Genomic DNA, 68,674 nt, shown 5'->3' with positions numbered 1-68,674 from the left:
GTTATGTCAACTGAAATGGAATCCGAATCCCTCCCACCCTGATGGCATTTTGGAAAGCCTGGAAGACGGCTGTTTTCCCAGGCATTGGATTAGGGCGATTGCAGGCCCTGCTAGATTCTGTGGGGCATTTTGGATTGTCTGCTGGATTCACCGTTCTGTTCTTTTTCTTCCTTTTTATTTTGGTTTCAGTTGTATCTGTGTTCTTATTATATTGTTTTCATTCATTCATTCATTTCCGTTTCGTGTAGTGCGAGCCAATCAGATCCACTCTGGAGTCAGGCGGCTGCAAATCAAATCAACAAATAAATACTCAAGAGTAACCAGCCGGATGAAGCTAGACCCAATTAGGCCCAGTTGAGTCAAAGTTGGCTGGTATTTCAGGAGCAGTCTGTCTTGAGAAAGATCACTAATACAAAACTAATAAAGTACAGTGGGGGTGACCTTTCTGGCCTCAAGAGTATCAAAAATTCAGAAAATTTTCAGCAGAAAAGTTGACTCTGCTGGTGTATCTTTTCATTCACCCACGCCTGTGTACACACACATACATGATGAAAAACATTCCTCTAGCTCTCCCTCCAATCTAGGTGACTCCAAAAAGTAGCACTCAGCAGCAGCCCTGAGCAGTGGTGGGATTCAAAATTTTTTGACTACCGGTTCTGTGGGCATGGCTTGGTGGGCGTGGCATGGCTTGGTGGGCGTGGCAGGGGAAGGATGCTGTAAAATCTCCATTCCCACCCCACTCCAGGGGAAGGTTACTGTAAAATCCCCATTTCCCCCCAATCAGCTGGGACTCGGGAGGCAGAGAATAGGTGGGGGCGGGGCCAGTCAGAAGTGGTATTTACCAGTTCTCCAAACTACTCAAAATATACACTACTGGTTCTCCAGAATTGATCAGAACCTGCTGAATACCACCTCTGGCCCTGAGGCTGGGCTTGAAGCAGAGGCCCAGGTCTTGACTGCAGCCTTAGTGCCACCACCGCCACTCAAAATGGCCACCTTGCACTGTTCCCCGAGGAGTGAGAGCCTTGGGGAATGGTGCAATTGCCGCCCGGCCCAGCACTCCTCAGCATCTACGGTGCAATGATTATCTTCAGGCGGTTTTCTCTTTTTCCTGACAGCCACAGCAGCCTCCCTGAGTCTGGTCCCAGTTGAATGAAGCCTCCGTTCTTGAAGCTGCTTCAGAGGAGCCTCCTCCACAGCCTCTGCAACCTCTGAACACTGTGTGGTAACGGGGCGTGCTTTTGAGAATAATTGTTGCCAAGTGTTGGTAAACATTGGCGCATCACCCAAAACATCATGGCGCCTTTCTGTGTCATAAGTTCACCATCACTAACATAGTCTATGAATTTTCCTCTGAACCTTGTTTGCCATGAGTTTGCTTGAGTGTGTGTATGATACTTGGATTCGATTCACAACTGCAAGATAAACCCAAATATATTTAACATACAGAATAAATGCGGCCATTCATATGACCTGGATATCATATAGCACAGTGGATACTTCCTGAGACATCATATTAAACTTTGGCTGTCCCCAACTGTTACTCTTTTAACTCCAGTGTGTGTGTGTGTGTGTGTGTGTGTGTGTGTGTGTGTGTGTGTGTGTGTGTAGCACAGAAATAGCACAGAAATGCATTTGGGATTAACACTTTCACTGAGTCCAAGACAGTAAGAGCCAATATATAAAACTGAATAAGGAATTGTGCAACCTACAATAACATTTCAGCCAGCCTAATTCACGCTCTATTCTCCATGGGTTCAATGCATTATGAATGAATCCAGTCTGGCCCAACATTCTGTTTGGACACACAGTTATATAAAGAAGCAATAGATATGCTGATGCCCTCATATTATCCTCAACTAGTAGGCCCAGTGGCAGTAGGAGTTTAATCCAAAACATCTGGATGATACCACAATGTCTCTTGTGCCTTAAAAAAATATCTGAATGCCAAAACTAGTCAATGAATAAGGAATAAAGAATAAGGAATAGTAATAGTAAAACTAGTCAGTGAATATTTATCCCACAACAAACTTTGGACACATACACAGCATCATATCTCCACAGCTTCAGAACAGTGCTCTTTGCAACATGATGGAAAATAATTGTAGGACAATGCTTTAGCCCAATATTTCTCAAGCTTGGTAGATTGAAGACATATGGACTTCAACTCCCAGAATTCCACAGCCACCACAGCTGACTGAGGAATTCTAGGAGTTGAAGTCCACACATTCAGAAAACAGAAAACAGAGTTGGAAGGGATCTTGGAGGTCTTCTAGTCCAACTCCCTGCTTAGGCAGGAAACCCTACTCCACTTCAGACAAATGGTTATCCAATATCTTCTTAAAAACTTTCAGTGCTGGAGCATTTACAATTTCTGGAGGCAAGTTGTTCCACCGATTAATTGTTCTAACTGTCAGGAAATTTCTCCTTAGTTGCTTCTCTCCTTGAATAGTTTCAACATCTTCAAGTTGCCAAGCTTGAGAAACACTGTCTTAACCAACAGTAAAACAAGCATGATATCTCCAAGTAATAACAAAAGGCAGCAAAATTAATAAGAAAATAAAACCTTTTCCTCTAACCTTGCTTTGTATAAACAAATATGAATTTTATAACACTCCATCAAAATAGTTTTATTTTTTATTATGTCACTGGAGTGTAGTTTTCCTTGAATCCTTAATTAGCATGTCAGTTTTTAAAATGTTAAATTGTCAGCTATAACTACAGATCAAGAAGTATTTAATAAAGGATGCCAGATGGGGCTGAATAAATTGTAATTGAATTTAGTGTCCTATTAAGCTTTGTTTAATAATAGCTTCTGTAAATAGTTACTTTTAATTAGTTCTCATATGTTGATTTATGTTTTGATTTGTTCATTTAAAAAAGAAGAAACATACAACTCTTGAGGCACATCGATGAGAGTAGTTTAGCATAGATGACTAGCCTAAGAATAATATTATGGTTCAGGAATAGCTTTAATGAAATGCAGATGGTTGATTTTACAACTGTAGTGTTTCCATAGGCATAAATATTAGTTAAGTAACAATCAGATAAAAAGGAGAGTATTTTTTTTTTTAGAAAAATATTAAAGTCAGTTGGGCTGGTAAAATATATTGTTATAAATATACATGTGTATGTTCAGTTTGCATTCAAGTTATATAAATATTAGAACCAGACACAGTTTAACAATGATTTAGAAGAGGAAAGCGTATCTGCAGGGGTAATAAAAAAGCCAAAATGGCGACTATGACCATGCAATCAAAATGTGCACTGGGCATGCAACCCATATAAAAAGGGGGATGGAGGTTTTGCAGTCATGTTTTTTTTTTTAATGTCTTTTTTTAACATCTGCCTGCAGACATCCAAGTAAATGGTACCTGTCTGAGGGTTCAAAATAAGCAAGACAGCAGATTCATCATTGCAAAGCAAAGGAGCAGAACTTATATAGAAATTAAAGGGGCAAAACTTACACCATGTAAGTACATCCGCTCTCTGTCAGCGTTCCAGAGAACCCCCCAGCTCCAAGTAAAGACTCTGAAGCCAGCATTTTCAAAGTTCTATTTACTAGAATAGGTAAACAGTAAACTGGCACATCTGGGAAAACTCGAATCTGAGAGGTCCGGGTTTTCCCTCAGTAAATCAAAACCTCCAAAACCATCCCCTCACTCCTCAGTCGATCACATGCTCCAATCACCATCTATCCCATCTCGAGACAGCACTCTGACCACTCCTTCTCCAGATGCAGGATCGCCCTGACATTGACCAACAGGAAGAATGCTATTATGTTTACAGAAAACCCCTCTACTAAATCCCGCCTCCTACTTTCCCACACATGAGAAGGTGGCAGCATGGAAGCTTCCACCTAATATGGCTTCCAAAGCTGACACCCTCTTTCCATTTAGACACATGCCCCACTGCCTTTTCTGAATCGTTTTGAAAACAGGCACATAATTTTAATTGTCTAAGTTCTCATTCTCATTCTGGAGAAGATTATAAATTCAAGGAAAAGAGGAGTTTTCCCACAATACACATCTTTTCATGTGCAATTTGTGATCTTTTAAGCTTCACAGAGCAATCCTGAACTAGTTTGGCACAAAACTTTAATGGCGTCCACCACTATTTCACTTTTGAGTATCTTGTGGACACCTTGACCTACCCAAAGATGCAAATCCAGTGAGCACATTATACATATCATAGTATATGTTGGTGGGTTACTACATAGATGGTCTTAAAATTGCTGAGGGGGAAAAAATCTCATTTAAAGGAATGAAAATTGGCATAAATAGTAGTTCACTACTAGACAAATGGCCCTAATTACTCAATAAGGATAGCAGCCCCTGGCAATGTGTTCTGTGCAGGAAGTATTTTTTAGATGTATCCATCAATAAAACTCTCTCTCCATTATGCCACTTGACCAAAGTCCCATCAAATGCAGTAAGACTGAGAGTCCTTAAAAGCCAGCAAAAGTCCTTAAAAGCAAATGGAAAAATTCCTTTCCTTTAGAAAGGAAAGAGTGGTTGAATTACATGATAATACACCACAATAGCACATAATAATAAGATGAAAAAGGACTTCTATTCTGCCGGAAAGCCTTCTGAAAGTAAAATATGGTAATCCATTTTTGGTTCATTTAATGAACATTAATCATAATCATTTGCAGTGGTGAGTACCAGACTAGGAGCTCAAAAATTATTCTAACAGGCTTTCTCTCTCTTTCTTCTTTCCACTTTATTTGATAGTATGAACATTTCTCTCAATAATCCTGCTTTATTTTCTATTGTATCATGCTATTTTAATTGTAAACTTGTAATCATGGATTCTTATTATTACTAACAATAATATTGTCTGAAAAATGGGAGAGGTTCAATTAATAAAAGTATCTCAAGGACTAAAGCAATGTTGATTGGGAATTTGAGAGAGGGAAATATTAAAGATAAAAATATTACAGATAAAAATATTAAAGATTAAAAATATTTAGGAAAAAGTCATATTATGGTTTCAGCAAACCTCTATATTTTATTGGAAAATACATTAACAACAAAGGGCCAATAATTATGAAACAGAACCTCTACAGTATGATTTTTAATTGTGATCTGGGAATATTGCAAGATTGATCACGAATAATTTTTCCTCAAATTTGAATTCTGGATATAAAAAAAGGTGTTGAATGAAAGCTGCATGTTTAATATGGGAGTTTTATGAATGATTACTAATGAATCATCTTTTACTTGCATTACATATTAAATATTAATATAATTCAGTCTCTCATTTTCTATTGTTATTTCTTGGAATATTAGAAAAACCTTAAGAAAGAGTATCTACAGCCCTATTTCTTATTCTATTTCCTCTCAAATTTACTGTTGGTTATAATTTTACAGCATTGCCAAATCCTCCTCTTCATGACTTTATGCTGATCATGGATATGAGTATACTGTATATAACTTCAATAATAAAATCAGTTTAGAAATCTCAAGTTACACTTTAAAGCATTTTGCACAGAGATGTAAATTTAATTGTCATTTAATTCATTCCAAGCTGTTTTCTACCATTTCTCAGCATGTAGCAAATATGAATGCCATTTTAGAGCAGAAAGAAACACTGATGTCAAGAAGAGAATATTTAGCATATGTACTGATAAATGAAAGATTTGTTTTCAAGAAAGAGGAATATCTTGCCAGGGCTACCTCAAAAGGTGTAGTGTTGTGGTAAGGGAAAAATGTTGCTGATTAAGCAGTTTTTATTTCTTTTGGATGGGCTGAATACAATCTGGTTATTCTGGCAGAGTGAAATCTGATACCTTGTGGTTAATTACTATAATCAAATTATTCTGAGCAAAAAAAAACAAAACCCTGTTAGGCAGCAGAGCTCTTTAGAGAAATAAAATTCAGATGAACGTAGTGAGTAAAGGCACCATTACTAAAGCTCTGATTGATCGCTACATAGCAGTAAAAAGTTTTTTTTTTCCTCAGCATATTTTAGCTGCCATTTAGTGAACATCTCAATTTTTACAGCTTGATCTGCAAAACCCTTAAGGCAGGGCAGGGGTGAAATTCAAAATTTTTCCCTACCGGTTCTGTGGGCGTGGCAGGGGAAGGATATTGCAAAATCTCCATTTCCACCCCACTCTGGGGCCAGCCAGAGGTGGTATTTGCAGTTCTCCGAACTACTCAAAATTTCCACTACTAGTTCTCCAGACCTGTTAGAATACTCTGGATTTCACCCCTGAGGCAGGGGTGTCAAACTGAAGGCCCACGGGCCAGATCCAGCCCATGGGTGCTTGGATCTGGCCCACGAGCCCACCTTGGAAACATCGAAGTACAGGCTCGTGGTGCCTCTGCCAGCGAAAACGGATCTCTGTTTTTGCTGGCTAAGGGTTGCAGGAGGCCATCGCAGCCAGAAATGGAGCTTGGAAGCCCGTTTTCACTTACAAAACACTCGGGCCGCCACAGGCGCCCCCAACTTCACCACGCCTCCCAAGGTCAAACACATCCCTGATTTGGCCCTCAATGAAATCAAGTTTGACACCCCTGCCTTAAGGGTTCACCTCTAAATCTGAAAATAATTACAGTCTTAACTATTTTCCTTACTAGTTCCTTATGACATAGACTCTGCAATTCTATCTCTTTTTAAAGTTATTTTAAGGTTATAAGATTATTGAATAATTTTCTTTGGCAACCAACAGGAGTGAAAATGTGAAATGCAGGGAGGCAGCAGAACTGACCTTTGTGTCAAAATGGAAACTTTCTTTTCCTTCAACTGGAAAAAAAAATCTTACAATTGGAAATCTCTTTGGAAAATTTCTCTCTAAAGAAATACAGAGAAATTTGGGCATCAGGAAGCACTTCAGCTTGTAGACTCCATCTGAAGTTTGAAAGAATAATTAAAAACTGGATGATTTGTATGGTTGCAAGTAGAAGTTACATGTTTGAAATCTAGCTTATATTTACTCCAGCTGTTGACCTGCTCTGACATTTCTGTGGATTAGAAGCAATGTCCACAAACCATATGAAACTGACAAAACCCAAGATTGGATTATTTCCATTAGTTCCAAGAGTTATTCTACTGAAATGAGTTTCAAATATATTTTTATTCCACTGTTTTAACACAAAAGGCAAAAGTTGTTTTGCTAGTGCCAAACACCGATGTCAATATTCAGGGTGTTGTCTTGCATGAAATTAGAATTACCCTTTTCCACTAGCATTCTTTAGGCAGACAGGTTGAAAGTAAATACTCTAGTTGCTGTTTTATTATTAGTTCCAGCTGAATAATAATATACATTTTCAATAAGTCACAGCCAAAGAGTCAGAGAGAAAAATCCCTTTTCGGTGTCAAAAGTTTCTTGACATGAACATGATTGCTTCTTCTATTGTAGGCACTTTGGGGTCTCATCTGTGCAAATTGCCATCTGAAGCCATTTGTTGGTTTTGAGATAGATTAAAAAAAAACATTGTAATGCTTCAGTAGTAAGAATCTTTCATGCCCCCTCTCCCAATGTGACTGGCGTATTTTCAGACACCTGAAAAGAAATCCTTGCAACATCCTTCCACCAAGAAGTTCACTATTGATCATTGCCCTGGAGCTGCGGGAAGTTGTCCGTCCCCCCTGCCCAGAGAATGAAATATTTTGAGGAATATTAAAAGAGGCAGAATATTATATTTCCCCCAAAGGAGAAATGGAGAAAAATCTTAACAAAGGCAGAAAGCAGTCCCAGTCTTCATGCTATAGGAAACCAACCTTAAGCAGAAGCTTGAAGAGGCTGGCTTTTAGGAATGCAGATTTTGTATCCATTCAGAAAGACTGAGCCAATCTATTCATAAACAAAATGCCTTCAGCCACAGTTCACACAGAAGAGCTGCTGGGATTAAAAAGTAGAAAAACGAAGACTCTTAAAATCTACATCCCCCCACCCAAATTTTAAGGACAGGACATGACCTTTAAGACATAATTGGATTTACCTGCCACTATTAGAATAGCCAAAGACACAAGACTCACTACATTGCACAACTCCCTGGAGCATCACAAAACCCCAGAACCTATAAAAATCCCTCCACTCACCCAGCCAATTGGTCAGCCACCCCAGAAACATGCTGCTGTCATTGAAGTTTCTGGAAAACCAAATAAACAGAGACCTTTCTTTTGCAGCAAGCCTCCATTTTATTTCCTGCATCTTTCTCCCAGCTTGGAACTGGACCGGATTTTTCTTCTAACAAGCATTTATTGTTCTTGCTAACTTCAACCTCTTCCTCTTTTTGCAGTTCCTTTGCTTTTCTTGAGTCATATAAAATCAATCATTTGCCCTTTAGAGGCATGAATTTGATTATTTATTTCTATTATTAATGACAATCATGCTAAAACTGTTCTGTTTAGTAACAATATCAATCTGAATATTAATATTAATCATGCTTAACACTGATTTATTTATCAATGTTAATCAATATTAATAATTCAATTTCTCGTCTTATTGATCACAGAATTATGATAAAGCATTTGCTTTATAAGCAAAAGCTCCTGGTTTATGTCTTGATATCTCCAGTTGAGAAAATGGCCCCTAGTCACTTTTGGGAAGGTAAAGGTAAAAGTTCCCCTCGCACATATGTGCTAGTTGTTCCCGACTCTAGGGGGAGGTGCTCATCTCTGTTTCAAAGCCACAGAGCCAGCGCTGTCCGAAGATCTCTCCATGGTCATGTGGCCGGCATGACTAAATGCCAAAGGCACACGGAACACTGTTACTTTCCCACCAAAAGTGGTCCCTATTTTTCTACTTGCATTTTTTACGTACTTTTGAATTGCCAGGTTGACAGAAGCTGGGACAAGTAATGGGAGCTCACCCCATTACATGGCACTAGGGATTCAAACCGCTGAACTGCCAACCTTTCGATCAATAAGCTCAGCGTCTTAGCCACTGAGCCACCACATCCCTTTTACTTTTAGTACAGCAACTTAAAACAATATCAGGTTGTAGAAAGAATCTCATTTTCTGCATTCTATATACCCCTTTTAGTTACATCCAGATCTTAAGCACTGCCATAGTTCAAACATTATTCAAGAATCAATATACTAAATATAGGATATTTCTATCAAAAATAAAATGATTAGCAGTGCAGCAAGAGAACAATTTTCCTGTTGTTGTTTTTTTAAAGTCAAACTGTCTTTGCTAGCAAGGTTCTATTGGTGTTGATTTTGTAAATAAGAAAGCATTTTAAATTGGTAATTATGTATTTGTAACATATTGGACTACAACAAAAACAAAGAAAATATAGGCAAAGAAGTACACAGGGACATATTGCATAAGGACTCGAGAAGAGAGCTCAAAGCTTCTTGAGTTATGTCAAAGCTAGAGATATTTGTCTTATAACCTTTGCTTTGGGATGGAATCCTGTTCATTGTTTACTTCTATAAGCTTGGATTAAGAACTGTTCTGATGGTGACATTGGTGGCTTTTTCTGTCAGAAAAAAAACTGAAGTGGTTTCCTATTTCTGTGGGTCCTATAATCTCTTCCACTTTGACTTTCAAAGGAAACACAGTCTGGCCAGCAAATTAAAAGAGGAATTAAATGTGAATGGTGGCATTGTCGGATGCTCTGAGCTGATCCATAGCCAGGAGTCTAAAAGAAATCCAGTGAATAGAATCTATTGAAACCCTTTCACAGTGACATTTGATGGCCTTTAAAAATTGGTTTTTGATAAGAGCAGGCTCAACTGATGAAAAACAAATGGTGTGAGCTATGCATGGAATACTGAGAAGTATAAGATGCCAAGGAAACTATATGAATATGTCCAGGTAGTCACAAGGAAATGGGATTGATTTAAAGGAGTCTTTACCTTTTAGAGTATAGATAGTGCTTGATTAGCAATACCTGTTCAGTGACTGATCTTTTGACACTTGTGACCATCGCAGAGCTCCCAAGTTATGCGATTATGATCCAGGCACTTAACAATCAGCATGGATTTCTAACTGTCACAATGTTCTGTGATCATGCAATCTGTGACTTTCCTTCCAGCTTCTCACAAGCGAAATCAGTAGGGAAGCTGGTAGGAAGTTGGAAGTCATGGTCAGGTGAGGTCCTTGCTTAATAACTTGTGATGACTCACTTAACAATGGTAACCAGGGGACTGCCGGAATTGCTGTCCCTAAACGGCATGATCATGTGACCATATTGCTTAGCAATGGAAATTCCTTTCCCAATTACAGTACTATTGTTAAGCAACATATGGTACTGAGCTCAGAAAGCCGATTGGAGGTAGCGGTTAAAAAACCAGACTAGAAACCAGGAGGCTGTGCATTCTAGTCCTGCCTTAGGCACAAAACCAGTTGGGTGACATTTAGCCAATCATTCTCTCTCAACCCTAGGAAGCAGACAAGTTTTCAGAGAGGGGTTTCAGCAGGTTCTGACCAGTTCTGGAGAGCCGGTAGTGGAAATTTTGAGTAGTTCGGAGAACTGGTAGTAAAAATTCTGACTGGCTCCACCCATCTATTCTCTGCCTCCCAAATCTTAGCTGATCGAGAGGAAATGGGGATTTTGCAGTAACCTTCCCCTGGATTGGGGTGGGAATGGAGATTTTACAGTATCCTTCCCCTGCCACGCCCACCAAGCCACGCCCACCAAGCTATGCCCACCAAGCCATGCCACGCCCCCCCCCAGAGTCAACACTGAGTCGAAGGTACACCCAAACACACACACACATTGAGCATAGTGTAGCAATGTTTTTCTTCTCCCATTGATTTGAATAAGTCTTCTCTGAGCACGCTTAAGTCTAGATCTAATCTTTTGTGTTTTATTAATTCTCATTTTAAAATCTGCACAAAACGTTTCCCTTTATGCCGGGGACAGAATGCCCTGATTCTTTTTGATTAAGAAAAGCTTCGGCTTCCTGTCGGATAAAGTTATGCACAGTATGATTAATTTTAGAAAGAAGCACATTGTTTAATGAAGTTGCTGCTGTGATGCAATCTGAAGGGCTTTATGCAGATGTCTATTTAAAAAAAAAAAAAAACTTATTTCCTTCATCCAAAGAATTATTTGCACAACAGGCAAGAGGACGGGTATTTACACAATGCTTTGTCATAAACTTCATTGATAAAGATACTTACCATGGGTGGCATGTCTAAGCAAATTTTAACTGTGTGAAACAAAAAAATGTAAGAGTTGTTTCCTGAACTGGTCTACTTCAAAGAGCTGACATTAGGCAAACAAAACCCCTGCCTCCCTAAAGAATTATTTTCCTTCATTTTATACCAGAAAATAACAATTCAAAGCATCTAAGATTTGCAGCAACAATGTTTGTAGTCATTTGTATATTGGCTCCCTTCCTTATTTTTAATAGTCCTCTTTAGCTTTCTAACCCTTCACCTGCTCCAGAGGTCAGCAACCTGTGGCTCCGGAGCCACATGAGGCTCTTTGGGCCCTCTGCTGTGGCTCCCTGTCAGGTGATCCCACCACTGGCTGGCCCCACCCCACCCTCGCCCTCCCAGTCACTCCTCGCCTGGCCTGAGAAGGTAAGGGCAACCGTGGGCAATGGAGAAGCGGCCAGGGCAGAGACAGGGAGATACAGAAAAGGGGGAGAGAGAGAGACAGAGAGAGATACAGAGAGAGAGGGAGAGAGGGGGGGAGAGAGGGAGGAGAAAGGACGGGAAGAGAGAGAGATGTCAAAAGGATTTTGTGGTTCCCGGTGTTTTTTAACAACGGGTTCTCTGCCCTAATGACCAGCTGGGTAGGCGTGGCTAGGGGGGGGTCATGTGACTGGTGAAAGTGAGTGACATTGAGCTGGCCATGCCCAGCCAGGTTTTGTGCCTCCCTGTGTTTTCTTTTCTGTGGGAAACGGGTCCAAATGGCTCTTTGAGTATTTAAGGTTGCAGACCCCTGACCTACTTCATGCAGAGATAATTATTTGAGGGAAAATATTCCTCTTCCTATTTTGCAGTCTCTTTAACATTTCTTTCAATTAGTAGCTCTTACTAGTCTAAAGCAAAACCAGCAAACCAGACAGTCATAAATTTTATTTTTAGTATTCTTTCAATTAGCAACCTCATCCCTGTGGCCATTTTTTTTTCCTGTAGGCACTGAAAATCAACCACTCAGTAAAATAAAGCATCTATTTGAAATGCTTGTCTTTCTTGTCTTTCTTTCTTTTTTAAAAAATAAATCCCTTTTTTTTGGGCTGCCACTTTCCTATACATCAAAGATGATATCCTGCTGATAAAATGAAAGGGACTGCTAATTATGGTATCTGCAGGAAGAGGGGGCAGCATTATGACTTTGCAATGCAAATCCCATTCCCTCTTAAGATGCATTGTGATGTCATATGCATATGGAAAATGGGCAGAACTTGCACTGGGACAGCACAGTGCTATTTTTGTCATTTTGATGTAAGCTGTTAAACACCTGTAGATGTTCCATAACTACTGGTGCTTCTTAAATTCATGAATTACAGGATATTATAGCATGTCACAAAAATGTGAATAAAATGCATCCCCAAAGTTTAAAAAACACACTAATGTTGGAGGAAATGTCCATCTGGGTTCAGTTCCAAGTGTGGAGAAAGACACTGGAAACATGGAGGCTGTGTCAGCATTCCAGAAAACCCCCAACTCCAAGTAAAGATGCGGAAGCAAGCATTTTCCAAAGTTCTCTTTACTAGAATAGGCAAACTGGCACATCTGGGAAAACCCGAATCTGAAAAGCCCGGGTTTTCTTTCAGTAAGTCAAAGCTCCCAAAACCATCCCCTTTTCCACCCAGTCGGTCACATGCTCCAATCAACGTCCGTTCCATCCCGATCCAGCCCCCTGACCACTCCTTCTCCAGATGCTGGATCGCCCTGACCTTGACCGACAGGAAGAATGTTATTATGTCTACTAACCACCCCTCTCATTAATCCCCCCTCCCAGTGGTGGGTTCCTCCCGGTTAGGCCCGGTTCGGCCTGGTTCGGCCGAGCCAGTAGCAGTGACGATATATTTCTCTTGCTCGATTCTCTTTGTTCGGGAGCTGGGCCCTCCTGCCCGCTCTCGCGTTATTCTTACCTTTTATTTGGCCCCCAATCTATTTGCTGCCTCCTGAGTCCCAGCTGATCGGCCAGAAGGAAAAAAACTGTTTAAACTCTTGCAGCGGGACTTCAAAGGGCCGCCCTACAGCTGATCAGTGTTAAAAGGCAATGTGGTGGTAGACCAGTGTGCTCCAAAAACAAATGGGTAGACCGGTGCCTCCAAAAACAAATGGGTAGACCGGTGCCTCCAAAAACAAATGGGTAGACTAGAACGCTCCAAGAACAAATCGGTAGACCGGTACAGCTCTGAAAGCAGTTAAAAGCCTGGTAGACCAGTACCTCTGCTAAATCCTAAAGAATTGTCACATGACCATCAAACCATGCCCACAAAATAAGCCACGCCCACAGAACCGGTAGTAAAAAAATTTAGAACCCATCCCTGCCCCCTCCTATTTTCCCACACATGAGAAGGTGGCAGCATTGGAGCTTCCGGCCTAATATGGCTTCCAAAGCTGACAGGCTTTGGAAAGATGGTTTTATTGATGGACAGAACCACATGAGTTTTAGGTCCTGGGCAGCTGAACACATGGAGTGGAGAGAGAGAGAGAGAGATTTATATCCTCTCTTGGGCTTTGAACTTGACCTTCCTGTTCCTGTGGCAAGGGCAGGTATTCTATTGGTTGCAGGTATTCCCATGTGGAGTCATGTTTGTCTGAATCAAGTTTGGTTGAACCTTGCTGGGTGATGTAATGAAGGGCAATTCCTATTGTGGCTGAATGGCTTTGTCCTGAATGATAATCCCATCATCCTGGAGCTGACGGTCTTTTGTTTTGTAGATAGGCTGGCCCAGTCTTTTGTCTTGTAGATAAACTGGCACCAAAATATCTGCTGGGGGCAGGGAGCTGGGGCTGAGTTTCTGTCTGGAAGAGCATGTTTCTCAATTTCTCATCCAGGGAAATATAATATTCTGCCTTTTTAATATTTCCTAAAATATTAAATATCTTCTAGGAGAGGGGTGGGTGCTAACTTTCTACACTAAGTAATAAAGGCTTTGCATTTTTAAATGCTACAGGACACAAGGGAGTGCCGAAGGCACATGCGGCCAACAAAATCCAGGAGATTAATCGAACCAACATGGTATTAGCAATCTTTTTATTTATGTAATTTCACATGCCTTAGCGGCACTTGGGTGTGAAGCATGGGGGAATGCACTGTTACCTGCCCAGTTCTGCCTTCTGTGCATAAATTGTAGCTTCTCCATAGAAAATAACTTTAAAAAAAAATACCAGCAGTTTACAAAGCAAGAGAGAAGGCCCAGAGCTGTGAGCAATCTTCCTCCACCTGCCAGAGATATAGCTGTTGGTTTCCTCTTGATACACTCCTCTATCACTCAGGTGAAAGCAATAGCTCAGAATTAGTTTGACTTCAACAAAGCTGCTTCAGGGTTGAAATTTTCAGAGTTGAAATGTCCCTGGCTTGTGCAAATTGATTTAAGACATTTCAACTCTATCACAAACCAAAAATTATGGCTGGTGCAAAATGCAGCAACCTGGACACTAGTGGATCTGGAGCACTACAGTAACATAACATCCACTGTATTCTCTAGTTTCTTCATTGATTAATGAGAGGTTTCCAAATCCAATTTTAGTGCATGTTTTGACCTGTAAATCCCTACATGACTTGGCTTCATGATACCTCCATTATGGAATTTTCCGGGCCTATGTGTGTATGTACTGAGGGGAGGTTTAATGTCAGCATGGGAGCGGCGGGGGACTCTACTGCCATACAATCTCCCAGATGCTATTTTACAAGACAGTGAAGACTTTGTTAAATAGTTGAGCATCTGGTAGATGACTGTGGTGGATTGTGTTCAGTTATTGTGGGCGTAAATTGGCAGATTTATTACTGAAATTGTGGAACTTTATATTTTCCTCTTTTTGTTTGACAAAGTTGAGGTGCTGTGCCATTGTGCTTGCTTTGAAGAGAAGGTTGGAGCCAGCTAAATTGCCTGCTTTTCTGATTATATTGTAAGTAGTATGGGAAATACATGATGATGCAAAGTGCTGAGGACGGGGCTTCCACCAGGGGTGTCAAACTCAAGGCCCACAGGCCGGATGTGGTCTGCCGGGTGGTTATATCCAGCCCGCAGGGCTGCCCTGGAAACAACGAAGGACCGGCCCCTGGTGCCTCTGCCAGTGAAAATGGAGCCTGGGAGGGCCGCACATGGCCCTCCCAGGCTCCGTTTTTTGTCATGACGGCCTCCTGCAGCTCTCTGCCAGTGAAAATGGAGCTTGGGGGTGCACATGGCCCACCCATGCTCTGTTTTTGCTGACAAAGGGCTGCAGGAGGCCATCACGGCCAAAAACAGAGCCTCGATGAGTGACATTGACACAGACATTTTGGAAGTTTTCAATATGGTTATGACATATGGCCATATACTAAATTTTCATATACAAAAATGAAATTTCCCATTGACCAGAGGTGAGTTAGAAGTTCCACCAGTGGTGGGTTGCTACTGGTTCACCCCGGATCGAGCGAACTGGGAGCAGTGGTGGTGGGAGGCTCTACCCACCTACCGGGACACTTCTGTACATGCGCAGAAGCATTGCATGCATGCGCGAGCACAGGAGCGCACAGGAGTGGACCATTAGCAAACTAAATTGAAACCCACTTCTGAGTTCCACCCTATTTTTATATGCATTGCACCGGGCTTTGATCCCCCATGATTGCAAATATATGCCACATTTAAAAAAAAAAAAAATTAAGTGAGTGTTGCTTTTTTTTTTAAATTGCATTGTTTTACAGGATGATTTGATCTAGCTTTTGTGTTCAGAAATAAACCAGGCAAAGATCAAAAGGAATCTTGATGTTGGAAGAAACTTTGTGAGAGTCCAGTATCCGTTATGCATAAATACAAGTATACTTCTGAACAAATAGGGAAGGAGAAAACAGCATTGGGGATAGGGGGCAGAATTATGATCCCCTGAATGTTCTCACAAAATGTCTTAATGTAGCGAATTTCAACATTGATGCATTTCAGTAGTTTGAGGCTTTGAATTCCATCTCTTCTGACGCCCAGTTTGAAACAGCATTAGCATATATCAGTGGTGGAGTTCAAGTAATTTAACAACCGGTTCTCTGCCCTAATGATTTCTTCCAACAACCAGTTTGCCAAACTGCTCAGAAAGTCAACAACCGGTTCTCCCGAAGTGGTGCGAACTGGCTGAATCTCACCACTGGCATATATTCTATAAACAGAAAGGCAGAACTGATAATTAGACATTTCTGAGGAAGGTTGGCCTTTCAAAAAAAAAACAAAAACCTCTCACCACTTATCCGTTTTTAATTCAAACTGCACGGAATGGAAAATTCTAATCTGGATGTTAGAACGTTAAACATCTGGGAATGGTTTGGAAAGGGAATAAATTGGTTAGACTATTTTTTTCTTCCATCCCATTTGCTTTTTTCTGCTGATACGTGATTTGCCCCTTACTTCTCACCAGATGGTCCTATTTGTTTCATGGTGAATGGAACGTAAAAGGGTTCAAACATCATTGTAACCCACTGTGTAGTACATTTAGTTTTGGCTTTGCGTGCTGTGGTCTGTCAACATATTTTATGGCTCCTTCAACCAAACCGTTAAAGCATACCATGGCTTAGTGAAATATGGGAGCCAATCATATTCTCCAATAGCAGAAAACAGTACCCAAATGCCTGCACCATTTACTGAAAGTTCCTTTGCTTTTAGCTGAATAGAAAAATAGTAAAATGTTGCCAAGAAACATGCCATCATGCCATCTTGCTATAGGGCATCCAGAGATTCTGCTACATCTACAATATATACTGTATTTTTCAGAGTATAAGATGCACCTTAGTTTTTGGGGAGGAAAATAAGAAAAAAGCTGATTGGTGGATGGATCAGCCTCCCGGAATACCTCCAATCAGCTGTTCCCAGAGGTGAATTTTAGCAACAGGTTCAAAAAGAGCTTCAGAAAAAAAGGCTTTTTTTCCTGAAGCTCTGTTTGGAGGTTAATTTTCTGAAGCTTCTTTCAGAGGCTTTTATTCTGAAGGACTATCTGTACTCTGTTCAATCTCCTTTCTTTGGTATTGGTATATAGATTAACCTCTTCCTATCTGTTGGTTATTGTGTCATTCTCCAGATTTGTTAGCATAGTTTGGTTAGAACCTTTACTGATTCTTCTTTTGTTGCTTGCCATATTATTTTAGATAAAAGCCTTTCAGAGGCTTTTTTTCTGAAGCTTCTTTCAGAAGCTCTGAAATCTCCGTTTGCGAGGCTGGGCAGGGCTATATTCGGAGTATAAAATGCACCCAGATTTTCACCCTCTTTTTTGGGGGGAAAAGGTACGTTTTATACTCCGAAAAATACGGTACTTAGCTGATCCATTTAAATCATTGGGTAAATGAACTGCTTCTGGAAAGGTTATGTATATCATTTGGATATATATAAATTGGAGAATATGCAAAGTTATTTCTGCATAATTTTGTCTTTAATACCAATTAAACTGAGTTCCACTGAATATTTGACTTCAGTCAACCGTAACTCTTCACCCAGAAATTAATCTATTACCTTCTCATCATTCCTATCACCCATCTCCTCCCACTTATGACTGTATGGTTGTAACTTGTAAGCTGTACGGGTCTGGATGGGGAGGAACAGGCTCAAGCTCAACCCTTCCAAGACTGAGTGGCTGTGGCTCCCGGCATCCCGATATAGTCAGTTGACTCCATCACTGACTATTGGGGGCGAGTCATTGGCCCCCACAGAGAGGGCTCGCAATCTGGGAGTCCTCCTGGATATGCAGCTGTCCTTGGAGGAACATCTGACGGCTGTAACCAGGGGGACCTTTTGTCAGGTTCGCCTGATTCGCCAGTTGCGGCCCTTTCTTGATCGGGATTCCCTGTGCACAGTCACTCATGCCCTCGTCACCTCTCGCCTTGACTACTGCAACGCTCTCTACATGGGGCTCCCCTTGAGGAGCACCCGGAGGCTCCAGCTGGTCCAGAACGCAGCAGCGCGGGTAGTGACGGGAGCAGCATGGCGCTCCCATGTAACACCGCTCCTGCGCGAGCTGCACTGGCTCCCAGTTGTCTTCCGGGTGCGCTTCAAGGTGTTGGTTATCACCTTTAAAGCGCTCCATGGCATAGGGCCTAGCTATCTGCGAGACCGCCTGCTGCTACCGACGACCTCCCAGCGACCCGTGCGCTCCCACAGAGAGGGCCTCCTCGGGGTGCCATCAGCCAAACAATGCAGGTTGGTGACCCCCAGGGGGAGGGCCTTCTCTGTGGGGGCACCCACCCTCTGGAATCAGCTCCCCCCAGAGATAAGGAGAATCCAAGACCTCAGTGCCTTCCGTCGCGCCCTTAAAACCCATTTATTTAAACAAGCCGGGCTGGCTTAAGATGAAATTTTTAACTGTTTTTAAATGTTTTAAACGTTTTTAATTGGTAAATGAGTTTTAATTGGGCCAAATTTATATATCTTTTAATTGTTTTTAATATTTGTTCTGCATGTTTTTTTAATCTGGCTGTACACCGCCCTGAGTCCTTAGGGAGAAGGGCGGTATAGAAATCCAATATAAAATAAAAAAATAAAATAAAAAAATAAACTTGTTGCTGTATCCTCATGATTTATATGGATTGTTTCCTAGAATGATTTGATTGCTTATTTTGTACCCTATGACATAAATGTTGTACCTTATGATTCTTAACGAATATATCTTTTCTTTCTATGTACACTGAGAGCATATGCACCAAAGACAAATTCCTTGTGTGTCCAATCACACTTGGTCAATAAAGAATTCTAAATACAAGACTGTAAAAGAAATGGTGCAGGAAAAAAAAAATTCTGAACAGCACAATATTGCATATATTACTTTACATGATGGAGAAAAGGACGCCATGTCCAATCTCAGTTTTGCAACTAATGGATTGCCATTTATTTGGAGTAAATTTACCCAGCTTCCTTACCTTAGCACAAATACAGCTCATTAAAATTTTCCAGAGCACACAATCCCATCCATCCACCTGTATCTCAGTATCCTTCCAACAGATGAAGTAGCTTGAGGACAGCTTAAGGAGCTTTGCCCTTGAAGAGCTATTTTCCTTAATATTTCAACTCAAGGTCTACGTATGAACAATGTAGAGTGCGTTGAACTTGATATCCATTGGAAAGCCAACCAGTGATGTCCCCATACTGGGACTCCTGTTGCTCTGACTGGTTCTGCCAGTTCCCTGGGGAATCACCTCTTTCACTCCAGTCCATAACCTTTTCACACACTGCAGTCCTTTTTTTGGGGTCTGAGAGACTGGTGCCCACCGCCCCTTTCTTTTCCTTTTATAAATGGGTTGATTCAGCAGTGGTCCAGCCAATGCACAGAGCATGCACACGTCGGACATTGACTGTACTATTCGCAGTTTCACAAACCTCAAAGAAAGGGTGACTGGGAGAGAAAAAGATTCCTTGTTTTGCCTCTTCATGTGGTTAACTCACTGAAGAAGCAATCGGGAGTCATCCAAGATACACAAACCTGAAGTCATTGCTATCACTTAGTTGGCTCATAGATATATTAGGTATATATATAGAGAGAGGTATTAGATAGGTATTAAACAAATCAGTTGACAACGTGAGAAAGAAAAAAGAAAAAAAGCCTGGGAGTGCAAGAGAGACCTGAGGGTTGGACAAGGGACAAAAATTGCCCAGACAGGTTGGATCCGATAATGATTTCTTGAGGAGGGGGCAGACCAAGGTCTCTTAAATGGTGCTGGGAACACCCGCCCCGTGTATTAATCACCTGGACCCATCTGCAAGTCCCTGTCCTGGAGACTTTCACCAGTCAGGAAGAATAAGTATCTAACACATGTGCACGCACACATACACACAAAATAGAGAGACAGAGAAGTGGGGGAGAACGCAAGTCATTTTTAAACAGAGTTGCAATTTGCAGGGATGAATTTATTTTCCAGGCATAAAGAATCCCTTCGTAAAAATTGCTGACTTTTCTTTAAAAAGTGCATACTTTCTTGTGTTACAACATAAAATACACAATATATTTCTACAATGTAGAAATATAGAAATAGAAAGAAAAATGCAGCTTTAAAAAAATTGCCATATATGATAAAGTTTTAGGAACAGTTATATAATAGGTATTTACTTACTAGACATACATAGTATAATATGGCAAGTTACCTACACTAATTACAGATAATACAAATCTTAATATTATAAATATTACAATAATTCCTTCAAATGGAAGGAAGCTAAACTCACCTTTCATAACCATACAAGAAACTTAAAACCAGACAACTCATATGCCATATCTTTTCTTTTATGAACACTGAGAGATTATGCACCAAGATAAATTCCTTGTGTGTCCAATCACACTTGGCCAATAAAAAAAATTCAATTCAATTCAATTCAATTCAATTCTATTCTATTCTATTCTATTCTATTCTATTCTATTCTATTCTATTCTATTCTATTCTATTCTATTCTATTCTATTTTCACTGAATGATACCACTATACATTTTTGCTCTCCTTCTTCAGCTTGATCATATAAGTTTAAACCATTGGAGAGATTTATTTATTTTATTAGGCAGTTATTTTAATGATTACAAATTTAATATTGTTACCCTGAAGCTGTTTCAACCATTTTTTCCCAAATTTGTCCACTGTTAAATGTGTGGATTTCAACTCCCAAAATTCCTCAGCCAGCATTGACTAGTTCCTGAGTATTTAACAGAATACAAAAGTCTGTGACAATCAGATCACTTGAAAAGCCAGGCATAAATGTAACCATACCAGTCATTGATAAATTATTACTTGTTGATTTCTTTGGCAATTTGTAATTTAAAAGAAACTGAATTAAACAGAATAATTCCTCTGGATAACAAAACCAGAAAGGGTAGTGATTAAAGTACTCTTTTTCTGTCTTAAGATAGCAAGATCTTACTCTGGAGGATAATACATGTTTTTCTCTTTGTGAAAATTGTCAGGGGGAAAAAATCTAATTTCATTTATTTCTGACAAGATCAGCAACTTTAACCCCCACAGCTACTTATTACTCGTATGGAAGGAAAAAACCCACATTTGCAAATCATATATCATATGAACAGGTTTAACTTAGAAGAGTTAACCTCAGGAAAAACACGTGCTAAAGATGAGATAGCCGAATTATCCATGTTATTAGCTGGCCACCAAAAGTTTTCTCTGTCCATCCAATTATGATGATGAATATGCTTTACAAGGAAAGGCAACAGGCTGTGAAGAAATGCGAAGAAAACTCTGACGATATAACATTACTAAATAGGGAAATATGTTCACTTGCTAATTAAAACAAAATAAAAAATCACAGTCCAAGGTTTTAAATTCTGTGATGGCCACATACAGTACTTAATATATGGTGATATCAGCTGTAGATACATAAAATATTATTGTAGGTACCAGGTAGACAGGCTAGACTAGAGCAATTAGCTTAAACCTCTTAAGCCCTATAACTACATCTTAAAATAATGTGGGTAAATTACTTGTCAGAATACAATTTAAAGGAGGAACAGTTGCTGAATTAAGACCTACAACATGATGTCAAAGACACTTTTCATGAATGCATGAGGATTGCCATTTTTTTTTTTTTATTTATTTATATGCCGCCCTTCTCTGGAGACTCAGGGCGGCTTACAATGCGTTAAGCAATAGCCTTCATTCTTTTGTATATTTTATACAAAGTCAGCTTATTGCCCCCACAAACTGGGTCCTCATTTCACCTACCTTAGAAAGGATGGAAGGCTGAGTCAACCTTGAGCCTTGGAGAGATTCGAACCAGCAGAAATTGCAGGCTGCAATCCTATGCATTTCCTTCAGAATAAACTCTATAGAAGCGACAGGGCCTGTTTCTAGGCTGAAATGCATGTAGCATTATTTTTTCAAGAAATATATTACAGTAAACTATGATTTAATTATAATAAGTTACAACTCCCCTCCTCCACATTTCTATCATAATACTGGGACTACTTTCTAACCTTAATCTGGGTTTTCTTCTCAATTTTCTCCACTTCCCTTCCCCAGGAAACTCTTATCACAAATTTTCACTGGCTGAAACAAGAAAAAAAATGGAGGTTTTGTTCTTCCTAGCACTGTTGATAAAAAAAACATAGCTTTTAAAAGGCATCCAACTGAGAATAGCTTTACAGTTTAATTTTCTGTGAAGTGAGCCAAAAAATCTCCAGCTGAATGATAGAAGGGCTGCCAATTCCAGTTGCTAAAGGTGTTAAAAAGGAAGCTAATTGGGGTAAAAAAGTTCTGGAAGACAAAATAGCATTGTTCCATCTTACGAGAAAAGAGATCAAGGAAAAACATGAAGTAGTTTCTTGCCATGGTGACAAGGATAAAAAGGATGGAGAATAAGGAGAATGAACCACTGAAGAATCAGGAATGCTAGATGGAGCAAAGGAGTCTACCAGAGTCTGATATGCAACAATCCAACAGATGTTGGTGAATTTGGTCCTGAAAAGTGAAGTTTATGGAAGAAGAGTACAGTGCCTTGAAAGAAGGAAGACTCCCAGGACTCCATATTCAGTGTGGGATGGTCCCTGCAGGTGATTCTGCCTGTGGTAGGACACGTGCAGCTAGGAGGCAAGAAAGGATGATCCCCACAACTTGCATGAGGGCCAGTCCAAGTGCAGCTGAGGCAATGTAGAACATATTGTAGCTGACAAAGTCGTGCACCTTGGTGAAGCAGCCATTGTGGTAAATACCTCTCGCATCGGAAGGGAGTGGAGCATGCAGGCAACCTTTTCGGCTCCTGCAACAGCTGAGGGGCACAGAGTGATTCGGGGCCTGTTGCTCTACCGACCAGGGTGAGGAAAACCAATCACGGTAACTCTCTATGCCACAGCAATTCAGGTTGCGCTGAATGAAATCCAGGGCCTCTGTTTTTTCCTCATCCTTGCTGTAGGAATTTATGGCTTCTCGCAGTCCACTCTGGAAACCCTCAGCAATATTCTCACGATAAAACAAGCTAGACAGCCCTGCTGTCAGTCCAGCAGCAAAAACAGCCAGCTGGAAGCCCCCATAAGTGCGCAGTAGGCAACGATGTTCAGTGGCAGCACTAAAGCAACCCAGAAAGCCCCATACGATGATAGTGATGCCAGCAGCCAACAAAATGAAAGGGTTGGGAGGGTATTGATTGGTTGACAACAGCAAGTAGGTACCTAATGAAATCTTGGCCCAGATACCAATGGTGAGCATGGTTAGACCTGCTGCCCAGAAGACAAAGCTGAAAGCCATGAGAAAAAGTTTGAGGAGAGCCATTATACCTTTTGGATGATGAGAGATGGATTTCTGATGTGCTGCTTAGGTGCTTCCAGTTATTAATCCTAGATAGTGCTCCTTGTATGATGTCACCGGATGCTCCTGTGCTCCACCTTTATTCTCCACCTTGTCAACTCTGCCTCACCAGAGATTCTTGAGAAATGCTGATAATGCTGATAATAATACAGCAAGATGTTCCCATTAGAAAAAATGTGCTGGCGAATATTGCTGCTGTTTTAGGGCCGCTCTCACAGAGTACAAAAAAAAAAAATAGAGCTAGTAACTGGCTCAACCTGGTCAGAATCCAAAATGCAAACTTGTTAGTCTGTAGAGTTGTCTGCCATCAGCACAACACAAACACAGTTGGATCGTTTCCCTGGTCAAATGTGTAGCTGGACTGATTCAACCTTGGGCTTGCAGTACAAGCTGTTTCTAACGTTCCAGAGAATTGCCTCCAGAGAATTGGCTGCCTCTCAAATTGTCACTCAAGGCTCCTGTTCTTGTTTCTCCTGTTACACGCCCCACCTTGATATCCAAGTTGCTAATTGGTTTGTCATGGTTCTCTGGTTTCCCAATGCTGGAAAGGTTTTAAACATCAAAGATTGCTTCTGACTGAACTGCCACACAGAAAAATCAGTTTCCCTGAGAGCCCTGAGTTACTTACTTAGCAAGCTGATGGTATATTAGAAAGAGAGTGGGTCCTAGAACGCTGCCATGGGGGACACCACTGTTAACTGGTGCAGCATTTGATAGAGCACTCTTTATTTTGACTACTTGTGGCCTGTTTGACAGGAATGCAGCTATCCATTTGTGCAGTGATCTGGAAATACTGTAAGAGCATAGTTTTAACAGTAGTTTGTCATGTACCACTGAATCAAAGGCTTTGCAGAAGTCTATGTAAATTGCATCTATTGCTTTACCCTGGTCAAGTTGTGTAATCCAAATGTTTCTGCAGTGTAGGTGTTGTAGATTACAGGATAATTTTTTTCTGAACCCAAACGGCTTGTTAGAGAGTAGTGCCTTCTCTTGATCCCCTCACCCCAGAATATAAGATTCAGCAAAGCTGAAGTCCATCATCTTTCAATATACCCTTACCAGCAGCATAATATCCAGGGGTGAAATCTAAAATTTGTTACTACCAGTTCTGTGGGCGTGGCTTGTGGGGGTGGTAATGTGACTAGGTGGCCGTGGCCAACTTTTTTTTTTTTTTTACTTTTAAAAGCATTTTTTCTACAACCTCTTCAGCCAAAGAGGTTGCAGAAAAAAATGCTTTTAGAAGCTTCTGACAACCAGGCAACTCAGCTGGGATCGCCAGAGGCTTTTAAAGGCATTTTTTTTCCTGCAGAAAAAAATGCTTTTAGAAGTAAAAAAAAACAGCCTCTAATGATCTCGCGGCTCAGCTGGGCATGGGGGGGGGGCGCCGCACAGGGATTTTTGCTATCGGTTCTCCGAATCACCCGCCGCCATCGCTACCGGATCGGACGATCTGGTCCAAACCAGGAGCATTTCACCCCTGATAATATCCCACTATAGAATTCTGCTTGTCATCTCCAAATGTGCTCAAAATATTTCTGTGACATGCCATAATCTGAAAAACATCAACCCTTTTAAAATACAAGGCACCCTTAATAGAGAGGAATGTGGACCTTGCAACCAACCTTAGCAAGGATTTCCTTTATTATGCATTAATTTAAGAAAAGTGTTTAGAAGTACATAGGAAGCCCTTAGTTATTATTCAGTCCTCTTGCTCATTTGCATCTACTTTTATACAGAAAGAGATACAAGATTCCAGAAGAGATGATAAGACAATTTAGGTTTCCATCCAGTTGACTGACTCCATACTGTAATGTATCAATGTACTGTATAAGAGAGATCACTTACTCTTGTTTAATTGGAGCTCATGAAATAGAGCATTTTGCAGCTGGGGCAGAAGATTAATCAGGGACACAAAACCTGGCAGACCGATAGTACATTTTTTAAAAACCACACTTCATAAATCCAGTACAAAAAAGCATAAAAGCAACCAGTACAATCTATTTTTGAGCAGTTCTTAATAATGGAATCTCCCCAAATTGCTTCTCCTCATCCTCCTTTGGTTAACAAATCGAGATCAGTCCCAATTTTTCTTTCTATATGGTTTCATGGAAGAGGTATTGTGTCTCAGAATGTAGTAGAATTTTCTAGAATCTAGACCAGTATTTCTCAACCTTGCAACTTTAAGATGTGTGGATGTCTGGTCCAACAATTCCCCAGTCAGCACACTAAAGTCCATGCATCTTAAAGTTGCCAAGGTTTAGAAACGCCATTTTAGAAAACAGCTAATTAGGGGTGTTTCCAGGTGGACTACAAAGAATTTTATAACAACCCCAGCCTTTTCTCTTCACCATATTAAGGAAAAGGAGGAACAATGTAGTCTAGACAAACTAAGGGAAAGTAACACTTCTTAATACTCCAGGCATTTCTGGTTTTCAAGCAAAATTATTACATAGGAAAAAAAAGAAAGTAGTCTGGGTGCTTGAACATCTATGGAGATTCTCAGTCATCCAGGTCATGGTTGTTCCAAATCCAAAAGATGCTTTTTCAAAAGGCAATTGGATTTTTGTTTTCTCTTTGAAGCCGTTTCATTTCTCATTGAAGAAGCTTCTTGGATGAGAAGTGAAATGTCTTCAAAGAAAAAACAAAGTCCAGTTGCCTTTTGAAAAAGCACTTTTGGGACAGTCTAGGTCAGTGATAGCTAAGCTTTTCCAGACCAAGTGCCCAAAGCGCGCGCCCGAACCCCCAAAATGCAATGTGCGTGCGGCTCCCTGCATGCCCCCCCATGCATGCATGCAGTGCCCCCCCGCATGTGCCCCCCATGCATGCCCCCCCGCACATATAACCCCCCCCCGCATGTGTGGCAGAGACCCGAAGACCAGCTGGCCGGCTGGAGGTGCGCACGCATGCGTAGCGGAGCTGAACTGGGGCAACGGCTCGCATGCCCACAGAGAGGGCACTGCGTGCCACCTCTGGCACACGTGCCATAGGTTCCCCATCACGCGTCTACGTGCTTGTGGCATTCACACACAATCAGGCAAGTCTGTTTTGAAAGCTTAGCTCAAACTTTCCCCCTTATAATCTTCAAGGACTGGAGAACTGTGGAGAGTTTGAATGACCCAAGAAGGGTGAACGTGCTCTGAGACAATCCTTCTTCACAAAATGGATTATGTGACTGAGCGATTTAGACACATGAACAGGATGGCCTCTGAATTGCAGGGATCATGTTTCCAACAGCTCAAATGAAGTGTCTTTTGCCCTTTAATAATTTTTTAGTTAGGGAGCGGGCCTAACTTTCCCCCCCACCTCATTTTTCCATCACACTGTTAGTGGTTTTAAAATTAAATAATAAAATGCCTCTAACTGTTATAAAATACATAAAGTGATCGGAAAATTCTTGTCAATCTGTATTTGAGATCAGCAGTTTGTCCTATTCATAGGAAAGGCAAGAAATCTATGTGGATTAATAATTTACATGTAACTTGCTTTAAGCTAAACACAGTACACTGGTTGCCCTCTACATTTTACTCTGTGAGATGAATCCCAGGGCTGTGTTACAAGGCTTGATTTATTTTGGAGAAACAATGGAAACTGACAGTATTTTGAAATATCTGCTTTGAAATATTTGCTATACAAGAATATAGGAGGGACAAAACGGTTCCTGTTCTAACTTTATGTTAGGTTAAGTTAGAAACCTTGGTCCCAAATGTTATTTCTATTACTTCTAAAAGCGCCCCATTAACTAGGGGGGAAACCATTAATGCAATTGAGAAAGTTGTATGGTTAAAGTCTGTTACTGTTCATAATGATTGAGATTACTGTGGAGTCCTTGGTGGTCTCTAAGCTTGGTTGCTTGCATACATTTCATTACCCAGCTAGATAACATTATCAGGGCTAATGAGTGAGGGGTTTATAGAAATGAGTGTTTCATTTATAGATAATAATTTGCCTTACCATGTTGGCGAAGATGTGGTTTCCTCCTTGGTAGTTACTTGATTAGGCCATTGCTTTCTGTCTGCTTGTTTGTCTGGTTTTAATCCTTACTTATCTGGATATAGGCTGCTGGACAGGATGTGCTCTGGACCTTTTGTTTCCTTCTTAGCTTTTTATTGTCTCTTTATGAATGGTGTGTAAATATTGTATGGATTATCTCTATGTTTATTGAGGTCTGATTTACTAGAATCCCAAGCTTCCAGGAATTGCCTAGTACTTTTGGATTTGGTCTGTAATGCCTGAAGTTTTCCAACTGCAGCCCAGATATGGTAACCCTAAACATATATTAGAATTTAGAATAACAGAGTTGGAAGGGACCTTGGAGGTCTTGTAGTCCAACCCCCTGCTTAGGCAGGAAATCCTACACCATTTCAGACAAATGGTTATCCAATATCTTCTTAAAAATTTCCAGTGTTGGAGCATTCACAACCTCTGGAGGCAAGTTGTTTCATTGATTAATTGTTCTAACTGTCAGGAAATTTCTCCTTAGTTCTAAGTTGCTTCTCTCCTTGATTAGTTTCCACCCATTGCTTCTTGTCCTACCCTATTAAAAGGCAGCTCTGTCTCTAAGGAAAAGTAGAATACCAAACAAATAACCACTTTACAATAAAGAAAGTAAAGATGCTAGACCCTATACAATCTATCAGTATACCATATAATTAGATTAAGAAAAAATTAAATAATAATTTGGTTTGATATAACCTTTTTATCTCTATTGTAGCACATGTTCTATGTGTTGCAGTTCTTGGAAAGCAGTCAGAACCAGCAATATTTCTTGAATGTGGTAATGAAACTGCAGAAATATATTCAGTGTCAAACTTACAAAAAAGATGTAATTTTGAAAAAGAAATACACAAAAACAAATTAAAAGACAGTAATTTATAGTAATATAATAATATAGGATCATTAAAAAATAGTTATGAAATACCAAAACAAATTCAAGAAAAATAAAACAAAACAATCTTCCCAAAGATTAACATGCTAAATTGATATAAATAATCCAAATATTTATACCAGGAGTTAAAGGAGATTTCAAGGAGACCTTATTTTACTAGTTGGAATTGCTTAGATCCTCTGGTTTCCAATTTATGTGGTTTGGAGTGAAACTAGCTGATTGACTTTCCACCAGGCAGACCTCTTTGTGGTATAAGAGATCTCTAGATCAGGACTGAAAATGAGGATTTTTAATTACAGAGAAGGTCATATGTTAATGAACTGCAATGCCTCCCAGCCTTTCAAAATGTAGAAGTCCTAACTTGTTTTAGATACGGTCACCAGAATGGCAATCCTAAACTATTCTGTACATTAAGAAAGCTTTTTATGAGCCACTCTTGAATTATTTACCTAAATTAAACCAATTGCAATAGCTGATAAAGTAAAAAAAAAATCTAATAAAAACTTCCTGAAGATGATTTATATTGCAATTTCTGTTTTTTAAACTGCTGCATGAAGATGTCGTATGCAGTCAAGCTCTAGATTGAAATGTATCCGGATGGCTATATTTGTGAAACGTTAAAAAAAGAACATGTGAGCTCCTTCTAGCGGCTAATCTATTACAAAGCATTTACTGTACTTTTGAAAGCCAATTGTATTCATTTCTAGGGGTGTGCTGCAATCCAGATTCAAAGGGAAAATGTTGTTAAGAACCTTTGATGTAACATTCAAGCCCACGCCCGTTCTGAATCACCTATCTTTTGGATCTGGATTGCACCACAGTCTCCTTAGTTTTCAACATGTTTCTCCATAAAACTAAATAATGAAATAAGTTTCTGCTTTGTTTTGATCTGGAGCACAGGTGTCAAACTCATTGTGTCACGTTGCCATCATGTGACGTTTCATGACGTTTTTCCCATTTGTGGAGTGGGGGTGGGCGTGGCCTATGCATGACGCATCTGACCTGTGGGCCGCCAGTTGGACACCCCTGATCTAGAATGTTAAACCGTGTACCAAATACTATTTTATGAAATGTTTAGCACAGGGTTCCCAAAATGGTCGGTATTGACTTCCAAGGCTTCAAGGGACTATCCAAATGGATGATGAATGGATGGGGATGAGGAAATGTCTGGTAATGAATAGGTGGTTGATAAATGAGGGAAGGTCAATTGGGGTCTATTAATCTTTTGGGGTTCTCTAGAGCTCCATTCTGGTCCTGAAAATAGATGGTTAACAGTGAGATGGTGCTATCTAGGGTTGGATGGTCAGCCGTCGGTGAGAATGGCCTTGAATTGTCTGATGGTTATTTTTAATACTGTTAGTTACAATAGCGCAATCTAAATTATTTTTGAATAATAAAATTGGAATCAATGAACAAGCTGAAACATCATGAAGGTGTCAATGAACTGATCAGTGTGAGGACTCCTGATTTACAAATAAAATCTTAGTAAACAAAAATGAATAAAATTCTCCGACATGAAAAAAAGATAAAAAGAGACCATTGCTCTTAGATCAGCGGTCCCCAACCTTTGCAGCTTGGTGGCCTGGCAGGGTGGGGGTGGGGAGGGGAACCAGGCTGCACGAGTGAGCATGTTTTGCTGGATGTGCATGCTTGCCCATCACTCACGTGGCCCAGTTGCAAATAGGCCACAGCCTGGTAGTGGGCTGCAGCTTGGCGGTTGGGGACCCGTCTTAGATGATTAATGATAAAAAGGATTGGGTCTCTAGAACTCTCACTTATGGCTATTCCAGAAACTCTGAAAAAGTCTTAGTTTGAGACTGAGTGAGTAGAAGAAATATTAGCATTGTTCTTTCTTTGTTGACCCTGGTTCTCAGTGAATGCCAGTTGCAATTTCCCTTTCGATTGCTTGGTATTTCTCATATCTGAGAAAAGTTATCAAATCATTGCTCCTTCATTACTATCTCCCTCTCAGTTTCCCTTTCCAACTGCCATTGATCACAATATTTCCACATTTCGTTTGTTCCTGCTCAAGCACGACTGGGGATTGGAAATGTGGAAAGAATGGATGAGCAGATGGATGGATGAGAAAGTGAGTGGATGAGGGGAATGGGATTCTTGCTTTAAGTCAAGGTTTGTGAAATAAGCCTCAATATCTGGGATCACACAAGTCATGAAGCAAAAAGAAAGCAATTGATACTATATCATCATCTAGTGCCTGAATCCTATGGAAGAGTTCGAGGCAATATACATATACACATATACATACATACATACATACATACATACATACATACATAGGCTATCCTATAGGAAAGCCAACTTCCTGAATCACCCAGGGTATATCCATTAGGTGTTTAGTCTGTAAGTGTTTAGTCTGGTAAGATTCTGTCTATTGTGTGTAAGAAAATAAAGAACTAAACTCTGGCTGTATTGGATCACTCTATCAGAACATGTCCTCCTTCTCCTGAATAGAAATTTATAGTCCATTAACAAAAGGCAGATACTAAATGTTTCTATCAAAAACATTATATGTAGCTAGACACTTTACATTTGTCAAAATATAACTAGGAATTTGTCCCTGGCTAAGAAAAGTATACAGAGACATAATAGATTGACAGACTGCCTTATGTGGAACCAGTCTTTCCCTTGTTGACAAATTAATGTGCTTCTTACATAATATACATCACATGACAAGCACATAGTTAAGTATTTTATTATTTTCAGATATAGGTAGCCCTTGACTAACAACAGTAATTGAGCCTGGAATTAAAGTTGTCAAACTTGTCATGAAGAGGGTCATTATGTGACTGATCTTGAAAGTTTCGAATTAAAGGTGACAGGATAACAACAAAATAGGTCTTCTAGTCCAACCCCCTGCTCAAGCAGGACACCTTATCCCATTGTGACAATTCTTTGCATGCTAATTTGGGAATAACTCTGCCTAAATTTGATTGGGCTGGTTTTTGAACAAAGCTGTATAGGATTGCAAAACAATCCTACACTAAAATAGCTAGTCAGTTTCTTGCTTTCAGACAAATGAACTTACAAGCGTATTAAACTTTTTTGTGGTGGTCCATAAGTGAATCACCATGGTCACTAAGTGAACCCATTATCTACAATGGGCAGGGATTTGGGCCAGAAACTAGTAGTAAATGCCAGTTTCAAGCAAAAAACATTGTAAACGGGATCACGTGACCTCAGGCTACCAATGTCCATAAATGCAGCTGGTTGCCAAGCGCCCAAAATGTGATCACGTGATCACAGAGAAGGCCCAGCCATTGAAACTTTGAATAAAGGTTTAAGCACTTTTGGGGTGTGTCATAACTTTGAATGGTTGCTAAGTGATTGGTCATAAGATGAGGACTACCTGTAGCTCTTTTATAAATGTACTAAGGCAGAGGTAATGTCCTTTCTAGGTTCAAACAATATTAGTAGGAGTTTTTATTTGTGTTTGGAGTCCTTGATGCTGCCAGCTTGGTTTGCAAACAAGTAAGCTCAGAGAGCAACCAGGGACTCCACAATTCAATCTTAAACTACATAGATTCTATATTTTTTTAATGCCAACATAACCCCATGAAATGTGTAATTAGTAGAGGACCTGCTTTTATTTTATCATTTATTTATTACATTTATTTGCCTCCCATCTCATTTTGAAGAGACTCTGGGCAGCTATCAGGATTAAAAGCATTAAACACATAAAAGATAAATATTTCTAAAACAATAAAAATGGAAACTACAATCAAAAAAAGAATAGTAAAAAGATGGGTGGGGGGAGGAACAGGATGCACGGAGAGGTGGGGGGGAGGTGGGATTGCCTTTTAATTCATCAACTACCTCCGGTATGATGCTCCCCTGTTGGGACCTCAAGCCGTTTGGCAGAGTCAGGTCTTCAGCGCCTTTTTTCATTATCCTAGACTTTTAGAGGCTATTGAGCAGTATATCTCTCTTTCCATATGGACACTCAGCATGTTTCCAGATCCCTATAATGAATCTCCCAGGGATTAGGACAAGAAGCATTTCATTCCATCAGTTTGGCATGCGGTAGCTCTAATACCTCTTGTCCCTCTTTTTGATTTTCTCTACTATCAGTAATCCATGCCTTATCCAGCATTCTTAATTCTTGGTTCCTATTTTGCCCCAAGTGTCTTGTTTTATTCTGCATATTGTTCTGGCTCTTTATCTATCCTCCCCTGCCTAGAATACATTGTCCTATTCATGTTAATGACTGTAACCACTCACTTCACAGTTAGGAAAACTTTAAAACCTCACCCCAAAATCCCAGAGTTCCTTGCCAGGGGTGGGGGGCAGAGATCAAAGGAATCTCCCCTTAAGAAGATAGGATTGCCAGACATCAGAACTGTTTGAGCAGTTCACTCACATCCCATTTTTTTGCTTTATCATTCCTCACATTCCTTCCCATCTTACCATTCTCTGCAACTAGCATCTGCTTTGAACTGCAGAGATCTTCATTTGCATCTTGCTATGCTGTGAGTTCTTTCGCTTGTCCTTGTTATTAAAAATAAATAAATAAATACACTGATTTTATGCTGCAAGAAAACACTGGAATGCTATGCGTTAAAATGGGATGCCAATATTTGTATTTTCATTTCATGAGAACAGATCGTTCCACTTAATGCCTGGAAATGACATTGTCCCTGATGTGGTATTTCTTGTCACCTCCCCAGAAACTTACCTAACATGAGCTGTTAAAAGCTTTTTAATTAAAAACAGAAAAACAAAAATGAACACGAAGCTAAGCTTGCTGCAAAGCATCAACACCAAGCTTTCCAACAATCCTTGTGAGTGCGACGTTACCACGTAGAACCCAGAAGCTTTGGAAACTACAATGATGGGTGACTGCAGCTCAGTTCTTTGTCTGGCTTCTAATGTGGGTGGATTGGCCATCAAGGCCACTATAACCACATGGCACACATAAGAGCACCATCATGCCTACCATCCCTGTCCTAATGTTTCCTTATATTCGTATCCATTTTGTGTATTCATAATCATGTTTATACTTATATCTGTTATCTAATACATGCTTGACTAAATAAATAAATAAATAATAAATAAATAAATAAAACAATCCTTTGTTGAGAGTCCTGTCAAAACCGCAAATGAATCAGTAGCTTCCCAAAGCAGCGAAGCCCTGTTCTAACCCGGGTTCTTACTTGGAAGGAGAAAACAACAAGTGCACCTAAAATTGTAGCACCACCATATTTAGATGTAGTTTTGAAAGAAAAGTGGGGGCAGGATGGGGGAAATTCCAGTCTTCAGGGCACGCTGAGACAGCTTGTCTTACGGGAACTTAAGCAGCTGCGTTGCATCTCTCACATCCCATTTCTGACTGGCCTCTCTGTTGATGTCACTCCCTCTTCCTCCCAAAGGACATAAATACAGAAATCTCCTCTCAGGAGTTTAGTGATAAGTGGAAGTCATTTGCTACCATGTATGTCTTAAGTCTTGAACCTACATACATAGACTTTTTCTCCTTTTTGGCTTTTGAATTTCCAAAATGGCTTAGAAGGCTTAACTCAATGGAATCTGAGCCTAGGATTGCATCTTATCCGGCATTCCAGTATTTCCTGTTGGACATATATAATCCCACCCATCTTCGTGAAAAAGAACAAACCTATCACTTCCAGATCTGACCTGCAAAAATCCAGGAGTGCTAAAAAGCAGCAAAGAGATACAGAAAGTTATAGCCTTTCTGTATAGCCTTTCCCAGTGGTTGTCCAGACTTTTGAAAGACAAACAAATTGATTTAACAGAATCTAGGGGAGACCAAGGAGCAAAAGTATCACAACTCTGTATTGCAGAGGTCTTCAAACTTGGCAGCTTTAAGACTTGTGGACTTCAACTTCCAGAATTCTCCAGCCAGCATAGCTGGGAGTTAAAGTCCACAAGTCTTAAAGCTGCCAAGTTTGGGGACCCCTGCTGTATTGTTTTACCCCAGTATTACCTTACCTTAACCCAGGGGTGGGCAAATGTGGCCCTTTTACAACCTGTGGACTTCAACTCCCAGAATTCCTGCGACAGCCAAGCCGGCTCAAGAATTCTGGGAGTTGAAGTCCACAGGTCATAAAGGGGCTATATTTGCCCACCCCTGGGTTAACCACTTTAAGATAGGTGGACTTCAACTCCCAGAAGACTTCCTGGGGAATTCTGGGAATCGAAGTCCACACGCCTTCAAGTCGCTAAGCCTAGAAAAAAACACTACTTTCCCCAACAATCCTCTACAGCAGCTTGACAGCCGAGAAAAGCCCCTAAAACCAGAGATGGGCGGCTGTACGGATTGAATTCAATGGATAAGCTCGCAAAACGCATCCCCACCCATGCAGGAACCCTCCCACGGAGAAACTCCAACGTCAAAAGCTGACCGCTCTCTCTGCCCGCCCCCCCGAGAGTCAGCGCACATGCGCCTTTTGCTCTGCACCTCGGGAGTTGTAGTTGGCGTTTCTAATCTCCGCCCTTTGCCGTGCAGGGGAAAGGCGCAGGAAGCGAGGCGGAACTACAGCTACCAGAATGCACAGCAGCGCACTTTCCCTCCCTCCCTCCCTCCCCCCCCGCCTCCCCACACCTCTCCACCTCCCCTATGAATGACTAATACAACGTGTTGTCAGGCTAATCTGCCGCGAGTCCCCCGGTGGACTCGTTTTCCCTTTGGGGACTTTTTCTTCTCTAAGTTTGGTCCCGGAACCGCTTTGAGTTTCAGCTGGTGGTTCGTCCGCCCAAGGTTTCTCCCTGTCGGGGAGCGGCATAGCTTGGAAAGTAAGTAAGGGGCGAGGTAGTTAGGATTTCCTGCTTAATTTGTGCTTGGAGCTGTACGGAGTTGGCCGAGTCTCTCCTGGTGTGTCTTCGGCACGACGTTGGCCAGGCTTCGGCTGGGCAATAGGGGACAAATAATCGGCTTAATTTTCAGGTAGCCCTCCTCTCCTCCTCCCCCCCCCCCGTCCTTTCTCCAAAATGGCCAAATGCCAAGAGAAGGGGAGAGGTGTGAAATTATTATTATTTTTTTAAAAAAAATCCTGGTTGGAAGTTTCTGAACCAGCGGGCTTTGCTTTATCGTTGTATTCTTTGGGATGGGAGGTCTGCTTTGTTTGTACCTTTTAAACTTTTTTTTTCCCCCACCCCTTCCTTTACTAGCATCGCCCAATTTATCTAGGTAAAAAAGGCTCTTCAGGGATTTTTTTTTTCCCACGAGGCAGCCAAATTGGAAAGTTGTGCGAAGGAACCCCGGCAGTGGCATATGGCGCTGGGGAGTTTTTGATCGAATAAAACTTTTCATTTTTTACTCCAAAGATAGAAAATGACAAATATTATAATGTGTGACAGTGTATAAAAAAGGGACCTTACCTGTCTATTCTTAGCTCTCCCCAAAGATGTGTTACTTTGTAAAAAGTGGGAAAGCAATTTAGAATTTGCTCCCTAATGATAGGTTTGCAGCACACATTGGGAGTTTTCCTTGGTAGAAGGATGTGTGTATTCCTTTTGCCCTGTAGTAATAGCACTTTAAATGAAGAAAGACACCATTCTGCCAGAAATTGAACTGGAGCAAAATTCAGATTTGAAGAGAACAATAATGCATTTTAAATTCATATTGCTACTAATATGTTCCAGAAAAATATAAGATCTCATCCCCTTACTAAAATGACTTTTCCATTGTAATAACAGGGGCTTGTTTTGGAATTATTGGGGTAACTGATGCAGTGGCATGGTAATATTAAATAAATAAATAAATAAATAAATAAATAATAAACAAACAAATAACTTTATTGGCATTGTACATGTAAACACATATATTTATATAATATATAAATACTATGTCATTTTTAATGTGACATTTTAATATATAGTGTGTGTGTATGTGTGTGTCTATATATATGTATGTATGTATGTATATGTATGTATGTATATATATATATATATGTATGTATGTATGTATGTATGTATGTATATATATGTATATATATATATATATATATATATATATATAGAGAGAGAGAGAGAGAGAGAGAGAGAGAGAGAGAGAGAGAGAGAGAGAGTCTGTCTGTCTTCCATGTTCTATTTCATGAATGGTGTACTAAAAGTAAGATACAGTAGCTTAAAACTATATTAGATACAGGACTAGAAGGCAGGCCTATGTGATCTAGTTCTAGGGTTTGACTTTCCTTTGTTGTGCTCAAAACTTATATATTGCAACCTTTGCTTTCTTTGTGGCTAAATTTATATGCAGTGAGTCATAATACAGTATCCAGTATATTGTCCAGTGTAAATTACTGAACATTAATAGGTCACCCTGTAATTGACTATATTTGGAAAGGGTTGATACATGAAACTCATTTAAGTGTTCAGTTAATTAGAAAATGTTGCTATGAGACAGTGGTGGGCTTACTTACCTTTGCTACTGGTTCGCTCACGTGTGCGCCACTTCTGCACATGCGCAGAGCATATTTGATGAAATCCGGGCAGGTGGGCGGAGCCTCCCACCGCCGCCGCTACCGGTTCACACAAATCGGTAGCAACTCACCACTGTTATGGGAAGAATATTTTACAGAAGCTAAACATGTCCTATAATTGTGAAGTGATTGTAATAGTCTGTGAAAGTGGCTGTAATAACCACCTTTGACTTGTCAGTTGAAGTTACTAAAAGATGGAAAATACATTTATTCCCTCATTGATGGGATGTGAGTCAACTGTAACCACTGGAAATTTACCTGGAAGTAGATAGCTTGTAGTAGTATATATATATAGTAGTATATGAACCAGGGTGGATTTGATTAAAATCGAGTTGATTTAAATCACAATTTAAATCATGATTTAAATCACTAGTAAAAAGGCTTGATTTAAATCAACTCGATTTAAATCATAATTTTTAAAGAGCAACTGTCATCTCGGCTACTCCTTTGACCCACTGTTGACTCACCGATAGTCTCAGTGTTGCAGAATATACAGCCTCATGCTACATAACTAAGCTCCATTTCATGCTGAATAAACTAAATTATTTATGTATCTTAAATAGAAAACTATCTTACGATAGATTTTTACCCCAAAAGTTTTTTATTAAAATAAATTTGATAAAAATCAAAAAAATCCGATTTAAATCAAAAAAATCCGATTTAAATCAAAAAAATCTGATTTTTTTGATTTTTTTTTTTTAATCATTGATTTTTATCCTCCCTGATATGAACTTTTGGAAAAGATTCCAAATTTATAAAAGAGTTACCAAAGTCTTTGGCTTAAGAATTGGGGCAAAGGGGTGCTTATTTTGTTAGTCTATTACCACCTCATGGAAATTCATGTGTGTTGTATGGATTATATTGCAATGTTCTTTCTCCAATCTTGTGTTCTCCAGATTTGTGAGAACTACAACTCCCATCTGTTTGACCAGTAAATCATCTTGGCATTAAAGGGACATGTAATCCCAAATACCTGAAAAACACCAAGTTGGGGGAGATTACTTTAACACATCAAATATACATGGTTTTCCCCCCTGCATTTAAGGAACCAGAATTGACTCTTGTGACTAACTATGCATTATCAAAATGAAGTATTTAGTTCCCTCTTGTGCATCTGGTGAGCTTACTACATCTGTATTTTATGAAGTAACAGTTCTTTCCTTAAGTAAATTAAAAGTTACTTAAGTTGAATTGTAGTCTAACAGGTTTCATGGTGACTGGAAAACACAGCAGATTATTGCATAAACTCCTGGAAGATGAGCTAGTTTGACGCTACAAACTCCAGCATCAATTATTTCTTGATCCTGGAAGTGAACTTTGGGCTCATGACTACTCACCGTCTTGACTCCAGAATGAATGATGTAGTAGTCAAGGGTTTTTTTTAATGCTTTGGGATGACTTAATGCCTCAGAAAATTGATTTAAAAGCTGAATGTTCCTGTCAATGAAGTGGAAAGTACACTGAGATCTTATCCTTTGGCTATATAGTAAAATAAAAGAAAGTCAAAGGTTAGTATTTTGCAGCCTATAATAACAAAAGAGTATACCATTATTGCTTTCATTGATCAAAAATACCAGCAGCTGATCTGCTTCTGTTTTATTTGATTTAACTTGATCAATTCCAAAGCAATGTGATTATTTTTGTAGAAAGCTTAGACTTAGTCTGACTTTATTGCCACTTTGAATGGACACTAATCGGCATACATTAAAATGAAATTTGGTTGCCTACAGTTCTTAAAGAACTGAGAATAGTACACTACTAAGTTTATTTAAAAAATAATTATCTGGGAGAATATTTCACTTCATTTGTTTTGAAAACCCTTGTTTTCAAATAGTTATCTATTTCAGTGGTTGGTAAAAGAGAGCAAGTAGAATCTCAAGTACCAAACTGATTTCAAATTGATTGGGAATATGAGATTTTTATAGAAATATGTCATGCCAATTATTATCACCTTTATCAGTAGGGATCACATTTATTTACCCATTCATTTGTTGGACACATATTTCCTCTTGGAGCTCAAAGCAGTCTGAAAACACAACTTCCCAAAACAACTGTGACTGTCTCAAAGGTGAGTTTCAGTGTCTGAGGGTAAACTCGAATATTTATTTATTTATTTTATTTTATTTTATTAAATTTCTATACCGCCCTTCTCCCGAAGGACTCAGAGCGGTGAACAGCCACAAGATAAAACACATAAATACAAAAATTTAAAATAAAATAAAAACAAATTAAATAATTTGGCTGAACAAATTTAAAATACTCCATAATTTAAAAACAAATTAAAATTTACATTTAAAAAGGGGAGAAGATTTAGGCCAGGCCAGCTTGATGAAATAAAAAAGTCTTAAGCGCGTGACGGAAGGTGCGCAGATCCGGGATCCTCCGTATCTCCGGGGGTGCTCGTTCCAGATCGTAGGTGCCCCTACGAATATGTTCCTAGACCAGTGCCTTTACCCTTATATCAGACTGTTTCTTAGGGCAATTACATTTTTAACATTTGAAAATTTAAAACAAAACAATCCTTTTCTAGATGGATCAATGTGGTGGCTTAGAGAAAGTTAGATATCTCATCCATGGTTTGAAAACTTTCAAACTCAACTGAAATATGTTAAAACTAATCGGCTGTACAGGACTAGGGCAGAATCTGAAAAAGTAATAACAAATTTGTACAGCTTGTTTTAAAACAAAACAAAAAAAATCAAATGTGAATAAATTAAAAATAATTTTAAGTAGATTCAGATATTTCTCTGGAGACAAGGGGAAATTAGATTTTCTCTGGTTTCATATATTTAAAAAAAAGGACACACTTGGTCAGACATTAAAATTATAACTAAGTAAAATAAATGAGAAGTATTCTGCTTATGGTTGAAAATGTCAGTCTCAAATAAGAAAATTTGTTGACAAAGAAATACTGGGAGATAATTAACAATTGGAAAGAGTCCTATTTCATAAAGAGCAAACATATGGTAACTGTAGCATGGATGTTTTATGCAAAGAGAAATGGTGCTAAAGCCAAACTGGCAGATAAGACAGATCATGTGGGATTGTGGTGTTAAAATAAAAATAGCATATTGTATTAGAATGGCAAATATGCAAATGGTAGGATGAATTCATGGAAATTGATCAAGTTTAACTGAATTTTGCAGTAGTTTTCTCCTTTTTAGCATGTGTGATGTAATGATTCATAAAAATTGTTGATTGTATTTTTTTTATTGAAGAGACATGAGTTAAGTTTGATTTTATTACATAGTTTATTAGGGACTACGTACAGTTAGGGAGTTATAATATATTTCTAAATAGACAGAACAGCAGATTGCTACTTTCAAAGATGTCCAGCCTTAGAAAGCCATGGTGGATGACCAAATATTGACTGATTCTCTATAGCTGCAACGGAGTGCAGTTGAAGGTCACGGTACAGGTAGTCCTCTACTTACAACAGTTCATTTAGTGACTGTTCAAAATTATAACGTCACTAAAAAAATTGATTTATGACAATTTTTCAAACTTGCAATCTTTATAGCATCCCTGTGATCATATGATCAAAATTCAGATGCTTGGCAACTGGTTAATAGTTATGACCGTTATTGTGTCCTAATTTTTTTGCTTGTGATCATCATGTGATCACCTTTTGCAACCTTTCGGCAAGCAAAAAAATTGGGGAAGACAGATTCACTTAACAACTATGTTATTAACTTATCAACTGCAAACATTCACTTACCTGTAGCAAGAAAAATCGTAAAATGGGGGCAAAACTCACTTAACAAATATCTCAATAGCAGAAATTTTGGGCTCAATTGCGGTAGTAAGTTGAGGACTTACCTGTATAAATGTGAATTATTTAGCTAAAATTATACTTCAGCCTGTCAGATTTGCAACCCACGGTTAATAACTTAACTTCTTCCATCAAGTACTTATTAAATACCACTTGTTGGTTCCATAAAGGCCAAATAAATAAAAGAGTGGGTATACCCAAATATGAACAAAGTGGAATTCAGAAGGCTGAAATTAGTTAAATCTGTAGTGAAAATTTAGGCTTCTTCCTTAGCAGGGCCCTAGTTACACTTAACTCACATTTGCAAATTACTGTTTGTAATTTATTGTTTACAATTTAAGGATTATTGGATATCTTTGTACAGATTTATTTAGTAAGTTCCGGGACATTAGAAATTAACCTTTGGAACAGAGCAGATCTAAACATATTATGTCTTTCAGCAAAGGGGCATTCAATAACATTTCTGATTTAAGTATGAGTATAAATGTTAAGTCAGTAATTAAATGGGAAAATTAAATTTGTATCTCTAAGAAAAAGAGCTGTGTCTGTTTCTTCTGTATTATTAATTTCTTCTCTATGGCACCATCTTACAGATGAGTTTGGACATTTGATGTGCTATCAGTGATATTGTTTAAATTTGTTGTGTGCAATTAGTACTAGAGGTAAATATGATACTTTTTTAATCTTGGAAAAGGCTTCTTTGTGATGCAACCGTCATACACAATCTTTAAGGTATAATTGTTCTTGAAGGATACATTTTCTCCATGTTCTTTTTTTTTCTTTTTAAAAAACATTTATTAAACATTTTTTTAAAACAAAAAGAAAGCTTTAACAAAGTGTTAAAGCTTTCATTCTAATGACTTTACATTGCAGCTATTTGTAATTCAATCAGATTCAAACTTTTTGGCCCATATGCCAAAAAAAGCTACGTAGAAGGAGTGTGTACAACTTTAGTGTTTGCTAGGCTAACTATCCTCAACTCCAATGCACTGTTATGTTAAGTCACCCGAACAAAAGAGCTGGAAGTAGCATTGTATTGAATACAATGGGAGTTGAAATCCTGGATTTGCTGTCATAGTCCATCTCCATTCTTTTTCTTCCATTCATAAATGCTACTCTCCCCCTGATAGTAATGATGATAATGATAATATAGGTGGCCCTTTTTTACAACCACAATTGAGACCTTAATCTTGGACATTGAACAAAGTGATTAAACAAGATGCCCACATGACTGCTTTGTTCAATGACTGCAAATTCAGCACTCCAGGTTATACTTGTTAAGTTCTCATAGCTCATTAAGTGGACAGAATCCCAGGTAAGGAGCCTTTGGGGGGGGGGGGGGGACCATGGGAGTCTCTAATCAGGAGCTACAAATCCTCCTTGCCAAAATCCAGGCAGAATTTCTGAGTGCAGAGTGAAGAGACACTCATGTGTAGCCTTTACCGAGTTTCCTAGGGTTTCTCTCACTCCTCTGACCACCTTGTGCTCCTTACCATGCTCCTTTCTATTCAGGGGCTGAAAATCTTCCCTGCTGAAATCCAAACAGGATTTTCAGCCCCTGAGTGAAGAGATTGTATGCACGGCCTGTGCTGAGCCTCCCCTACATGGTTGAGATATCCTGTGCTCTTTATCTTAATGTGCTGCCTCTCTGCTTTCTGCTTGGATTTAGGCTCCCTCTCATCTCTGGGAGCTGGCTGAAAGAACTGCCTGCCAAAGGATTTCAGCTGGCTGAAAGAACTGCCTGCCAAAGGATTTCAGCTTTGACAGGATACTGGAGTTTAAGCAGACATTTATGATTAGCCTTGATTAGTGTCTTGAGCTGGTACTTTTTGATTGGATACTTTAAACTTTGTCAATACAGTGTCCTGATAGCTTCTCTTTTCTCTTCCATAGGTCTCATTTGATTGGTAAGAATAAGGGACATTCCGGCGATGGAGGGGGATCAACAACAAGAGGTAAATTTGCAAATTACAATACGGCATATAGATGGGAAAAGTACTTCTGGTATATTTAGCAGTTGTTTGCAGTGTACAAGCAGAAGATGAAAGCTAACCTCATAAGCTCCAGATGTGTTGAACTTAAACTTTCATAGCTCCCAGCAGGAAGAGTCAAAGGCACTAAATTGGGGAAGGCTAGGTTACACAGATTGACTGATCTAAAGATAAGGTTATCCATCTACTAGGCCTTGAAAAATTGGGGTATCAGAGGCTACACTCTTATGTATACTTGCCCTGCAGGGCACTATAAATTAACAAAGTACACACTGTGACAGTGAAATCCCCAATAGATTTTCCTTCCACCCGGAGAGCTGTAGCATTATATACTGCCACTCTGTTGACATTTTTTTTATTAAACCTTGAGCATTAATTTGAATAAAAAGATCGGTATAAATCTTTTTTTTAAAAAACAGAACTCCCTTAATACAACTTACTTTATTTATCATTGACTTGCCTTAAGGAAATAGGATTATATCCTTGCCTGTTGTTTCAAATGGAGAGGGCAGGGTGTGCTTGATTTCCATCCAACGAATCTTTTGGTGGCAAATAGCCCAAAATGTATTTACATGGAAGGTTGAGAACCATCCCTTTAAAGCCATTAACTTCTAAAAGGAAGAAAAAAACTCGCCTGCCTCCATTGCTATATGCTCAGTACATTTATGGCTAACTGTTAATTAATATGTTACAGTATTGTTGCTTTCAGGTACCGTGTTTCCCCGAAAATAAGACCCTGTCTTATATTTTTTTGAACCTTGAAATAAGTCCTTGGCTTTATTGCCATGCGCTCAAAACCCCAATTGCGCCTATTATCAGGGGATGTCTTATTTTGGGGGAAACAGGGCAGGTACTGTAAAGGTAGTCCTCAACTTACAACTAGTCACTTAGAGCTGTTCAAATTTTCAGTTAACCTCCTCAGAGTGATGAATGACTTATTTTCAAAGATCCAATGGCTGCCCCCCGTCAACTGATCACATTTATGGCACTTGGCAATCAGCCCATATTTATAGCCATTGGCAGAGTCCCGTTGGCCACATGACCACGATTTATGGCATTTTTTTGCCAGAAATTAGCATTTACTTCCGGTTTCTGGCAAAAAATACCCACTGTACACAATGACTTCGCCTAACAACCACTGCGTTCATTTAACAACCATGAGAAAAAAGACAGCTTGTAAAATCAGGTGCAATCACATGGTGATCCCTTAATAATCACCACAACCATAATTCTAGATCAGTTCATTGTAACTTGTAAGTTCATTGTAAACTATCCATATACTGTACACTTGGAATTGCCTGGGTTTTTCAGTTACGGCCTGTTTCCAAATAGTAAAATAATTGAAGTTGTAAGTTGACTTGTTTCTTAACCTACAACCAATACCAGTAGTGAATGAATTTGAGTGGTGTAAACTGGAATGTAAAAATATTTTTTTAAAAAATTTGTTCTGCATTCTTTATTTTTATTCCATGCAGACTGCTGCCAAACCAGAACCATTACCTAATGCAGAAGGAGACGGGCCAGAAGATGCTTCAGACATTGCATCAAATATTTGTATGTTTTATCTTGTTGGAAAGCCAGTTTGCTTCATAGTTTTCTTTCAAAGCCATTTTGATTAGAGTTAGGGCTTCTCACAGAAAATTAAGCCTTGTTTACAACTGCCGTAGCCTAAAGAGTGAGAGCTTGGTGTGTTAGAACAGGGCTGTCAAACTCACAGCCCACAGACCGGATGTGTCACACGCTGGCCACGCCCGGTTTAATGAAGGGGGGGGGAAAGTCCCGATACGTCATGTGATGCCGCCGTGACGACGTGAGTTTGACATCTCTGTGTTAGAAACACTTCTAGTTTGGATTAACCTACACATGTATCAGAATAGATGGCATATTAGACAAGGTAGAATGAACCACGTTTTGTTCTTGTAAAGCTATTCTGGAAGCTTCTATATGCACAACATATTTCTGATATATTTTTATAACTTCCATTGGTTAAAAAAAATAAACCTGTTATTGCAGCATTGGCTGAGACCGTTGTAATATACTATTTGCTTAAAGTACCGTATTTTTCGGACTATAAGACCCACGTAGCTTTTGGGGAGGAAAACAAGAAAAAAAAATCTGCCTCTGCCTCCCAGCATCCATCCAGTATTCATCTGGCCTGTTTGTTGCGCCCGTTCGCCATTGTGGCCAGTTGGCCGTTGCGGCCCATTTGGCGCGGCCCATTTGCCACCACCTGTTCAGCATGGCCCATTCGCCACAGCCACCGTGGCCCATTCTAGAACAGCTGATCGGTGCCTCACCAACCCCCTCCCCCACCGCAATATTCGTTGTATGAGGCACACAGACTTTTTCACCCACTTTTTTTCGGGGGGAAGTGCTTCTTATACCCCGAAAAATATGGTAATTTAAAGGCAGAGGCATTTAGAATAATGTGTAGCAGGAAGCTACTAGAAAAATAGGATTTAATGGACAGTGGTTCCCATTAATTTTGCTTTGTGTTTAGAGCTGTTGCTTTCGGTAATCTGGCTTTTTAATCTACTGTATTTTGATGAAATAGAATATTTGTATCTAAAAAAAACCCCTAAATGAAATAATGTTTCATCAACAATGAATGCTTAAACTGGCTGGTCTAGTACAGTAATGACTGTAAGGCTTAATTTCAAAATTGTGTTAGAGTTGTGATGGAGCACTGCTGATTCTGAGTATTTAAGAGCCAGGTAGCTCATAGGATGACAGGTTAGCAATTATTTGCAAAGTTTTGGCATTAAGAGGAAAGCTGGTGTAGATAGGATTTTTATAGTTATAATGTCCTCCTGAACAGAGATCTTATATTACAGATAACTGATGTTCTGCTTTCTGATTTAAGGGCTAGAGTAAAACAAGTTAATTCTTGTGGTCAGGCTGCTTAGCTTGTTTGATGATATTTAAATTGTAAGTGTTCTATTAAAAATTGCCCGTGCAAACAACAACTCTCCAATTTAGTGATTTGGAATAGAGAGTGACAAATGTGAATCATCTTGTCTTTGGTATGACTTTCTTTTTATTGTTGACATGCAGCAAAATTGGATTGTATAGAACTATATTACACCTGTGAACTGTTTATGCCTTCAAAGAATCAGCTGGAATCCCTTAACACAGCTTTTTTTTTTTTTTTTTGATGGCACTGAAGCAACAGGAGAGGATGCTAAGGCTTTTGCAAACAGATTCAAAATGGTGCGCAAAAAGAGTGAATGGCATGGGAAGGTTTTAGGTAAACATTTGGAAGCCTTCCTGTTTTTGTCCTCACAGTTCACAACCCAAAATGGAGGTTAATCTAGTAAAAGTAGTTTAGTAAACTTAGTCTAGTCTAGTCACTTCCATTGCATAGATTTTGAAGGGTAGCCAATGAACATTTGGAATGATTGTCACTGTTTTCATACACAAAGCTGATGCAGATGCCTTAAAGATACTTCTGGAGATGAAGATGAAGAAGAGACAAAAGAAGCCCAGCCTTCCAAGCACCGTGACGGAATTTGCAACTGAAGAGGGCTCCAAAGTTTATGTCGTTGGCACGGCCCACTTCAGCGATAGCAGCAAAAAAGATGTAGTAAAGGTAATTATTGATATTTGCCGGGGGGTGGGTGGGTGGGTTAATAGATAGTCTTCTATGAAATCTTGCATATTTTTGTAAAATGCAAAAAAAGGAATTCCTTTATGGTTGAAGAGAATGTACCTTTATTTCAAGTTTCTATCAGATCATTTTTGTAGCATAAAAACGTAATCTATGTGTATATAGTTTGAGGATCTCTTTGTGGCTTTAATGCAACATTGAAGCTTTAAAGGAAGAATGGAGTGTGTGAAAACCTTTTTAGGACAAAAGTCCTGATGTGAATTCCTTTCTTTACATAAAAAGAAGGGTTGTTTTGTTGACTTCTATAAGAATTTTAGAAAAACTAGTCTTTTAAAAAAGTTCTTTTTTAAAAAAGATAATTTAAGTCATTTTAATAATGTAGTTACATTTAGCTATTTTAAACATGTAAAGTTTTCAAAACAGAACCCAAACATTTATTATACTTTACTGCATTTTTAAAGAGGTCTCTGATGAAGCTATTCGGCACTCTAGTATAGAAGGTTGCAGGTTGGTTCTTTTTAATTTTGTCTGTAGGTTTGAGCCTGAATCCATCTCTTGCAGACAATACAGGAGGTACAGCCTGATGTGGTTGTGGTCGAGCTGTGCCAGTATAGAGTTTCTATGTTAAAAATGGATGAAAGAACTTTGCTAAAGGAAGCCAAAGAAATCAACCTGGAGAAGCTTCAGCAAGCTATAAAGCAGGTATGTGTTCCTCGGTGATAAAGTCCACTTGTTTTGGGTGCGTGAGATACTTCATCACAAAGAGATTCAAATCATAATTTTTTTACTTCTATAATCAGCTGCGACTGAGGCCGGTGTTGAGTGTATAATATGACATCAGGGTTTTTCCAGAGGTGTCTTTTATAATAAGTATGCACAGCATTGGATCACAGCTGTGAATACAAGCATAAACTTGTGTAAGTTTAAATTTTCCAACTTTTTCTGAAATTCCTTCAGAAAAGGATTGTTTTTGAGGTTCCATTGCTTTTTCACATTCCGAGTCAAAACCATTTCTTTTATGTAAGTCAGGGCTGTCCAACATTGGCACTTTTAAGACTTCTGGATTTCAACTCCCATAATCAGGGAGTTGAAGTCCACAGATCTTAAAGTTGCCAAGGTTGGATACTCCTGTCCTACCATGTTTCCCTGAAAATAAGACTCTGTCTTATATTTTTTTGAACCCCGAAATAAGCACTTGGCCATATTGCTATGTGCTCAAAAGCCCAATTGGGCTTATTATCAGGGGATGTCTTATTTTGGGGGAAACAGGGTAGGTGTTTCTAACCTTAAGTCTGGGATCAACCAAAGAGCTATCATCTAACAATCACTTCTTGTTCACTGCTTTTCAGAAGGGCTATGGAGGTGAATTGCAGTGTTGTGTGAAGAGCTAATGTGATTTGGTCCCTTTTCCTTTGCTCAGCCACGCTCTGGACATTGTGTCCGTTTTTTATTGTTTAAAGTTGAAATGAGCCATTGCATGTAGGTTGCAAGTAAAACAAGAAGCAGAGAGAAGAGGAAAGACCAGTTTTTAATGGTGGAGAAGGAAATACTCTCCAGAGTATGCAGGGGTACGTATAAACAAGGCTCCTCCAGAATTGCTCAGCAGCCATTTGATCCTGGGAGAAAAATGCTGCTGCTTTAAAGGAGTTGCACACAGAAGCTGTGCTTGAACCCTCAAACCCTCTGAAGCACCTTTGACTCTTAACAGTTCACATAGCCTTAAAATACATAACCTAAATAACAATAGCACTTAGATTTATATACTGCTTCACAGTGCTTTACAGCCCTCTCTAAGCGGTTTACAGAGTTAGCATATTGCCCCCAACAATCTGGGCCCACATTTTACTGACCTCGGAAGGATGGAAGGCTGAGTCAACCTTGAGCCTGGTGAAATTTAAACTGCCAAATTGCAGGCAGCCGTCAGTCAGCAGAAGTAGCCCGCAGTACTGCATTCTAACCACTGCACCACCGTGACTCTAAATAGTTTGAGGGAGAGAGCCCCAAATGCAACTCAAGAAGATTTAAAAAATGAAAATTTCAGTTACGTCATATCTTTTTGGCAGGACAATCTAATAAATCAACATTTTGAAATGTGATTATTTGGTGAAACTTCCAACAATGTGCAGATAAGAGAACCAAGACATGTAATAAGTTTTCGATAATATCCTTGGCAGACTGGACTTCATATTCTAAACATTTCTATTTGTTCCTTATTGAGTATGGGCAGAGAATGGGTGATCAGTAACCTGTGACTCATCCTAAAGAAGTAGTTTCTGTTTCCTGTTACATATTGCAAACATTGCAACATGTAGAAGTTACAACAATGTCTACAAAATGATGTACCTAAAGCCGAATGATTTTCTAATCTACATTTGGAAACAGAAAATGTAATCCTTTTTTCCTTTTTGGGAGTGGGATAGAGGTTTTCTGTCAATAAAGAACTCTGTTCGATTAAAAAAAAACTGATAAAATATATAACAGTGAAATGATTTTAGGGGAAGCTGTTTAAGTGTTAGTATGGTCTGCAGTGCTGTTCTCTGAATATTTTAGTTCGTACAAACTGGCAATGTAGAACTTTGTTCAGTCTTTGTGTATGTATACTAACATGCACCAATGGGAGGCACGGTGGCTCAGTGACTTGATGACTCTGGAGGTGGTCTCAGTTCTGGCATTTCAAGCCCTAGAGCTATGTGGCAGGGTAAGCTCCTGTCACTTGCTTCAGTGTCTGTCCACCTAACAGTTTGAAAGCATTTTCTATGCAAGTAGATAGATGGGTACCACTTTGGTGGGGAGACAAATTGGTGCTCTGTGCAGTCAGTCAGATGACAGGTCTGAACCTTCCAATTTGCGGTACCCATTTGTGAGGCAGCTCCGGAAAGGGAGGGGGCCTTGGGTGACACTGCAGGAAGGGCTACTCGTCTCTCTCTCTGATGTGGAGCCATCTTGCCTTCCTGTGGAGCACCTTGGGAAGCACAGAAGTGTGTCCTACAACAGGGCTGGTATCTTGGCAAGCCAAACTACTACTCTGCAATTGCATTGTGATCTGCTGGCTTGTGTAACAATGCGATATGTTAATAACAATAATAACAACAACAACAACTTGAACTGTTACATTTTTACCAGTCCCAAATTGTGAATTGAATTGAAGATTAACCATAACAACAACAGCAACATGCACCAGTGACATTTAGAAATTTTGTCGTAACGTAAAACTACTGTCTAATGGCAAAGAAATTCAACTAAGACCATACTATTATTAGCAAAGGAGCAGAATGTTACATAATTGTTTTTAAAGTAGAAAATCAGCAATTTAAAAAAACGAATAAACCTTTTTGTTTTTGTAGCAAGAAAATAAAGTGGATGTTGTGTTGGACCATTCAATTGCTGATTTATTTGGGGAATTATTTTTAGTGTTCCCTGACAAGAAGGTTGAAACAATAAACATTATTAGGCTAGAACGAGTTAGATAATTTTAGAAGTATTTTCTTCCGTTTTGATTCTTCTAACAGATGACTAAAGAGTTTTTAGTAACCTTTGGATTACAGATATATAATTATCATTAGTCTGAATCAGTGAACGTTGCAGGCCTCTTCACTGAATGTTATGGATCATATATAGGAGGGCCTTTGCACACGTTAGAGTGATGTGCCAGTTGAGGTTTTCCTGGATTGTGAAGCTTGGTTCATCGTCATTCATGGTCTCGTTAGCTCTTGTATTGACTACTGCAATGTGCTCTACATGGGGCTGCCCATGAAGAGCATTCAGAAGCTTCACAGAAGTGAAGGATGTTGGATATTTGACATATTGTAAGACAATTGCTTCCTGAACTGCAATGGTTACCAGTGTGTTTCCAGACGCAATTTAGGGTACTGTTATCTATATATTACTAACATTCTCATTGTCATAACCTTTAACCGGGTAAAGTGGTGTGTCATAGGGCAACAGCTTTTTAATCAAGATACCTCAAATGGGCTAACTTCTAGAATGTGTCCAAAATCCATGACCCAGGACTTCCAAGGGAATGAAATTTGGGGAAATTGTTTCAGCACTACAGGCTGATGTGGCACTGTTGCTGCCGTCATAATCTTCAGTTTCAATGTTTTGTGACAGTTACTCCGCCAGTCTCTCAATCCCTGCCTGCTGTGAAGGGGAGGGGAAGGGGAAGGGGAAGGAAGGAAGGTTTCTGCCTGAGTTCCACAAGCAAAGTCAATGGAGAAGCTGGCAAGAAGTTAGAAGTTGCTACTGTTCCCATTGCTTCCCCCCCCTCCCCCCCACTCATTCTGTTTAGCTAAAGAAATGATAACCTCGCAGGGCGTGGATAGTCTAGTCACCTCGAAAGCCTTCGTGGTTTGGGGCCATGTTACCTTAGGGACTGTCTCTTCCTGGTTGTTTCTACCCTTCCAGATTAGTCAGGTAGATTGGGCATGTTACAGGTCCTGTTAGTGAAGGAATGTCAGGTAGCAAGAACCTGGAGACTTCAGTTCTCTGCCATAGCCCCTCTCCTCTGGAAAATTCTCTCTTCAGATATCAGGATGACCCCGATCCTGCTGGCCTTTTGCAAGACTGTGAAGATTTGGTTGTATGCATGGGCCTTGGCCCGTGATGGTGAACCTATGGCATGCGTGCCACAGGTAGCACGCAGAACCCTCTCTGCAGGCACACGAGCCTTTGCCCCAACTCAGCTCCACCACACATGCGTGCACGCCTCACACTGGCCAGCTGGTTTTCGGGTCTCTGCCACGCATGCATGGGGGTGGGGTGCATGCGGGAAACATGTGAATATGGATGGGGTATGTGTGGGGGAGTTGCTCGTGCATGCACGGGGGGGTGGGGCGTGCATGGGGGTCGCATGTGCAGGGGGCGGGGTGCACGGGGGGTTGCGCGCACATTGCATTATGGGTGGACATGCATGCTTTTGGCACTCGGTGCTGAAAAGGTTACCCATCACTGGCCTAGTCTTTGTGTGTGTTAAGGTAACGGTCCCCAACCTTTTGGGCACCAGGGACCGGTTCTGTGTAGATGTTTTTCTGTGGACCAGAAGGTGTGCTTTCATGTGCTGCCTGCATCCCATGGATGGGGCTTTGCCTGTTTGCGCGTCCTGGTTTCTGGCCTGCCACGGACCAGTGCCGGTTCATGGAATGGGAGTGGGGACCCCTGTGTTAAGGGGCGCATTTCCTGATTGTATTGCCATGCACAGTAACAGTTTTACTTGATACAGTTTGTATTTATTTTGTGCTGTTTTGATTGTTTTTAACTGTTTTTATTATTTTATGATGGCTGCTGCCCAGAGTCACTTGATGAGATGGGCAGCTATAGAAATCAAATAAATAACATACGCTAGCATTTTAGTCCAGAGCTGGCTGGTAGATAAATGGTTTTTGATTTCCCTGTTAAGAGCTGAAAGAGCCAACTTCTATGCCTAAGGTAAGACCAGAACTTGTCACTGTGCTCCTCGCTCATCATCATTACGTGTATGTGTGTGTGTGCACACACAAACACACACTTTATATGTATGTAAGAAATTTGGTAGTAAGCCAGCTCCAAATAGTCGAATAGCTATTTTTCCGCTTTCACAAGACTGTTAATGGAATTATATTTGTCTTTTCTTCTATTAAATTCAAGATTAACACATTCATTTTAATGATGTCTCTTCCTCCCTCATGTCAGAATGGGCTCATGTCTGGATTGATGCAAATGCTGCTGCTGAAAGTGTCTGCACATATCACGGAACAATTAGGAATGGCTCCTGGAGGTGAATTCAGGGAAGCTTTCAAAGAGGTGAGTTTAAAATAAAAATAACAATACTTTTTTCCCTGAGGCAATAACTATGAATTGCAAAAGACTAGCAGCTAAAAAATATATATGGAGATATCCATTCATTTCATCAGATTCTCCTAGGCCAGTTTCTACTGTTTAAAAAGGGGAATAAATTCTTTTTAAAAAACAACTTTAAAAATAATCCATCAAACAGAATGGGATAACTCGCTGCGTCCAACAACGCCGTGGAACAACTCACCGCAGGACAATTCAACAAATACAAAACTTAATTTCAACTAAACTATGAACAAAAGTAATAAAATAAATTCAATCCAGAAATACAAGAGTTCCAATAATTTCAACAAAAACATGGTCACCAATAATAAAAGTATGTAAATGAAATGATTAATACAGCATTGAATATTCCCACGGTGAGTAACTGTGTTACTAACTTAACAACTGCAGTGATTCACTTAATAACTGTGGCAAGAAAAATCGTCAAATGAGGCAAAACTCACTTAACAAATGTTTCATTTAGCAACAGAAATTTTGGGCTCAATTGTGGTCGTAAGATGAGGACTACCTGTATTCTGGCATTTATTAGCATATAACTGTGGGTGCTCAATGTTTTTCAATGTTAGCAAAATCCTACCTCTAGCAATGTGCTTTTCTGGGGAATTCTGGGAATTGAAATCCCTATATGGAGTCCTGGATTTACAACCAAAATTGGAACTTCCATCATAAATTGATGGGATAATAAAGTAAGTCATCACATGGACCTGATTTTATCACCATTTTTAACACAGTCATTAAGCAAAGCACTGCAGCAGTTAAACAAATTGTGCAGTTGTTAAGTGAACCACACAGTCGTTAAATGAATTAAGCTTTCCCAGTTGATTTTGCTTCTCAGAAGCCAACTTGGAAAGTCACAATCACACAACCCCACAATGCTGCAACCACTGTAAATGCGAGCCAGTTACAAGCTCCCTAACATCGATCACATTACTGTATAGGTGGTGTCATGGTCATAACTCTGAGGATGGATCATAAATTACCTTTTTCATAACTTTGAACCGTCATTAAACAAATGGTTGTAAGTCGAGAACTATCTATCCATCTTAAAGTTGCTGAGATTGAGAAGCACTGTTGTTAGATCACAGCTGGGCCCAGAACTGTCCTCTTGTTTGCTCTGAAGACATGTTTTTCTTCATGCCAATATTACTTCTGGATATTTGGTGATTAAGCCTTTCTTGAACATTTAAGCTTAGCGGGAAAATGTTAGTTAAAATTGAACCCTTGAACCCTTGAGCCTATCTGATGGATGATAACTAAAATGAAAGAGACAAATATAGCCAACGTTCAATTTAATTTGAACAGTGGTGTTGCCTTACTAAATTCTCAGGGATAATATTGGCAGCGAGAATCCAAAAAGTGTTTTAGAGTTGCTTGATTGATGAAATGAATCCTCCCGGTGTGGTTGATCCATATATTTAAAAGTTCCCAGTCTAGCTGCTCCTTCAGTCTGTATAGCCGTGATGGTGAACCTATGGCACAAGTGCCACAGGTGGCACGCGGAGCCATATTGGTGGGAACATGAGCTTAGCTCCAGCGCCGGCCAGCTGATTTTCGGGCCTTCTGGGCCCACTGGAAATCGGCAAACAGGCCTTTCTGGCCTCCGGAAGGCCTCTGGGTGTGTGTGGGGAAGGCTGTTTTCACCCTTCCCAGGCTCCTAGAAAGGCTCTGGAGCCTGGGGAGGGCAAAAATGGGTCTACTGGGCCCACCGGGCCATCACGTGCCAAAAGCGTGGGAAGTGGGGGGGTTGCGCGCACATGTGCGGGGATGGGGCACATAGAATTATGGGTGTGGGCACACGTGCATGTGATCCCCCCCACGCTTCCCACACTTTTGGCACGCGATGGCAAAAAGGTTAGCCATCACTTCTGTATAGTATAAAAACAAAATATATGTGCATTTTCTTTAGTCACCTGCTGCTGACTCAAATCTAAAACATTTTAGCAATTTGGAACATCAGAAATGATTTTACTTGGAAAAAGGAATTTTTAATTGCAACCATCCTCCCCCTCCCTCCGTTCCCCACAAGACCCATTCAGTCTTTTTATTTGCGCTGGGCCTTAAACCCCCAGTCATTTATTTTTAATTTATACCACGTAAAATCTGGTTGTTATTTTACTTCCAGGAAGCCACATATATCAAAAGCTTTCTCTTGAACCTGGGTTGTAGTTGGCTTGGGTATTCAGTAGAACCAAAAGTACAAACATCATCATCATCATCATCATCATCATCATCATCATCATTATCATTATTATTATTATTATTATTATTATTATTATTATTATTATTATTATTATTCCATGACCGTATCTTCCAATGGGCAGCTTGTCTGTACTGATAAACGAAGATAAAAATGAACAAAGACATTGATGTCGGTATTATTGTGTATCCTTGCTGTTAGAAATTTATGCAGCGCTAATCTGATTCCTGTTCTAGGCGAGTAAAGTGCCTTTCTGCAAGTTTCATCTTGGAGATAGACCTATTCCAGTCACATTCAAGAGAGCCATCGCTGCACTTTCTGTCTGGCAAAAAATAAAGCTTGCTTGGGGCCTCTGTTTCCTGTCTGATCCAATCAGGTAGGCATAAGTGTGGAAATTGGTGAATAGATTGCATAGTTCTCAAAGGGTACTAGATGGCTTCTGCAAACATTTGTAAATGCATTGAAAGAGTGGATGAAGATAACACGTCTTTAGTGGTAGTTTTTTAGCAAAATCAGGGCAAATGTTGAGGTAGGCAGGCTAAGGTTTGCGAAATAGCTCCCCAGTAGAATATAAATCTGTAGTTTAGAATACAGTATTTATATAGCAACTCACAGGAAAAATATAACAATTCAAAGGGTAGAATTGTTTCACTGCGTGAAAAAGGACATATACAAAATATTTATTCCAGCATGAATAGCAAAGTTCACCCAGTAAGCAGAACTTCGGAACATAAATAAAGAATTGCTATGGTGGATGACAGCATTATTAAGAAATAAGCATGTGACAGAATGTTGCATTCAAAGAAAATGTTTTTTTAGAGAAACTGTCTGAGGATTACTACCCTGTTTCCCCGAAAATAAGGCATCCCCTGATAATAAGCCCAATCGGGCTTTTGAGTGCATGTGCTAAAATAAGCCTCTTCCTCGAAAAAAAACCCTCCCTGAAAATATTTAAACGCAGAGCTGGAAATCAGGTAAGACAGCAAGACGAGCCCCATCTTGCTCCATGCGCCCCAAAATAATAAGACCTCCCCGAAAATAAGACCAAGCGCTTATTCCAGGGTTCAAAAAAATATAACACAGGGTCTTATTTTCGGGAAAACACGGGTATTCTAACACAATCTTAAGGAAAGTTGAAGTAGTGGAATGCTGCTAGACAAATAGAAGCTACTGTATGCCTGAATTATCTTTTAACTAATTGTGGAGATCATTTGCAGAGATTAACAAGTTGCCTTTCTTGTTTTTCCGGAAGAAAAAAAAAATCTGCATTTAAAATGTAACTCAAAGCAGCACAATATTATTTAAGCATTTCAAAATATTCTGCAGTAAAAGGCATAAATAGCCAATTTGTATGATCTAATTACATAAAACGTATTTGAGAAAGCCAGAATTTCAGCCAAAATTTCAGATTCAGAAGAGTTTATTTTATTCATTTTATGTACTTCCTTGAAATTAAAAGGGTAGGTTGAACTCGAAAGGGGAATGCAATACATAGAAGTTAAACTAAAATCAGAGTCTCAGAAAAATTGTTAAGTCTTCAGATCTTTTCAGAATGACAACTACCATATCATTTAGATCAGGGGTCTCCAACCTTGGCAACTTTAAGACTTGTGGACTTCAACTCCCAGAACTCTGTTAGTTGAAGTCCACAAGTCCAAAAGTCTTAAAGTTGCCAAGGTTGGAGACCCCTGATTTAGGTGGAGCTCTTACTTCCCTGTGCACAGGGCCTCCCTCATGGACTTCTAGTGCTTTTAAAAATAGATTTGCTTTTACTTTTTGCAACTGTAATCTGTTTTTATATTTAAGTCTTATTAGCTGCTTATGCGAGAGTGTAATCTAGATTGTTTGATCTAGTTCATAAGCATCAGTTGGTAAATGGTTGCACGCATTAAAACTGAGCCCCAAACAAATCCCTATTTTTTTCTGCTGGCATTTCAGGCAGAATGGAGGAAAAAGTCCAGAGTGCACCATGTTTCCCTGAAAATAAGACCCTGTCTTATATTTTTTTGAATTCTGAAATAAGCGCTTGGCCTTATTGCCATGAGCTCAAAAGCCCGATTGTCTTATTTTGGGGAAACAGGGTACCTGAGATGGATGAGATACTGTATAAAAGGGTATTCTCCAGGGCTTCCAGAAAGCCCTCTTGTGCCGGCAGAGTAGAAAAAAATGGGAAGTTTTGGCTTAGTTGCTCAAAAGATCTTATAAAATATATTAGATGTTGGCACCTAATGAATAATTTAACTTCAGTGAATTCCTTTTTAGAAGAACATGAAAGGAGCTGTAGTTTATGGATGAAACTATCTCCCACATTTTTTTATATCTGTTTTTTGTCTGTTTAGTTGAATAAGCGCATTGGGCTAATTTAAATCTGAACTATATCGATCCGTCCCAAGGATGAGAATGGGCGGAGTTAAGGATTAAGGCTCGTGACTTTTAACCAATAATGCCTATATACAATCATTTTAATTACCTGTGGACAGTATCGGCCATGTTAAAAAGGAAATGGTGTTAAATGATGGAATAAAAAAGGCTAAGTGCCTGTCATCCCACCATTCATGCTCTTATTGAGCAATTTCTCCTTATTGCTCTTTGAGTAAAGCAACCAGAATCAAACGTTTTAATCTGGAAACAGAGCTGAGGTAAGATTTGACACGATGCTTCAGAGGAGTCTAAAAACTGCTTTGGGGGTAAAGTAAGAGGCATGCTGACTGAGTAGCCTCTGCAGCAAACTCAAAAGGATGAGAGGGGCACCCTTGCCTATTTATGGGCTGACATCTGATGCAATTCCCTAAACTGCAGCATTTAACTCACAGCACATCTTTTTTTCTGTTTCTGCTCTATAGAGGCCTCTTTCATCCAAAAACTTCATCTTATTTCTTATTGTGGCTTTGTAACTCTGAATCAGATAGTAATGAAATTCTTCTGTCACACTTAGCATATACAGCAAAACCAGGCCCATTTGGATACTGTCTTGGATACCAATATGGGAATAATGTGAAATAAAGTCTCATGACTAAGGAGTTGTGCCTAGTGGCCTCCTTTTTGGTATCTCAGCTGTACCAAGTCTTCTGTTGTAGCATATGCGACATAACAGCCAAGCAAGGCTGAACATCTCTCAGAAGAAATGACATCTTATAATTAGAATGAGTTTTGTGTACTTTTAGTCATCCACACCTCCCACTCACTCTGTGAGCATAGTAACAGCTGTTTTATTAATTTTCTGTTGCCCATTCTTGGCAATAGAAATGCCTACTGAGTTTGTTTACAACTATGTTGTTGCCAACAGTTCTGGTCTAACTTGCTCCTGAGCCAGATTTCAGGCAAAGAATACGCACAATGGTTATTCAAAGGGTTGCTTCCCTTGCAGGAAGGTATTACATAAATTTAGGTTATATTGCTACCACCACAGTTAAAGAACATTTTTCTACCGTTGTGATGCCCAGATTGTATTGGACACTAGTTGAAAGATCTTGATCTTGCAAGATCAAACCTTCAAAAAGCAAATGACAAAATGTTCAATATTTCTTTCATCATCTGGTCATTGCGTTACCCCTTAATTACTACAAGGAGTTCCGCATTCTTTTATGACCATTCCAAAGTTACAGCGAAAGTGACTTATGATCATTTTTTACACTTACAACAGTTTCAGCATGCCCACATGGTCACTTGCTTAAAATTTGGATGGCTGACAACTGGTTCATATTTACGACGGTTGCAACATCCGGGAGTCATGTGATCACCTTTTGCCACTTAAGTGATTCATTTAACAACTGTGGCAAGAAAGGTTGTAAAATGGGCCAGAACTCACTCAATAACTATCTCGCTCAGCTACAGAAATTTTGGGCTCAATTGTGGTTGTAAATTGAGGACTACCGTACTTAATGTGAGGGATCCGTTTCTGAAGAAATTTTACATTTCTAAATCCTTTTTTAAAAAGTAATTCTATTAATAAACAGCACCAGAAAAATAAACAATTCCAACATCCAGAGAACATTTAAAAATGGACTGTATAGAAAAACTCCATATATAATTTATAACAATATTTCCGAGGTCGATAAAACGAGCCAGATTGTTGAGGGAAATATGCTCAAATTTGTAAACCATTCAGAATGCTTTAAAGCAGCGGTTTCCAACCTTTGCAACTTTAAGACTTGTGGACTTCAACTGCCAGAATTCCTTAGCTTTGCTGGTTGAGGAATTCTGGGAGTTGAAGTCCACAAGTCTTAAAATTGCCAAGGTTGGAGACCCCTGCTTTAAAGCACTGTGGAGTCGTATTTAAGTCCAAGTGCTAATAGATTTGATCTATCTTATCAAATTTCTACACCATCCATTTCACATAAGTGACTGAGCAGTTTACAATTTTGCTTGAGTTGAGTGTTATAGAAGTCATTTGTTATCTTTTACATCCTGTGGTAGATGATGAGTCCTTTAAAAAAGTGTACAGTTGGAATATTTGGGGATTCAAGTTGATATTGTACTAAATATAGTTAGAACACCAGACCTTTCCCCCAATATTTTATAAAACAGTATTTTGTAATTAATAATTTATAAGTAGGAAGTGAACCCTGAACTCCTCTTTTTCAAAAAAATAAATAGCTTAGTTGCATCAGAAAACAGTTACTGGTGCAAAATAGTATCATTTTGATACCATTTTAGATTTAATATTAAATATATTTAATATTAAAATTATGTGTGTGTGTGTGTGTATAAAACATTGTAGAAACCTGTTTTGTCAAGGTATTTAAGGTTTATACCTGAAATAATTTTTAATGATTGGTAAACAAAAATTCATATTTCCCACCTCAAACATAAATTTTTCATTTGATATAAATTCCATCATAATCCATAGATTTTTTCCCCACAGAAGTCTCTTTCTAAGTAATATCCAAAGCAGCTTAACTCATTTCTTTTTGACATTAGTTATGCAGATTTTTTTTTCCAAACCTGCTTTGTAGTAAAGGAAAAACACTGCCATTGTGGTTCATTCCAAGTGATTAATCATTGCTTATTAAATGAATACCGTATCTTCTATTGTCTAAGGAAAGTGAATTTGCAATGTAGCAGTAATCCTTTAAAAAAGAAAGATTATTAATACATCATCTCTACCTGTTCTAATGTCTGTGATTGATTCCTACTTGTACACTTGTCATTAATTTCTCAATTAGAATAGAATAGAATAGAATTTTTATTGACCAAGTGTGATTGGACACACAAGGAATTTGTCTTGGTGCGTATGCTCTCAGTGTACATAAAATAAAAGATAGCTATCATTTCATTGTTACTGTTTTAGTTTCCAGTTTCCATTCTCTTTTTTTTTCCTCTGAGAACATAATGAAGACATTGAGACATTTTTGTTTCAGTAAAGATGATGTGGAGAAATGCAAACAAAAGGATTTACTAGAGCAAATGATGGCAGAAATGATTGGAGAATTTCCAGATCTTCACCGAACAATTGTTTCAGAAAGAGATATTTATTTGACCTATATGCTGAAGCAAGCTGCAAAAAGGACAGAACTACCTCGTGCTTCTGAAGGTATGCTGAAGTGCAGAGCCCAAAATATATATTATATACATTATACAGGGGCAGCAGCTGCTGTGTTGTTTCTCAAGAAAGCTAACCAATCTGCATAAACCATTGAGTCAGTTTAAGCAAAGAGATTAAATTATGGAGTGCCTTAAAAACTTTTTTAGCTAGCAATTTTGGTCTTTGTCAAGATTGTCAGAGTTGATTAAATCAACATGTAACTTACGTTTACATTCTTGATCTCGGCCAAAATGGCCAAAAAGCAATAAGCTTAAGTTTAAATTTAAAATCATTATGTGATTATTCACGTATTTAATAACTTATCGCATTAAGGATCATAATTGGACAGTCAGATCTGAAGCAACACAGAAAGTATGCCCATGTCTATATATGATCTAGGAACCTCAAAGCTGCATCTCTTTTCATGGATGTGTCAATGAAAAGTTTTGTGCATAATGCTAAACTACGATTTTCAAACCATACATTGCTAAGTCATGAATCATTATTTACAGTGGTTGGATTCATACATTGCACTAAGTACAAATAATCAATTGACATTCTAGCTTAGTCTAGTGAATCAACCCAATTATTGTCTTCATATCAAGTTTGAGCTTAATGTTTTATATATCTAGCTTAGACACCTTGGTTGAACAAACCATGACTCGGGATTTAGGACAGTAAATTAATCCAGTGATCCAAAAATTTGCTACCCAGTTACTGCTTACTTCTTCAAGCAAGATCATAATCAGATGCATTCATGGGTGACAGCCATATTCCTCCATGTCTTCTTCCCCCTCTTTTTTTCCTTCTTCTATTTTGGAATGCTTATCTTGTGATACACATTCCAAAATTATCATAGACGGAGGAAAAGTATAGAAGTTAAATGCTACAGCTTGTGCTTTGCAGGCAGATGATCTGTCCGTCAAAACTGGTATCAGGGAGACTTACTTTCATCCTCTGTAAACTAAGGATGGAAGTCCTCTGGCTCTCCTGATGCTGAACTACAACTTCCAAGATCCTTTGCTGTTGGTCCTATTGAGTTGTGCTAAACAATGCATTCGTTTGAATCCCTAAAACAGTACTGTACATTATTTAACATTGATATTGCCAATTATTGTTTCTTTTGCTCCCCATCCTAGCTGAACCTAGAAAATGCGTCCCTTCTGTTGTAGTTGGGGTGGTCGGCATGGGTCATGTACCAGGGATTGAAAAGAACTGGAACACCGATTTGAATATTCAGGAAATAATGAGGTAATTCTCTCTCGGGTAGGTTTAGTTATTTTTCTTATAAGTTACAATGGCTGCAGTTACCTTGAGGCAAGAATAAAAACAAAAAAGCAGATGAATAGGCATAGGTGCAAATTATAATATTACAGGTGCAGTTATCACACTATTTTGTGCTAAAATGGCTTTGGTTAGATAGGAAATATCTCAAAAACCAGTACACTGCCTATTAAACTATTTCCTACATGAAACAAATGGTGAAAACAGCAGTAGGAATGAGATCTCAAAACAGAAGAGCTCTTCGCTGACAAAAATATATGTGACCTGTAGATATTGAGACATAAATATCGGTACAAATAGTCCTTGACTTACAACCATTCGTTTAGTGACCGTTCAAAGTTACACAGGATTGAAAAAAGTGACTTATGAACATTTTTCACACTCATGACTGTTGCAGCATCCCTGTGGTCACATGACCAAAATCCAGCTGCTTAGCCAATGGCATGTATTTATGACGGTGGCAGTGTCCCAGGATCACGTGATCACCTTTTGCAAACTTCTGACAAGCAACGTCAACAGGGAAGCCAGATTTATTTTTAAAAATTTAACAACCGCAGTGATTTATTTAACAATTGCGGTAAGGAAGGTCATAAAATAAGGCAAAACGCACTTAACAACCGTCTTGCTTAGGAACGGAAATTTTGGGTTCAGTTGTGGTTGTTTAATTGAATTGGAGTGGAACCCATGGAAATTTAACTCGGCCCCACTGATGTTGACTGGGCTATACATTATATGACCAAGTCAGAAGCCAATTCAATCATTTAGTGAAAAGTTAAGCTGAGGTCCCAGAATTCCTGAGAAGGATTCTCTGAATTTGTCAGAAGTGCCCATGTTTGTAGATTTGCAGATCTATTTATTTATTAATCAAATCCACATAGCCCGCCCGTCTCGCAACTCTGGCTGGCATACAATAGTCAGTAAAAAAGAATACATATATAAAAACATACTTTTAAAAATAGAAAAATCAGATGTCATGGTTCTGAGTAATGATCCCAATCAATTCAGGATTTTAAAATGGAGAAAATTAAAACTAAACACAAACCCCAAGCAGAGAGAGAGAGTGAGTACATCCACCAAGACAGTGGAGCCATTTAAATAAGTCTTTGGTTCCCAGGGACCAGAGCTGGTATTCAGCAAGTTCTGACCAGTTCTGGAGAACAGGTAGCGGAGGTAAATATCACCTCTGACTGGCCCCGCCCCATCTATTCTCTGCCTCCCGAGTCCCAGCAGATTTCCCAAGAGGAAATGGGGATTTTGCAGTAACCTTTCCCTGGAGTGGGGAGGGAATGAAGACTTTACAGTATCCTTCCCCTGCCACGCCCACCAAGTCATGCCATGCCCACCAAGCCATGCCCACAAAACCAGTAGTAAAAATTTTTGAATCCCACTACTGCCAGGGACCCCCAAACCTGATGGCATAACCAGCTCTTTATGGACTTCTGGAACATTAAAATGCTTGACCTAATGTACAGTTGGGTGGAGGCAATGTTCAACAAGCACAGCAGACAAAGTTTACCTCTTGGGACCTGCCATATGTTAATCCCTGGCAGATGGTCTCTGTAGCATCCTCTCTCTGACAGATCTAATGGGCCAGGCTGATATAATTGAGGAGAAGCAGTCCCTCAAATGCCCCAGCCTATATGCCATGCAGAGATTTAAAGGTTAAAATCAACATCTTGAACCACCTTGAAACTGGGAACCAGTTGCAGAGCAGAGGTGTAATATGACCCTCCTAAGAGCACACATAAGCCCTACTGCATTCTGCACCCGCTGAAGCTTCGAAATACTTTTGAAGGTCTTTGTCAATCTTGGCACTGCAATGGATTAATTTCTCCCCATTGCAACCAATGGGAATGAGATTAGGGGGAACAACAAAGAGAATGTGTAATTGTTGCCCTCTACTCTGAGCTTCCTGGGATGCGGTGGCTCAGTGGCTAAGATGCTGAGCTTGTCGATTGAAAGGTCGGCAGTTCAGCAGTTCGAATCCCTAGTGCTGCGTAACGGGGTGAGCTCCCGTTACTTGACCCAGCTTCTGCCAACCTAGCAGTTCTAAAGCATGTAAAAAATGCAAGTAGAAAAATAGGGACCACCTTTGATGGGAAGGTAACAGCGTTCCGTGCGCCTTTGGCATTTAGTCATGCCGGCCACATGACCACGGAGACATCTTCGGACAGCACTGGCTCTTCGGCTTTGAAACGGAGATGAGCACCGCCCCCTAGAGTCGGGAACGACTAGCACATATGTGCGAGGGGAACCTTTACCTTTACCTTTACTCTGAGCTTCAGACAGCTGTGGTTTCTCTCTTTTCCTCTACCCACAATTGCAGGAAAAAATTGGGGAAAAAAATCCTTAATAAAACTAAAATTCAACTGAAAGTATACTTACTGTTCCTTTAAACTTGAAGAATCACTCTAAAGCTGAAAAAGGCATCAGAAATCAAACCATTGCAAATAAGCTACACATATTGGACTACTGTCTTTATTTTTGCCTTACCAATTGGCATTGGACTCGGATGCAAGTTGGAGTTCAACAAATACTTGCATGGTTTCTTATCATTTAGCTCGGGCGGTGGGGGGGGCGCAGAAGGGGGGATAGTGAACACTATTGTTCACAGCCTAATCTGTCCAGGATGATTTTCACCTGTAGTAAGTAAGGCTGCAAAGTATCTTAAAGGAACTTCTTAGTAGAGATACATGGAAGAGTTTGAAGTTCATTTTATCTGCTGCTATCCAGCATATTTTTTAAAAAAATGGACAAAATAACCTTTTCTGCTGCAATCTGACCAGCTGTTTGGTGAATAGGTAGCTTTGAGATAATTGCACATCTTATTGACTGAACTAAAAAGGCAATACATAGGGCAGTGGTTTTCAACCTCTTTGCAGACCCTGGAGTGGGGGGGCTGCGAACTCAGCACAGGGAGTCCCCGAAGGCTTGAAACAACGTTATGATTTAATCTTAAATCCTAGAAGTCCCTGGCCATGGTCTGTGGCCACAAAAGGTATTTAAAGAGAGTCCATGGTGAAGAAAAGGTTGAGAACCACTGACATAGAGGATTCAGTGTCTGAAAGCCTATGAAATTAATGGCAGCTATGGTACTATTTGGTGTGAATAAGGATTGGTCCTTTTTCTGATGACTTGTTTGGATAGTAATTTTGTTTTCTCCCTGTCTCCTCCTCTTAGTGTGCCTCCTCCATCCACGTCCAGTAAAATCTTAAAGTTTGTTATAAAGGCTACAATATTTGGACTGGTGGGCTACGGCTGCTATCGGATGGGACACAGGACACTTCGGTTTATTCTTTCTGTGCCCATTGCACAGAAATATCTTCAGAAACTGATAGACGTAAAATCTCAGCATTGATTCGGGAGACTCTGCATCTGGTTGGGACAAAATGGAATGCACAAGGAAACTGGAAAACAAGGCAAGAGAGTTTTTGTTCCACAGTCTGTTCTGATGCCGAGTTACTGCATAAGCATTGGATTGGCATTAAGTGCTACACCAGCTGCGATCTATACAATTAAGTGTTTTCCTATCAATCTAATAAAATGTGTGGCATAAACGTATATGCCAATATAAGGTACCTAGAATATGTACACATATATTATATTAATATGTGTATGTAGCATATTTATAATGATGAAATGATACAATAAGCCCAATACGATCCACTGGTAACTTCCAACAAGCACCCTAAAAATGAATGAAACTTTTGCAAGAACCTATACAGTTCTTCTCATCACTGTAGCTTGCACAGGAGAAATGCTGAGTTTGATGTGACCCTTGATTTATCTGTCAAAGGAACAGAAAAACTATTGTGTGAATTGTGTTCTAATTAGAAAGCACAGTGGCCCATACGGTGTGTGTTTTCATTATCAGTAATACTGAGTTATATTTCCTGGAGCCAAGCAATTCAATCTTTAGAAAGATCCCTTCTTACTGAAAATCTTTTATACATGGTGGCTTTTTTAAAAGACAAAAAAACAAAAAACCTGAACAAACTTTTGGAATATCACAAATATGCTGGCTATTGTTGATAAAATCGTTATCTTTTGAAAGCCTTACTTGCTTTAAAAGTTGCCTTTAGCATTACTAAGCAGACGTGATCCAGCCAAAATTAAGCACTTTAAAATTAAAATTGTATAAGGCAGAAGGCTTATACAATTCCCATTCAGGAGTGCAGAACTTTGATTGGATCATGCTTTTGCTTTTAGGCCTCTATAACTTTTCCCCCCCTTAAATGAAAAGTTTAGCTGCAGCCTATCTGCTTTTTTTTTTCTCTTTATTTCAGTTTCTGTTAGAAAACCTATGTTTATAAGGCCTCTTCGTTCCTGTTGGCGTGAATGTCAGTGTTTCAAAATTACTGAGAAAATCATGCATTTATACTGTAGACTTTTTCATTCCTTTCATTCTTCCTTTTTTGGGGAAAAAATCTGGAACAGCTCTTTATGTAGAATTTATCCTTCATTTCTTGAATACCATGTGAGCTATTATCACAATTCCATGTGAATGTAATTAAAATACCGATTAAAAGACTAAATGGAATGTTATTTTAACAGATATTAGTGTTTTTAAATTGTCTGGATTTTGCTAACATTACATTATGGGTACTTTTCAACTAATTGAACTTTTTAACATCACATTTTTTTAAAAAAAAACACTCATGTATATTTAAATGCCATTAGAATTAGGATTGTGTATTTCTGTCTCCCTAAAGATCATAATAACTGTAATATTCAGCCCACTGAAAACATATTTTTAGGATTACAACTCGTGTTGAATTGGCAAAAAAAAAATATCTTATTTCTTCTCTTCTCATTTTTTGGGAAGATGGATAAAAGTGCACAATTAGTGATTGAAATTACAAGTGGATCTCATTTAGCGACTGTCTCGTTTAGTGATAGTAATTACGATAGTGATGTAAAAGTCCTTACTCTTGCACTTATGACTGTAAAGAAGAGCTGAAATAAGATCATAAGCACAGTTGTGATTTCACTTAGCAACTGTTTTCCTCAACAAAGAAGTTACTCTGATTGCATATCTAGCAATTGTGGTCGCTAAACGAGGACTACCTATAACAACTGTGCTCTCATTACATATTTAGCAGAGCAAACATGGGAATCAAAACCTTCAACTGAGGGCTATTGGAAACCTGCTTTTGAAAGGTTCTTAGGCTCATCTCTGTTTCCTTAGCATAATCTGGAACAGAGAAGTGTGATTAGATCCCACTGAATAACTAGGACTTAAGCACCATTGGCTATAAGGGTTAGGTCTATGCTTAATGCTTGCCGTGGAGGCAATGGCCTTAGTTTTCTTACTGCTGATCTTGTAATAGAGAAATGTCATCATAGGTCGAGATGGACTTCAAGACAGTTTTCTTGAAATCAATTAGGAGTGGTACACCAACCAAAGTCCAATGGGCTGTGTTCCCCAGCAGCAAGGGGGACAAATACTGCTAATTGAAGTTTAATTTCTTTTTTTTTTAATGGCACTCTGCGCTGCTATTATACCTACAAAAACAACAACCAGATCTTGCTAGTTAATTGCATTAGAAACAATTCGTTTTGGGATTGTGCCAATCACTTGTAATCAGTCTAGTAGTAGACATCAGAGATGTGAGATTTCTACTCCCAACATTCCCAACCAACAAGGTTGAAGAATATGGATCCATAATATGGGATCTGAATTCAAGAATCAAAGTAGTTGTACAAGTAGTTGTACAATTGGGGGGAGGGGGGGAAGGGAGAAACAGCCTTAACTATATATATTCCCCTCATGATAAACCTGTCAGAACAAGCATAGAGTCTGATTCATGAAATGATGGGGGATTTAATCAACATGTGTGCAAAGATAGTGTCACTATTCTTCATACTGCTTTTGGATCATGGCTAGAAAGAAATTCCACTTAAATGTATCATGTACAAGCAGTGTTTAATAAAACAGAGTATAGTGATTATGTTAATTCTTAGAGTTTCCTTTCACTTTTAACACTTCAGTTGAATCAAATGTTTACAAGGAAATTCTGTGAAAATTATTCTACTTTTTGAGGAATTAGAAAACTGAACGGAGGAACTATAGAGTATTACCATTTACACCTTAGTTCATTGAACAGTTTATAGTATTTTCAATTTTCAACTCCCATTAAGTTTAGTGGGAATTAATTCACAATAAACATGGATAGGATTCAGTGTTTTCCTCATCTGGTAAATGTTTACTTTGAAGTATTTGTAATTGGATAATTATTACATAAGATTTAAAAAAAGATTCATGGCAAACAAATGCCTTAACTTGAATGGATTAATGCTTAATGATGGACTTGAGGCACGCTGTGCTGTATGTATTTCCACTTGCCAAAAATAAATAAAAATTACCTGTATGCAGGTATCTCATCTTTACCAATAAATTGTATGTGTTTTATTTAAAAAAATGTATTGGCTGTTTGTTGGTGTATATCCCAGAATTCTACAGCATGCATGATTAGATATCATGGGATAGTCTTTAACCTGAATTCCTCATTCATCCCTAGCTGTTTCCATATTGGTTAAATATATCCTATGTATCCAGCATAAAGGAAATTTATAGAAATATTGGTTGTGTACATTGTAAAATAATGTAAAAGAACTGTGTAACAAAATAAGGGAGTGAAGAAATAACTGATATATAAAACCAATACATTGTCCCAGTTTTTCACTGTGTGTGAACAAATACATGTTAAAAGAGAAAGTGATACCGTAAGTCATTACAACTCAGGATTGTTCAGTTTTCGTGTTGCAGCACTTAATACTCCCTTTGGACAGAGTTGCTGTTGCATAAGTTTTTGGAAGCAACAGATTTTCTCTGTGTCTGCATGGAATCAAAGTTATTTTCCAGCTAAAACCATCTTTTAGAGTTGGCTTTAATGATTTCGGCATCCCACAAAACATTAAAATGGCTAGTCTGAATTTGAGAGTATACCTGCCACAAATCCCATGTTTCTGCAAGTTCATAATTACTGGAGAGAGTTGTTCTTAGGCCCTCACAACAGTGTCTTCCTTTGCTGATATTTACTAGAATAGAGGTATCTGTAGGAAAAAGGTTGCTAGTAATCTGGAATTCTTGCAGCTCAGTATGAAAATTAACCCTTTTTTCTTTTTCTTTTTTTTAAAATTATTTTTATTTTTAAACAAACATACATAAAAACATAAAACCATCTTCAATTTCAATGGACCAACTTTCTGGAGATTCTTATTATCCTTTAGGCATATTTCAGAATTTAATCACAGTCATATTGTTGTAAAACAATAGAATACAGATACCATACTATAATATGGTGATATCACAAATGTGAATAGGCTTTATATAACCCTGTTGATTGTTGGTTTATGTTAGCAATCACTAATACGGGTATTCTAAATAAACAATAGACATAACTTAGATTACAATTAGTGAGAGGTTGTTTCTAGTTAGATCTCAGAGATGTAATGGATTAAACTTGTAGCAAAAACAAGAACGCTTAGTACATTCTTAAGGTATCGCAAATTTGATTATATTTTGCAGATCCTCTTAGTCATTTGCATAGCAGCCAATGTGAATTCTTAGCTGCTTTGACAGCAGTGTCTCTGTTAAAATTCAGGGAAGATAGAAAAAGAAGAAAAATGTTATTGTTACTGTAGGAAGATAAAGGCTGGCTTAGGAACAGAGCACTGGGAATTGATTTTTCTAATGCAGAGCTAAACAAAGAGCAGCAGCATGCACAGGATCCAATTCTATGAAAATGACAAAAGCAGTGTTACGCCATTGTCAAC

At 39.1% G+C, this 68,674-nt stretch overlaps 1 protein-coding gene and 1 pseudogene across 3 annotated transcripts; one reads left to right on the top strand and one right to left on the bottom strand.

Moving 5' to 3' along the window:
• Nucleotides 1-19,847: 19,847 nt before the first annotated feature.
• Nucleotides 19,848-23,694, bottom strand: LOC117667593 (tetraspanin-7 pseudogene; annotated as a pseudogene).
• A 10,987-nt stretch (nt 23,695-34,681) lies between these two features.
• Nucleotides 34,682-67,293, top strand: TRABD (TraB domain containing). Of its 3 annotated transcripts, XM_034421086.3 has the most exons (11): nt 34,749-35,000; nt 38,649-38,756; nt 42,354-42,415; nt 43,927-44,005; nt 45,874-46,040; nt 46,620-46,760; nt 51,726-51,836; nt 54,324-54,463; nt 59,448-59,620; nt 60,751-60,862; nt 64,076-67,293. In XM_034421086.3, exons 3-11 carry the CDS (start codon nt 42,392-42,394, stop codon nt 64,251-64,253), a joined length of 1,125 nt encoding a protein of 374 aa, XP_034276977.1. In that variant the 5' UTR covers nt 34,749-35,000; nt 38,649-38,756; nt 42,354-42,391; the 3' UTR covers nt 64,254-67,293. The 3 variants fall into 3 exon arrangements, with proteins under 3 accessions (XP_034276971.1, XP_034276986.1, XP_034276977.1); XM_034421080.3 differs by lacking the exon at nt 38,649-38,756 and having other exon boundaries at nt 34,682-35,000; XM_034421095.3 differs by lacking the exon at nt 38,649-38,756 and having other exon boundaries at nt 34,743-35,000; nt 60,751-60,877.
• The last annotated feature ends 1,381 nt before the right edge of the window (nt 67,294-68,674 follow it).

Source organism: Pantherophis guttatus, chromosome 7 (assembly GCF_059756535.1).
Source record: "Pantherophis guttatus breed Tessera chromosome 7, ASM5975653v1, whole genome shotgun sequence".
Taxonomy (NCBI): Eukaryota; Metazoa; Chordata; class Lepidosauria; order Squamata; family Colubridae; genus Pantherophis; species Pantherophis guttatus.
Note: the sequence above shows the minus strand (reverse complement) of the source record. Positions and strands in the feature narration are given on the sequence as shown.

Coding starts and splice junctions, on each gene's coding strand:
- TRABD (XM_034421080.3), top strand. CDS start 42,392: ATGGAGGGGGATCAACAACAAGAG. Junction 44,006..45,873: donor AGACATTGCATCAAATATTT/GTATGTTTTATC, acceptor TCATACACAAAG/CTGATGCAGATGCCTTAAAG. Junction 46,761..51,725: donor TTCAGCAAGCTATAAAGCAG/GTATGTGTTCCT, acceptor CCCTCATGTCAG/AATGGGCTCATGTCTGGATT.